Here is a 72,089-nt window from a genome sequence, read left to right on the forward strand (position 1 = left end):
ACACTAGCTATTGACTTTTAGCAAAGTCATTTATATTCTTAGCTTCAGGTTTTTTGTTTTGTTTTATCTGTAAAACAAAGAGTTCAGATCAGCTGATACCTAAGGTTACTTTCAATTCTAAAAATCCCAAATCCTTCCTATATTTTCCCTCACAAAGTCGACCATATTAGTTTCCATCTGGGACAGTGTTGGATTTAAGTAAGTCCCAGACAGATCTTACCTTTACTTTTGCTATAAAACCTAGATTAGAATTGATGACCTCCCAGTCTATAAATACCCAATGCATGACAAAGGCCTTAGCAAACAAGAAATTTATCAGGAAGCAAACCAATTGTCAGGGCACAAGTAAAACCCAGCGGAGAAACTTTGTCAAGCAGGCCTTTTTTGCTGAATGAAGATAAGATTGATTGGTACAGCAAATCTTTCAGTTCCCTTAGGCAAAAAACAGGGAGGGATGGTGGCCCTGGAAAGGAAGTTCTACAGGGTAATGGGAAAAGATCAGTGAGGAATCTCTGGGGAATGGCAAGTGCAGATGGCACATGCAAAGGAGGAACTCTTGTTACTTAGCATATTGCCTATGATTATGCCCTTGATTTGACTGCATCCTTTAGAAAATGAAAGTAGCTTTTCCCCTCAGGAAAGGTTTCATTTTTTTTTTTAAATCAAATAAGAAGCATAAAAAAGGGTTATGTCCTTGCTATCACCCAAAAAACAATTCTGCCTCCCATCACGTTCACACATGTTTATTTTCCTTCTATTTTCACTTCAATGTGGTGACATTTATGAACTGATTATGCATTGTAGAACAATAAAGAATTCATTTATCTTTTGGGAAGAAAAATAATGCATTTGTATTTTCTGATGGAACAATGATAAGAAAGTTTCTAGAAACTGAGGAGACAAACCAGTAAATAGAAAATATACACTCTTACTATTTTCTTAGAATTTCAAATGTATCAGAAATAGAAGTTTTGCTTTTTATATTACTGAAATTTTAAGTAATAAACCAATCAAGTTTACTTTAGTATCTATGGAGAATAAGTATTTTCTGATGTGCCTTTTTTCCTACCAGTGGGAAAGAAAAATTAGTATACCTAAGATTAAAATTCTGTCATAGAAATAGAAAATAGAAGTTTAGTGAAGGTTACATTATTACTGGGATGTAACAGGTATATATGTAGGCAAAATATGATAGTAAAAAAGCTGTTCCAGAAATTGATTCATGGAAAAAATGATCCCAGAAACTGGGAAACTTAATGGCTAATTTCACATTTTTAGGTCAGAAATTTTTTTTTGCTCACCTTGCTTGTTAAAAACACATTTTTATTTATTTATTTTTTTTTAGCATTTAACTTGAAGGAGAAAAATGGCATGCTGGATTGGATAGAATGCTACATTTTGAATTTTGAATCTGTCATTAGTCAATCAACAAATATTCAGTAAGTAGGTGCCAGGACCTGTGCTAGGGGATGGAGAGTAAATATAAAATGTGAAAAATTCATCATTCACAAGGAGACATCAAATATACATATATATATATGTACATATATATATATGCAGTATAAATGTAGAGTTAATAAACACAAGTGTATACAATATGAACATGCACACATGAAGCATATGTATGGTTAAATGTGTAATGCACATGCTTTCTTATGTAATATATATGTATACACCCACAAGATAATTCAGGAGAGAGGGCACTAGAATTCAATAACTTATTATAAAAAATGTTGCCTAAACTACATCTTAAAGACAGGGACTCCTTGAGACAAAGATAAAGGGGTGGGAGAGGTTATGTTTCAGGCTTAGCAGAACATTTAATTCCTGCCTCTGATACTTGATAGTTCAGTGACCCTGCATAAGACAAATCCATTAGGATTTATTTACACAGTTATAGGGCTACCACACCATAGTTCCTTAGCAATTTTTTATTTAGAGAGAAATCTTGGGATGGCTTGGGATCAAACATTCTTAACATATGAAGATTACTTCATAATTCAAAAGGGTCAATCTGTGATTTTATCGAGATAGCTAACCCTTTGAAAAAGACAAATTTTAACCCTTCAACCCTTTAGATGAATGATTTCTTGAACTGCTGTGACCACAAAAATCGATTACATGGAAGCCAACCTTTTTGTGATGAATCTCTGGAAAGTTAGTAATATGGTAGAAAAAGCACTCATCCTCCTCATGTTAGAAGAGCAGACTACAAATCTCATATCTGTCACTTGCTAACTATATGAACTTGAGCAAGTCAAACAACCTCTCTGAGATTTTATTTTCATCTGGACTAGCTGGCTTTTAAAGTTTTTTCCAGGTCTTAAAATTTAACCTGGTCATGCTTGGGCAACCATAAGTTTCCATGTTCATATTTAAAACACCCCCAACTTGCTAGGATATTCCAGAGCTCATATATTGATGCAACTTTCTAAAATTCAGGGCTACCTTTACTTCAGTAGGAATAGGACTTTATTAATTTCCTAGGAATAGATTAAGTCTATAAACTAGTCTCATTCTTCTTATGGTAACTCTTTATGATAGGCTAAAAAAATACTGAAGCAACAGTATAAAGTTTACTTTGTTAGGTGTGCAAAAATGTTTTACAAAAAAGGGGGTAAATTTCATTGGGATAATTTAACTTGTTTGAAAAAGGCAGCTAGGAACTATATCTTCACAATGGTCCTATGATCTTCACCACTGAAGAATCAAAAGTCTTTTGCTTAAAAAGGGAAGACAGGACAGGGAACTGGTTTGGGTGGGAGGTGACAGGAAAACTTTCACATGGAAATTTCCACCAGCCTTTGGGAAAATTTGAATTGGAGTTCTACATAAGAAATATAGATTTGTCAGTTATCCTCATTGAACTTTTAATTGGAATTATGTTAGTGGACTCTTCCATCTTTTTTCATCTTTTCTTTTACCAAGGGAAAAAAGTATGTAAAGAAAAGAGCTAATGGTGACCTATTTCTTGAGGAGAAAGTTGAATATTAGGGAATGTCCATTGAAGAAAGGCTAGTTAGAGACAGTGAGGGCAGCAGGATGGTAAGAAGACAATTGTAGAGGTAAGGATTGCCAATGGTGCTGCAAAGTTGTGGGAAAGTTAATGAGCACTATAGGCCCGGTGAAAGTATTACATGGGTTTTGATTATTGACACCTTTCAGGAGCAAAGTTTCAATGTGATTGTGATTGTAGAAGTCATATTCAAGGGTTTAGAGATAAGAATGAATAATGAAGATTTTAGTTAAGGCATCAAATATAGAATATTCACTTGACAAACTAAATAGTGAAAGGGAGGAGAAAATTATGGTGAAAAATAGTGAAAGGGAGGAGAAAATTAGAGAGGACAGAAGGGGTTGATGAAAATGTTTTGAAGGTAAAGGAAATCTGTCCTCTCTCTTATATCTAGGTTTAAACACAAATTAATTTGTCATTAAATAAATTCATAATCTGACTCTAATTTACTTTTGAATATTATATATTACATTTGTATTTATTTAATATTATATATTACATTTCTTATGTATTTGGCTTTATTATACATTGTCTCTTCATTCATTCCATGTTGCAAATAAAATGGTGATCTTCATGTTCTTTATGCAGAATATTTTATCTCTAATATCTCCACTTATAATTATTATCACTTTTGAGATAGGTACTATTGTCATCTCTATTTTACAGACAAGAAAACTGAGGCAATCAGGCTAAATGACTTGTCTGGACTTGCTGGCAAGTAAGTATCTGAAAGAAGATTTTAAATTTCTCTAAAGCCAGGCTTATTGTACCACTTAGATGCCTTAATACCTCATGCTTTCTTCGTGACACCTTTCTAGCCTCTCATTTGTTAATCCACTCTTCCAATTATTTTATATGTTTTTTGTATGTCAAAATACTTTTATTTTGTATTATATATAATATGCATATAATGTATAATATATAAATATTATGTATTATATATAACATATATATATATATATTATAAAATATATTTATTAAAAAAATTATCCCAATAGAAAGTAAGCTTCTTTGAGAAAAAAGGCTGTTGGTTCTGGGTTTTGATCACTAGCACTTAGCGCAGTGCTCAGTGCTGAGTATTTTTCCAGTCATTTCAGTTGGCCTCCATTCTTCATGACCCCACTTGGAGTTTTCTTGGCAAAAATATTGGAGTGGCTTGCTCTTTCTCTTTTCCACTCTTTATACAGATTAGGAAACTGAGGCAGACAAAATTAAGTGACTTGCTCAAGTCACATAGCTAGTAAATGTACGAGGCCAGGTTTGGCCTATAGGGGATGAATCATCCTGACTTGTGGTCCAACATCCTATCCACCAAACCACTTATTTGCCCCAGCATAGATAGAGCAATCAACTAATAAATTCTTGGCTATTGATTGATACTTTACTTGAAGACAGAGTTGAACTAAGGAAAAGTGGGGGGGGAGGGAAATGAAGACTCTGGAGAGAGACCATTATTGAGTGAGTTACATATTGCAAAGAGGTGAGGAAAAGGGCTTTTGTTTTTCTTAAAATAATGAGCTCATATTTCCCAGGTAGAATTAAGAAGTCAACTTGATTTTTGAGAAATATTAAAACTTCCAGGTCAGTTTTTGGAATTACGTTCTAAGAGGAGGCTTCAGGCCACAAAACACTGTCCTTTAATGAACTCTCAGGTCCCTAGTGGCTTTCTAGAATACCTGATGACTGAGAGATAAAATCTTTAGATGCCTTCACACCAGATAGGGGCTTGTTGCAGACCTGCCTGGAATTCTAATATAGGAAGCTTTCAAGGTGTAAGAGTGGATGGAGGGCAAAATCACCAAGAAGACAGTTCCTTTTAGGAAGTTCTGAGAAGAATTGAGAAGTGGACTTTCCTCAGCTTCTGTCCATCCCAAAATGCTTAACTGATCCTTATCCTGAAGAGTCATTTCGTGGGATGGTTTCCTCAGGCATTATATTCTAAAAGTGAACACAAAGCTATTTACAGTAAATTTACTGCATGATGTGTGCAAACACAGCTTCTGCCAAAGATTTTGTGCTGTTGCCATATGTGTACCTGATAATTAACTCCTTGTAAATGTTTGATGTAGTTCCCTTGGGTTGGTGGAAATTTGTTGTTAAAACATCTCATCTCCACACCTTCCTCTCTGATTTCTTCCTTTGTTCAGGACTTTCTCATTTAACTCCTACTGAAATTTTCCACAAGTAAGCTTTGTAGCCAGAAGGCAGCACTCATAGAATTACCGTGCCCCCTCACCCCCCTCCAGTGTCTTACCGTGCCCCCTCACCCCCATCCAGTGTCTTTACTTGGATTCAAGATGAAGAAAAGCTCACTCTGAGGGAAACCTTTACAGCTGATCATTTTTAGCATTCTTTCCCCTCCCCCATCCTTTTTTCCCCCTGCCTTCTGTAAGGCCATGAGAATCACCACGGAACATTATGGGGAAGAACTTGTCAAATTCAGCATATTAATCTATTGTAACTAGACATTGTGCTCATAATTCTCTTTTCAATTTACTAGTTGTCTGGCTTTACCCACCCAAAGTACATTTGTCATAATCTCAGAGATAGTGTCCTTTTTTAGATCTTGTCATTAAGTGTTGTTGAAATAAACTTTCCACCGAGGGATCTTTTGTCCCCAAAAAGCCTTTCTACACCTGGGAGTGGTAGTCAGTCAAGAACAGTGACCAAGAATTTATTAAATACTTGCAATGTGCCAACCACTGTACTAAGTGTTGGAAATACAAAGAAAGGTTAAAATATAGTCCTTGACTTCAAAGGGCTGACAGTGAATGGAGGAGGCAACATATAAATTGTATACATAGAAGACAGTGAATTGGGGAAAGGGGATCATTAGAAAAGGACCTGAAGAAAATAGGATTTAAACTGAGTGTTGAAGAAAGAACAAGTAGTGAGGGGAAGAGTATTACAGAAATTGAGGGAAATAAATCACTGCAAAGGCACAAAGAATGGTATAATAAAAGGAGCAACAAGAACAGGGTAGCCGGATTGTACAATTCATGGAGAGGAGTGATGTAAGAAGACCAGAAATACATAAATGCATACATATTTATATATGTACATATGCATATGGAGTTAAGTAGTAGTTTAAATTCCTAAAGTTATTTGCTATTATTTCCTATTTATCATAATCTGTGGGGCAGGTTTATGAAATTATAAATTATACAAATTCACTTTAGGAAATTCCCAGAAAAACCTCATTGGCAAATCAATTATCTATCTTTACGTGCAATAACTCTATCTCTTTCAATATATGTATGCATCAATAAATAGATCTATATATTTCTATCTATCCATCCATCCATCATTGCTCATCTATTATTTTGTAATCATCCATCATCTGTCTTTTACAAGATTTCTTAATTAAAAAAAAAAGTGCCATGAGATAATGATCCTTAAAAATCACTATTGTTTTGTATGAAGCATTAATAGTGCATATACAGACCATTCAATCTTATGCAATAACGAGGCACATTGCACAGGGGTAGGATGACAGCAATTGTGTCCAAGTAAGGAAACACTATTGTGTGGAGGTGTGAGTTTGATTGTCCACACCATTTTTTAGGAAGGACATTGGTAAGGTGAAAAAGCTTCTGCTAAACAGACTAGTTGAAGGCAATCTGAGTGACCAGGAAAGCAAGGGCACCCAACAATATAATTGTTATTTAGGTGTATTTCTGATTTTATTCCCTTTTGTCAATTCTATGCCTGACTAAAATTATAGACATAAACGTTCCTGTCTGATTACTTGCCTCAACAACTCCATTCTGCTATAATTACATTTATTAGGATTAGGTGAAATACAGTCAGCTGAGGAAGGAGATCAGATTTCCAGTGAGCAGGAGGGACTGAGACCTATCCAGATCAGATAAATCTGCACTAACTTATCCCTTTATGCTAAAAAGTGAGTAGTGTCATTCAGTGAGGGGTAGGAGGAGGAATTCACCCACCTCCTATTTAAAAATCAATGAGAGTTTGGTAGTCCCCTGATCTTAAGTGGAGTGTGTACCTCCCCTAGGATAAACAGAGATTTCTAGGAATTGTCACTCATTTTACAAATCAGGAAACTGAGACCCAATTAGGTTAAGTAATATGCCTAAGATCACTTTGGAAATAAGGACAGTGTCTAAATAAAAAGGGCTTTCCAGAGAGGTATGGAGTAGATTTATTCTATTTAACCCCAAGAACATAGAATTAGAAACTTTGGGTTGAAGTTACCAGAGAGAAACTGCTGCTTTATGGAAGAGGGGAAGTTTTTAAATTTTTTTTTTTTTTTTTACAATTATTTGCCTTCTGGGCTGTAAGGTTTGCTCTTACTGGAGGTCTTCAAGCAAAGGCTGCATATGATTACTTGGGGGGATATGCTGCAGAGACTTCCTCTTGAGATAAGCACATGTTGGCCCAGATGGCTTCTTCAGGCCATGTCTGAGACTCTGTGATTCTTGAAGTTACAGAACTTTCTCTCTTTCCATATGAGGTATAATTATTGTTAAAGATCAAAGTAAGATTTGGCAGACAATTCTTTGATGATTGCCAAAAACTCTACATATATAATCTTGTTGATTTTTCACAATAATTCTATGACATGTTCCATAAGCATTGTTATCCCCTTTTTACAGATGAGAAAATTGAGAATCTCAGTAGGATTAAGTCGATTGCCTATCATTCTAGTTTCACAGAGAAGTATTAGAATTCAGGTCTTTCTTACTATAGCACTCTTTCTGCCACACCATACCTTCTCTAAATATGAATAAAATATCTTTGGTCACCTGATAATTTTATTCTAATCTGAGTAGTTCATTTTTTTTTTTGATTTGAGAACTAAAACATGACTTTCCTCAGATCACAAATAGCAGCTTAGTATGTGAAGCATAATGAATTGAACTGTATATAACTAATTTGGAATTTTCATCATTAATGGTTTTTTGTTGAGTTTTTTTTCAAGCATTTCCAACTCTTTCTGACCCCATTTGGGACTTTCTTGCTAAAGATACCCAGGTCCTTCTGACTACTGTGCCACATATCTGCCCTAATATGTGGTGCAGCTGGGTAGCATAGTGGATATAGCAGGGGCTTGGAATCAGCAAGATTCATCTTCCTGAGTTCAGATCTGATCTCAGACTCTTAATACTTCCTAGCTGTGGGATCCTGGGCAAGTCATTTAATCCCAATTGCCTCAGAAAAAAAAAAAAGAAAAAAAAAGAAAAAAAAGAAAATAATTGAATAAATAACTGTATATAGATTTATAAGTTTCAATTGTAAAAAAAGGAGGATTAGAAATAAAAAGGGGAGGAGCAGGGGGAGTATTCAGTGATTTGTATATCATTTTATTTTTTCTAAGAATTTTTTTAGATTATCAATGTATAAAAATGTGGCTTGGAGATAGAGGGCTCAAGTTAAAATTCTGTTTCTGTTACCTATTACCTAAGTGACCTTGAACAAGCCAACTAAGCTCTCTAGACTTAAGTTCCTCATATCGCATGTGAGGTGACTCCTGAGGTTCTTTCCAAATATAAACCCCTGATTCAATGCTTTTCTGAATAAATCCCTCCGGTTGATTCCTTCTGTAACAACAAAATTTTTTATAAGTCTAAGAGTATAGCAATGACTCGTATAGAATTTATCTCGGAAGCAGTTGGGAAATTTCTTCTTGGTAAAGAGTAGTATGAAACTAGTTTGTCCATAGAAAAGGAGGTCCAACAACAAAAATAAGGAAATAAAGAGATTAAAATAGCATTTTCAAAGGCAGCAATGATGTCAAAAATAAGATTCCAGTGAAGATATAATGATTATGTCCATTATATGTCCATTATATGGACATAAAGAGAACTGTCTTGGATTACTGCAAGAAGGGCAATTTCAGATATAGACTTGATTTAATAACATAGTCCAGTTTGCTAGCTGTAACATAATTTTTCATTTATTGTTTATATTACAATGGACTAAAACTTACTGAAAGCCTAGTTAATAAGCTCAAAATAAAGTTTTTGTATTTTTGATTCTGTATTCATATATATTTATAATACTTTGAAATGTGATACTGTTGGGTGACATTGTTGAATTTCAAAAGGGGAAGTAGGTAAAGCTCAAATAAAAGTAATGAAAAACAAGTATTTTTCAAACCTTGAAGTGGTATATAAATGTCACTGTTGGTATTATTATACAGTCAACACTTTCTTAAGTCTAGGCAATTACCAAAACAGTAAATCAAGTCCTTATTTGTACCAATTGCTAATTTTTGAGTTATCATTGTTCACAATGAAAATTCTGGTTTCTAGCCACGAGCTTCAGAACATCCCCTGGATGGAAACAATTTGAGAAGTCATTTACTAATAGAATAATTGTTGCCAAATCAGCCTCATTCTCCTTGACCTTATTAAGCCCTATTTATCCCTCTCTTTTCCTTGGTTCCTTCCATGATCATTTTTTATGTAGGTGATATGTACTGCTGAGAAAAAAGTATATTCCTTTCTGTCTCTATTCAATTTTCTTTAGACATCTATCATATCTAATTTTTCTAAGATTCCATTAACCTCCCTAATTTCTTTCTTGTTTATTTTTGTGGTTAGATTTAACTAATTCTGAGAAGCAGAGATTGAGGTCCTCCACTAGTATAATTTTGCTATTTCTTCCTGTAACTGGTTTAACTTCTATGGATGATGTACTACTTGATGTACGTACATTTAGTGTCAATACCACTTCATTGTCTATGGTACCCTTTAAAAAGATGTAGTTTCTTATATCTTTTAATTAGATCATTTTTATTTTTGCTTCATTTGAGATCAGAATTGCTACTCCTGTTTTTTGTTTTTTGTTTTTTGTTTTTTTTTGTTTTTGCTTTTGGCTGAAGCATAATAAATTTTGCTCCAGTTTTTTATCCTTATTTTTCAGAGGTGATTGATGGATTCTTTCAATGACTATTTTCCCCTCTGTTATTAGAATACTGAGACAGTTTTCTTTGATCATCTCCTAAAGATATTTTTAAATTGTCTCTTCTGTATCTACATTGGCTGTTTTTTCAATGAGGTATTTTATATTTTCTTCCATTTTTTTCATTCTTTTTATTTTATTGCTTCTTGATGTTTCGTAATCATTAGCTTCCATTTGCCCCATTTTAGTTTTTAATGTTTGATTTTCTTCAGTTAGCTTTTGTATTTCTTTTTTCATTTGGTTAATTCTACTTTTGAAGGTATTGTTTTCTTCAGTGGATTTTTTTTTTTTTGCATTTGGAGAATTGTATTATTTAAGGAATTGCCTTTTTCCCCTCAAGATGTTGACTCTCTCTTTCATACCTTCATTTCTTTTCTCATTTTTTCTTCTACCTCTTATATTTGTCTTTTAAAGTCTTTTATGAGCACTTCTAAGAAGCCTCTTTGGACTTGAGACCAATTCTCAGTTTGCTTTGGTCTATTTTCTATGTCAAGGTTCTATTCTGTTTCTTGCTCATTTTCTTTTCTTTTCTTTTGGTATTTCCTTTCTTTTTTAACTTTTAGGGCTCTGCTTCCTGGGGCACAGGGGGTGCTGTCCCAAGCTTCCTGTGCAGCTCTGAGCCTTGCCTTTGAACACAGAGGACCCTTGTGTTTTTAAGGAAGTTGCTTTCCTGCTCTTTTCAGGAAACAGCCTGGTGGTTTTCCTGGGCTGACAATTTGCCTTAGGAGCTTGTAATGGAAGTTGTCCCACTGATTTGCTCCTTTACTGGGCCAGGGCAGAGGCTCTTAGTTAATGATCTGTTATGTTTATGACCCTCTCACCAGCTTTTCAAGACTTTGTCTGAGGTGGGCTGAATACCCTTTGCACTCCAGTGAGACTGATCTTTCTTGAAGTCCTTCCAATATATCTTGAGTTGGAGAATGGTCTCATTCCCTCAGACTGTTCAGAGGCTTGGTTTCTTGTGGTTTTTGAGGGAAACTGGGAGAGCTCAAGCAGCTTCCTGGCTTTATTCTGCCTTTTCTCTTCCTTGGTACACTTTTCTCTAGGCATTTGGTTCATTACTGTCTCCTGTCTCCCTGACGGCTCCTTCTTAGTCTCCTTTATTGGATATCCATCCATATTCTGCCCTCTCATCTGTCCCTCAGCATCTCCCTCTTCATTACTTTACTTGGTGAAGTAAAGTGGCCTAGCAGTATCAGATTTCAAACTATGCTAGAAATGGCAATCATCAAAACAAGTTGGTATTGGCTAAAAAAAAATCGAATGGTTCATCAGTGGAATAATAGAGAAGCAAATGAACACAGCAACAGTGATCCCAGATTAAGGCAAGAACTCACTATTTGACAAAAATTTGTAGGAAAACTTGAAAGTAATTCAGCAGAATTAGGTGGAGACTAAGATATTGTGTCATATAGCAAGATAAGTTGAAAATGGGCACATAATTTAGACATAAAAGATGATATAAGCAAATAGAGGAACATGGAAGAAATCTCTTATCAAATCTATGCATGGGGAAGAGCTCATGACCAGACAAGACAAAGAGAGGTTTACAGGAGGAAAAATTGATAATTTTGATTACCTAAAATCAATATTTTTTTTCACAGAAATATCAATGCACCTAAAATTAGAAGAAAAACAGAAAACTGGGGGAAAATCATTGCAACAAACTTCTCTGATAAAGATCTCAACTCTCAAATATATATATATATATATATATATATATATATATATCAATTGAAGCCAAATTTATAAGATAGCCATTTTCCAACTGATAAATTAATAAATTAAGGAGGGATATAAATGGGCAATTTTCAGGAGGAAAAAATAAATGTTCTCAGTAGTCTTATGAAAAAATGCCTTAGTCACTAATAATCAGAAAATGCAAATTAAAGCAACTTTGATGGTGTCATACTTATCAGATTGGCTCAGATGATAAAAAAAAAGGAAAAGGATATATGTTGGAGGAGATGTGGGAAATTATGTACACATTATGTATGTAATGTGTGAATAAGTCCTCCAACTATTCTGGAAAAATTTTGGAACTCTGCCCAGACAGCTATTAAACTGTTTTATAAATTAGTTAAACTCTCTGAACCAGAAATATTCCTATCTGGTCTATTCTCTAAGATCAAAGGAAAAATAAAAGGTTCTATATGCACAAAATATTTATAGTAGCTCTTTTTGTGGTGGAAAGAATCGGAAACAGAGAAAAACCTTGGAAGGCTTACATGAACTGATGCAAAGTGAAATGAGCAGAACCAGAGAAAAATTTACACAGTAACAGTAACAGTAACATGATAAAGGTAATCACTTATCTATGAAAGATTTACCAATACCAATCAATACAATGATCCACCATAATTACAAAAGACTTAAGATGAAAATTGCTTTCTATTCTCCAGACTGAAAACTGATCATCTCAGAATGTAGAATGAAGCATTTTTTTCTCTTTTCCTTTTTTTTTTTCTCCTCAGGAGAGAGGGATTGGGAGGCATAGCAAGTGCAGAAATTTGTTCTTCATGACTTCATATTTACATTGATTTTTTTTTTATTTTTTTTGCCTTCTCAATGATTGGAGAGAGAGTAGAAAGAATGTGAAACTGAAAATAAAACAAAATTGAACACAATTGAAAATAAAAATCAAACAAAAAACAAGAATTTAATTGGTCTTATTTTCATTTATGGAAAGTTTTGATACTAATCAACATAGTTTTGAAGGACTAAAGAAAAATAGGAATAAATGCCTGCCATCTCAGACTTGTGGTAATAATAATGAACATCTATTTCTTTTTTTGGGAACTATTCTCCTGAATAGAAAGCAAGCAACCACTGGCAGTTTTGTCAGCCATTCTGGCTGTTAAAAGCAGGTACAACTTCATTGTTCCCCACAGATACAAAAATAGCTGCAGTACCTTAGTGATCGGCTTTCCCAGTCTCTAGGTCTTAAGCGGCCACAGTTCCTGCTTTGCTTTCTCTTTTAGTTTTCTTGTAGGTAATTCAGAGGCTTTTTTAGTCTCTTCTTGGGTAGGGAGAAGGGGAATGCTACCTTCTTGAAAAATGTATCTCCTAATGGCAGGATGAGAGCACTTCCTGCCTGCAGCAAAGTTGTGTTGGAGCCAGCTTAAACTGTCTTGAGAGCCAAATGTTAAATTTTCAGTTTGAGTATTTATACCTCACAAATCAGCAAATACTACAAATTAGGATTTGATTTATTTTGTTGTTGATTGTCTAGACTTAAAAAGGTGATGGGAAAATGTAAATAATACAGCTTAAAGTTAAATATGTGTGATGAATGCTTTTTACATTTATTTTTTTTTTTTTTAAAGATCTGCTTGTTAAACGTTTGTCAGCAAATCCCTGTTGTAGGAGTTCTCCTAAAATGGTTATATCTGGGGTTTGTATTAGAATTCTTTGACTGCAGATCATGTTCTGTGGATTTCACATCCACAATATCTCCTTTCTTATTTTATAGACCAAGAAGCTGAGGTTGCAGAGAGATTAAATGATTTGTCACATAGATTTTCAGTGATAGAACCAATATTCAAATACACATTTCCTGATCTCCAGCTCCTTGCTTTTTCATTCCCATTTTTATTCATTTTTTTATATACTGAAATATCCTACAATGTATCAATTTTTTGATATATCTACCATATACATTTTCAAAACGTAACTTCTGTGTATATCTATATAAGCTAGGGTAGAAGCAAGGAAAATAGAGCAAAGGAAAATGGTATGAGAGATGCTGCTGATATAATATTGTTTATGGTAGATAAGTAAAAAAATCTTAATGTTTCAAACTGAAGGGACTGGGAAGATGGTAGATGTATGTATATGTACAAATACACATATTTATATGTAAACTTGGATATCTATACTCACAAACATGAATATAAATATGATGAGATGTATGTATATAAACACAGTATATGTAGATATGTGGCGAGATGAGATGTCTGAGTCTTATATATATATATATATATATACCTTATATGTATATACATATTTATACATATATGATATATATTCATATATGAATGAGCTAGACAATGAAATTACATATTTAATATAGAAATAAAATATGTAATATATAAAATATGTCATAGAAATTTTTTTAGGCAGCATTATATGGTGGAGAGATCTTAAACTTATCTCTTAGAAAGGCCTTCAAATCTCCAGAGTGCCAGAAATGTAATTTGGACATATTTAGCAAAATAACAGCACACACAATATATGCATGTGTTTATATATGTACATGTATATACAAAAAGAATACACAATATACATATACACATATTTGTATATGTTGTTGTTCAGTTATTTTCAATCACATCCAATTCTTTGTGACTCCATTTGGGGTTTTCTTGGCAAAGGTAATGGATTTGTTTGTCATTTCCTTCTCTAGTTCATTTAACAGATGAGGAAACTGAGGCAAACAGGGTTAAGTGACTTACCCAGGGTCACACAGCTAATAAATGTCTGAGGCCAGATCAAAAAGATTGGTCTTCATGGCTCTTGGCTGGGCACTCTATCCACAAGGCCACAAGGTTGCCTTATACACATATATGTACCTCTATGCATATACACATAGACATATGTGTGAAATTAATGCTAATTTTAGTTCCTCACCTACCATAGACAATCAGTTGTCAAATACTATTGCTCCTATTCATCCCCTTCTCTCCACTCCCCCACACCACCACTCAAGCATCATTACCCTTTCCTATATTTCTATAATAGGTAACAGGTGGAGCAAACTCCCCTTACTGAAACTCAATTTTCATGATGTTAGACTTCCCTAATACTCCGCCTGCCTCTCTGATTTCTTACTATATACAGAATAAAAGCCAGATTCCTTACTCTAATTTTAAAGATCCATCAGTCTAAACCTAATCTAGCCTTAATCTAACTTTGCCAGTTTTATTTCTCAATACTACCCTAACTGAAAGCCCCAATGCCAAACTATTTTCCCCTTAAATAAATTAAATATTACCTTTTTCTGGTCCTCCTACTGGTTTTCATTTGCCTATATCTTATCTAAATTTTAAGGTTCTTGAAGTCCTTGAAGAGATGATGTAGGATTCTTATTTGGCATCAGAGTTATAATACAATACAGTATTATGTTATACTCGTAGTATGTATTCTGACCAATAAATTCAGATTTTAAATTATTTCAGTGCAAAATGTTTGCAATGGGAATATAAAAATAATAGAAATATGTTGGGAATAGAAATAGAATTATATAATAGAATTGAGTCACAGAAATATTTTTTTTTTGAGGCAGCATGTGCAATGGAAAGGTATAAAACTTACTTCCCAGAGAGACTTTTAAAACAAAAATATAATTTGGATATGTTTTTAAAAAAATACTGCTGGGAGTAACTAGGTGGAGCAATGGATATAGTGCTGGGCCCTATATCAGGAAGCTTTCTGAATTCAAATCTGGGTTCAGATATTACTAGCTACGTAAGCCTGGGCAAGTCACTTAACTCTGCCTCAGTTTGCTCATCTGTAAAATGAGCTGGAGAAAGAAATGGTAAATCAATTTAGTATTTTTGCCAAGAAAGCCCCAAATAGAGTCATGAAGAATCAGACATGACAAATGATTAAACAACAAAAAACAAAATAAAAATACAATACAAAATGTTAGTGTTAATGTTAAATTGGGGTTTTTCAAGGCAATATGTAGCTTGCAGGAATCCCTTTCTACTGGAGTTTGATAAGGGTCAGGAATCCTGACCTAGTTTCTAGTCCTAGCTCAGACATTTATACAGTTGTTCTTATACTTTTCCTGTATGATATCTTAGATCAGGGCTTCTTAAACTTTTTCCACTTTTTGCCAGAGAAATTTATATGCAACTTTCGGTATCTATCTACCTATGTATATATGTATGTATGTATGTGTGTATCTATATATCTATTTATCTTTCTTTCCATCATTCTATCATCAATGTCAGTAGTTTTCTATTATATGTATTTTATATAAATAGAAATTTACTAATAATATAAAAGAAAATTGCTGATAATAAATTACAATTTTGCAACCCCACATTCAGTTATGATATTCCATATGGGGTCATGATCCATAGTTTAAGAAATTTTGTCTTGAAAGATGACATAAAGATGAATTTCTTTTGTATTGGTAGGGGGAGTTTCCATACTACAACTTTATACTGATTAAATCATAAAGTTATCTTTCCTCATCTTCCTCTTTCTTTCCCACCACAACTAGTTAGCTAAACAAACTCTTAGCATTCTTTAAATCTGTCTTCTGAAATCTTTTCCTGCTGCTTCTTGAGATCCCTTGGTGAAAACTCTTATCTGAATTCCAGCCAAAAGTCCCTTTGAACATTCATTATGTCCTTGGGTCACTAGCTCTGGTCCCCTTCAACTTATCCCTGCAATTCTGCTTAACAAAACTGTAAAAGAGCTATGTGAAGACAGAAGATTCTTTGTACATGACTCCCCTATTCCCACTCACAAAACCTGGTAGAGCTGCTGAACCTGGCAACCTTTATTTTTTTATTATTGTTTTTAGAGTATAATTTTTTCACTGTTTGCTTTTTTTCCTTTTTTTCTTTTTCTTTTTTAAATTTTAATAGCTTTTTATTTACAAGTTATATGCATGGGTAATTTTACAGCGTTGACAATTGCTGAACCTTTTGTTCCAATTTTTCCCCTCCTTCCCTCCACTCCCTCTCCTAGATGGCAGAATGACCAATACATGTTAAATATATTAGAGTATAAATTAAATACAAAATAAGTATACATGTCCAAACCATTATTTTGCTGAACAAAAAGAATCGGACTCCGTAATATTGTACAATTAGCCTGTGAAACCATTCTCTATTTAACCAAGATCATTGTAGTAATATAAGGACTCAGCTTTTCTCCCATTTTTGAAAATTTCCTGAGTTTGCCACTTGATTAACAAATTCGATAGAATCCTAATGCTTGGTTGATTGCACAACAGTAGAATGGCCCATTGCCAACGCTGAGCTGTGTTTATCCATTCTAAAGTTCTGTGAAACTGTCAATCCATAATCCCAGTGCAACGTTCACTTCAAAAAAGGGAGCTAAGCTTTATTTTTGTTTAATGTCCTTTGTGGTAGATTCTTGTCACACAGTCATCTGGGGGATTATCCTTTTGTATATGTACATGGATTCCATGTTATAAGTAGAAGTGAAATGGACATTTTTGGCTTAAAATGTTTGCTATTCTGTATTCTAAACCTTAAAAATTTGCACTTGAAAAAGAATTAAATATTGGAATTTAACACATCCAGTTGCAAAATCATAGAATGAAAAAGTACATTGGGACCCTAGAGATCACCTCATTCATCACTATCAATATATAGAAGAGGAAACAATCCCAAAAAAAGGACTGAGCTTGTAAATTACAGCTATTGATTTTAAGCTATTATGAACTTACTTTAGGCAGCTAGTTTAGTATTGAATTTGAAATCAAGAAGACCTGATTTCAGAGTATTTCTTAACTGTATGATCCTGGGGAAGTCACTTTAAACCATTACCAGCTTCAGTTTCCTCATCTACAAAATAGGGATAATAGCAGCACACTTGTTTCCTCCCTGGGTTCTAAGACTCAAAGGAGTGTCTGCAAAGAAACTAGTTTATTAAGTAAATACTATGAGCTTCAGGTTTTTTTATTGTAAGAGATTATTGTTATTTTTGTTATTATAAGACCCAGATCAATATCAAATAAAGGAACCTTATTTTAAATAATCTTTCAAATAAATAACCCTATTCTTTTCAAAAGTTGTATTATAATTTGCTAATGAGGTTATTGGATATTCATTTTACATTTGGGGGGATTTGGAGATGGCTGTGAAAGACAGAAACTGAATTAAGCATGCCTGAGGCAAAAACTACTTGTTTTATATTCATTTTTTTTCTTATTTACAAAGAATTCAATAGAAGAAAATGAGAAAGCTTTTCCTATTTAATTGTCAATTTGAGTAAAGAAGTGTTTTTAGAACTCTGAATCTCCTAATGTTAATGTTGCCCATAGAGGTCCTGGGATGCATTACCAATGATCTAGAACAACTGCCATTGCATTTGGAATAAACAACTAAATTGACCCCCACTGAACTGAGAAAAATTTCAGTATCATGGGCATGCCAATTTTTTTTTTGATTATTATTGATGTGAGCATAGATTAGTTAAGAGCTAGGGAAATGAAATTCGAAAGAATTAAATATTAAAATGATTCTTTATGCCTTACATTTCAATTTTCTCCTTTGTTTTATCCTATCAACACTAGTTTTATATCTACTTTCCATAGCAGTAACTGTTTCAGATTAATGACTGGCAGAGGATGCTCTAGCAAGTGAACTGGTTTCATTGCTTCTGTAGCAAATGAAAAGATTTTTAAAAAATTTCCATTTTTTTCTAAGTTTCAGTTTTCAAATTGTTGATTTTTAAATCAAGAAGTAACTATTCATCTGGTCTTCCTTGGTTTGTTTTGAATGGGAAGTTATGGAAAAATTAGGTAAAATTAGTATCTTTCAAAGTAGCTATATATATAGTCAATTTGAAAATTAATTTTTTGACAGATTCTTACACTTCACTATCTGATTTGCTAAATAAGAATCTGGTAATTATATTGACAAAAAGCTTAAGATCATAGGATGATAGATTTAGAGGTGAAAAGGACTTCTCAAGTAATTGAGTCCAACCTTCTTTTATAGATAACGAAATTTAATTTCAGAATATTTGACTTGCACAAAATCGCATATAAGGTGTCTCTAATTCTAACTCTGTCATACTGTTAATGTGGTTATTTATCCATCCATATGTGTGTGTGTGTATGTTTGTAATATCTGTGTTGGAAGGATAATTTTGGTTACACAGGTATAGTATACCTGTAATAAGAAACCAATGCTTCTACATAAGGAGTCTACATAAGGAGTGTCAAATACTCTCGAGTGGTCCAATCAGATTAAAATATAACTGGAAAATATTTAACAAGATTCATATATGATAAAACACACATAATACGTTAGAAAGTATGGTTTTCTAAGTCAATATGTAGTTAACAGGAATTTTTATATGCCATTTAGTGGTACTATTTTTTTTTTATTTGAGTTTGATACCATTGCTCTAGGTAAACCATAGTTCTTTAAGAAGCTTTCTGATGCCTATTCTATCTGATTAAGAATTCTTTTGACTTGCAGAGAGGAGTAAGGAGAAAAACAGTGATGGGCTGGGCAAGCAAAATTTCTGCTCCAAACTGAAAGGCATTTACTAGCATTTACCCCATCTGAAACCCTTAAAAAAGAGAATTCTGAAAGCCTATCAGAATGGAGAGAACAGTGAGTAAATGTCTTCCTGTACATTATGCCTTTTATAGTTGGCTCCACTGTCCTATGATCTTGGGCTGGTCATTTTAGTTCTTTTTTGTTTCCTTGTCTGTAAATGGAAAATTGTGGTCCAGAATCAGACATTTTTAACTTGGGCTCTGTGAATTTATCTTTTAAAATATTTTGATGACTTTTTTAATGTTACTAGTTTCCTTTGTAACCCTGTGTTTTACTTTATACGTTCTAAAAACATTATTCTGAGCAGGGGTTCAGAGGCTTTCCCATATTGTCAAAGGGGTCCATGACACACCAGAGGACTTCTAAGATAATTTTTATTTCTAAAAAAACTCAGGTTTTGTTTGCTGTATTAACTTTTGGAGACGATGACAATGGCTAGGCAGCAAGTGAAGGGAAAGCTGTCACTGCCTTATGAAACACCCAAGGGAAAGCAAAACAAGGGAGGATTTGTGCTTATGGAAAGAAAGCCCTCCCACCTGTGTGTTTTCCTATTTTATTCACAATATGCTTTCAGTAATGCTACTTAAGATGAGACTTCAAATTCTCAAAGATTTATCTTGCTCAGAGATAAAAAACTTCAGGATTTTTCTTATCCGTGTTCTTCCCTAATCTTTCCCCCTTTCCTCAGAGCCAGTTATATCAGGAACAGATCTATATAGCATAGTGATCAAGCTCCAGGGGTCAGTATGATCAATTCTTTAACTGGACGGCCTTGCCTTTTATTCTTTAAGACTGCCAATTTCTAGATTATTTTTAAAAACTTTCAATAAAAAAACATAACAATACAAAAAACCCAACTTGGACGTGATTTTTATAGAGTACTATTTATAATCTGGCCTCAGTCCCCTTCTCCTTCCCATTTCACTGAAAATGCCCTCTCTAAGGACACCAATAGTCATTTTTATTGCTAACTCCCGTTGGCTTTTCCCCTCCCCCCAGTTCTTATTCTTTTTTGACATTTGCAGCATTTGACATTGTTGATCACTCATTTAAGGAAGCAGTCACCCTTCCAGTCACAGAGGTGTGTAATTGTAAAAGTCCTCCTCAGTTCCCTCATTCCCATCTCCCATCACTTGCTAAGGTTTGTTGATTTTTCTCCTAATCATATTTCATATCTGTTTTCTCTACTCACATCACAACCACTCTAAACTAGGTCTTGCCTATACTATTTTGTTAATAGCTTTTCCTTTTTGCTATCTTTTATACAGCTGCCAAATTCATTGTCTTTAGCAGTTTTTCACTTAACATACCGTATCTAACCACCCTGGTCTGCTTGCTACTTCTCATGAACAACATTCCATCTTCCCCATCTCTGCCTTTGCTAACTAAGACTGTGCTGCATACCTGAAGAGCTCTCTGCTTCCCTCTGCTTTTCTACTTGTCCCTTCTCCACCCCTTTCTCCAGTGTCCTTCCTCTCCTCAGGGACTGAGGGGTTTCTTCTGGTTTTGTACCAGATCTATACAATGATCAGTATGTATGTGAAAGTCGGGGATTTGGCAGCATTGAGGATTGGGACTGGATCACTCCTGCTCATGTAATGAAAAAACTCTGCTTCTGACCTTATCATTTTAGTTCCTCATACTTCAAAAGTGTTCTTGGCCAGGTGGATTGTGTCTGAGCTCACAGACAGTCTTCACCAAATACTTATTAGCTAGGTCCTGGTTCATGAACATCCTTTTTCACAATTTGACTGTCAGAAGCAGCTGCATATTATTTTAGGACAGAATTATGATGGACTGGTACTTGTAAATAACTCAAAGGATAATGAAGAGTAAATGACATTGGGAGGTTGTGTCATATGAATTTAAGATAGCTGGTCAGCCTAAGTATTAATAACCATCCAAACAATGACTTTGGTGTAGATACCTGGACAGCTTATATATTAATAATTATCCTAACATTGACTTTAGGAAAAGTTGTCATGAGAACTTTTTTCAAAGCTTTAAGAAAGAAAAAAAGAAACTGTCAAAACTTAAAACAAAATAGTAAAGCTATAACTGGCTAATATTTAAAGAAAACTATTTGGGCTTAACATGTAAGCATAAAGGATTACAATAAACTACACAATATGATTTAATAAAGAGGTTTACAAAAATGGGCATTCAACTTAAGTTTCAATAATATACAAATATTGCTGTCTTCTATAGTGGAAATACTATATCAATAGCTCCTTTTATTATAAGGTAGATCTGATTGCATGGCTATCAGAAGATAAGTCACAGAGAAAGCTCAATAGCTCTATTCTATTCTGTCTTGCAGATGACTCTTTAGCATACTTCACATAACTCCAGTAATAGCTTCCAGGGGCATGATGGGAATTGAAATACATTTATTTATTTCTATCCAAAGAGCAAGTAGACCTAAGAAAATTGATGATTTGGAAGCATAATATTCACAGGCCAGATTTTTACCTAAGGAAATTTCTCTATACTGACTAGATGAAGCTATGGGTATGACTCACAAAAACATTGAAATAGTATGAACTATCTCACAAAAAACTATGACCATTCTTCTATAGAGAAAAGACTGCTTAGTAGTTACAGTTCAAAAGAGGATTGGCAGATGGATTTAGCAGATTCTCAACAGAGAAAAACACAAAAGTGAACTAGCAGATTAGCTGGTGGCATTAGTAATCTGGGGAGAAGCAGAAAGTGGCAATATTCTAATAGGGAATTCTATTCTCTTAAGAGCATGAGTTATTTAGAATATATGTGTTTCCTATGCTACACATTTCCTTTCCCACTATTTATGTGGGAATCCGTGAGAGAGTTTGTCATATGGGTATTGAGGGGAATTTTCTCTTTATCTCTGTCTCTGTTTCACCGATATGTTTAATTTTCATATGTATCTTTTAAGTTAATGTATCTTCTTCTAGTTTTGTCTGGTAAAATATGTATTGAATGAAAAGTTAACAAACTCTTATTTTGAAGTGTTGCTGACCTAGATCAGGGCTTCTTAAAATTTTTCCACTAATAATTTTTCACACTAGTAATTTTTATGTGACTCTGGGTATATAGGTATTTAAAATAAGTATCTGAATTTAGGGTGATATAAATGACTTTTAGATAAGATAATTTATAGTCAAGCCTCTATTTTCTCAGTGCATTAGAAGAGGGAGCCCCCAGAGAGAGTTATATGGGGTGCACGAAGAGGGAAGGGAAGACTTCCCCAATTAATAACAGATTCTTCCCTACAAGTGAGAATCTGCTATAGAAGCACATCTATAAGTGTTCTCTTAAGCTCATATGTTCACAGGGGAAACAGGAGCCAAAGCTTCCTGACAGAATTAAATCTTTTCACGTAAAAACCTCTAAGAACAGAGGCACATGAAAAAAATAAACAAAAAAGTTTTCCCCCCAAAACCCCAGGATCACTTGTTTCTTCTAAGTGTAGTTCACTTTTACACATACCCTTATTATCCTGCAGGGATGATATAGGAGATTATATTTAACACTCCACCATTAGAGTCTGAAAATTCACCTCAGTAGGTTATAATACCCTGGGTAACCTTGGAAAGCTGAGTTCTGAAAGCCTGCCAAGCCCCTGGTTTTCTCTTTTGCATGTCAATTCTTTTGCTCAGAGAAGGTCTTTACTTAAGACAGTCTGGGAACAAGTCCCATGTAAGACATGGCCTTTGAAGAAAAAAGTACCCATTTCTCTTCTCTCTGAGGTCTTTGTCTTTGTAGGACAGGGAAATGTGGGGTACAGAAAAGGAAGGCTTTATTTCTAAAATGCGAACCAAAAGGGATGAATAAAAAGGAGACTGGCAGGAGTCTGAGGCTCAATGATAGAGTTTGGTGATTAGCAAAGTGCCAAATGGTTTAGTGAGCTTGGACATCAGTCTACATGGTTATTCAGTTTGTGTCAATTCTAAATGCCCTGGAGATTATGCATGAAAGTACTCACTGGACCTTTGGAAAATACTTTCATAGAAAGTGGTTACTTGAGATTAATTACAGGACTGATGGGACATGAAAAGGCTTTTCTTTGTAAGAACTGATGAGGGCATGCGATTACAAAGATATCATCCTTAATATTCCCAAGGTACTTGTATGGTGCATATGTCACTGTCTGATCCTTTTTGCTATGGTGCTTTTGCCTCCTTCTCATTAGCTTTCCAAGCTTTTAATTTAGGTTTGAAAATATATGGTACATAAAGGTTTTTGTTGTTTTTTTAGGATTAGGAAGGATTCCAGGGAAGCCCATTGACATTCAAATTGGAAACTTACATTTCCTAGTGTCTTACCTCTCTAACTAACACACATCTACACAAATGCTTGCATATACAGAAAATCTTGTAGGTGATATTCTAAGTAAAGAAAGCATTTTCTCCAAATTAGCTCTGACTTCTAAGCCATGACAAAGCAAGGTAGCAGTAGGATATTGTAGAAAAAAATGCTGGATTTCTAGTCTCATAAATAATGTTCAAATTTAAACTGTATACTTACTACCTATGAGACCTTATAATTCAATTAACCATTTATCCACCATCTCCTTACCTATGAGGATACAAGGGGATTGAATTAGATGACTTCTGAAATCTTTCTATTTCTATGACCCACTGACTTCTTTCTGCCTCAAGTTTCCTGACATGGAGAGGATTAAACCAAGTGACTAAATAGCCTTTCCAACTCTCAGTCTATAGTTCTATTATCCTAACTGCATTAACTTAGGGATCAAATTAAATAACTTTTTTTGCAAAGTGGAAACAAGGAATTTGCCTTTTGTGTTGGATGACCTTTAAAGGATATTATAACAATAAGTAAAGAACTGGTATTTTTTGTGGGGTCTGGCAATAGCAGAAGAGGCAGAAACTCCTAAGATTCTTCTCAAATCAGTCACAGGACTTGAATCCAATGAGATGACAACTTTGAAAAACATATTTTGATGTCTAACATGAGAATGTTCTATTTTACAGGACTGCATTTATTATCTTACTTGTCACTATGTAAAAATTACCATGGGCACTAGGATGACTGAAGTTGTCAGCTGAGAAGTACTTCATTCCTTCTATAAATCACCATGAAGTTTTAAGTTAAAAGTCACAAAGCAATCATGGAAATGAATTTTACTTGAAACAAAATCAGGTTGAGAAGATACAGCCTGGAATTGGGAATGATTAAGTGTAAGATTCACTTAAAAGATTTTACCTCTTCAGAAAATATATGGTAAACAGTCCCATTACCTGTCCTATATATCTTTGCTATGTTTGCCACAATAAGATGGAAACCTAATACAACTTCACTGAAATCTTTACTTCAGAATAGGGGAGAGTGGATATTAGATACAGAGTCTTGGGAAATAATATTTTAGCATAAACTTGTCTGTAGCTCTGATAAATAATTGTCACACATTATTGATCTTCAAGGATTAAAAAGGATCAAGGGACTTCAGTTTCCTATCAACATACTTCCATACTTTCTTCCTATGGAATTAATACTAGTTCATCAAGTGAGACTACCCCCAAAAGATCAAGGTGGAATTCTGATATTTATTTGACAATACATGTAATCATTTTGATAGCAGAAATTGACAGCTCCAAGAAAATTTGTTTTGGGTAATCCATTAAAAGGATACTGAAGGGTAAAATTAGAAAACTAAGTTGATGGGGAATCTGATCTATGCCTGTATGTAAGAAGAGTTCTTTGGTACCTGAAAGACATGGTTAATGTCCACCTTCTATTCCTTTGTCATCTGTCATTACTTCTGTGTATTTCTTCCTACAGGACTCTCTAAAAAGTTCATTACAATAAGTGCTAATCAGCAGTTGATTAAATCTTTCCAGCCCCCTGTCCATTTTTATGGTTAGGAATCTACATAAATTTCTGCTCCCAATGAGAAAGAGGGTGAACTGCAGCATTATAACTCAATATATCTTGTTCAAATAACCTTCTTAGAAAATTGAAAGGGAGTGTTAAATGTGAATTTTAAAAGTTTGCATATTTTTCTGTTTTGGCAAAAGGTTTTACTAAGAAAATAAGAAGAACAGATCTTTAAAAAGAGAAGACTGAACAGATATCTGGAGTCTTTTTTTGGGCTATATAAATGACATATTTGAAAAGGACATGAATAGGACAGTAGGAAAAAAAGGATTTTGTTAAGCAACATCTGTTTTCTTTCTTGTTATAAATTATTCTTAGCTTTTGATTTCTCCACCTGTTACCCCAGCTAATATTGCTTATACAAAACTGGATTTTGAAATCAAAAGACATATATGGTTTATGCGTCTTTTTTCATAAAAATAATGGCCTATGTTTGTCAGTCTCTTTCAAACATATATATACATATGTATGCATGTATGTAAACACATATATATCCTTGATAATTATTGTGAACTGTTCCTAATCTGCTTGATAACTGATGAAATGGTTTGAGTGTTTAATTTTGTTCCAATATTAAACACAAACCACTAGGCAAGTGAGAACTAGCCCAGAACACCTTCATGTATAATATACACATGTATTTGTATTTGTATATGAAGAAATTCTGCATATACACATATGGACACATATACATATACATATATGCATATTTAGTTGGTCAGGGAAGTAGTTGGAATGTATATATATATATATATATATATACACATATATGCATGTACACATAACACAATTTATATTTCAAAAATCTACTTATTTCACATATATTAATTCACATATATACATATATAAATATAAATACACATATATGTATATAGAGACAGAGATCTAGATGTCTTGTTCCTAAATCATGACCTAAAGAGAATTAATAAAAAGTAGGTATATTGAATGATACTTATATGAATAATCAAAAATCTCTATATGAAAATCTCTATCTACATTTAAATCTATATATCTTTATCCATTGATAGTGATCTCTATTTCTATATTTTTCTTTCTAGATTTCCAGATATATACACACATAGATACATACATATTATATGCATGTATCTATATGTGAAATGAAAGTGTTCTCTATTGGGCCTGCCTCAGTAGAGTCCCTCCTCCAGTAGTTTGGGTTAAATATCGGGGAAAAATATTTACAATAATAAGATTTACATAGAAGCAGTCAACTATTAGTTAACTCATTAAAGGAGATTTATATTTCTATATTTATAAATCAATAGACATACATACACACATATATATTATTGTTTGTCCTTTGTTCTCAAAGTGTATATATGAATGTGTGTGTGCGTGTGTGTGTGTGTGTGTGTGTGTGTGTGTGTGTAGAGACAGACAGACATAAGAGATATAGAGAATGCAAATATAGCCATCTATTTTTCTTTCTGAAAAAAAAAATTTCTTCAAAGCCACAAGCCCCTCAATTTCAAACTCTATCTTTATGTAAGCAATATTGGACTGGTAGGCAGAGTAGTATTTCTTTATATTTCTATGTATCATATATTCACTTATACATAAGAGGAGAATATTCAGCAAGGATAGGCATTGAAGACACTGTTGATTAATTTTAGCCAACTTTCCTTTCTTGAATTTCCTGTCATGGTCTATTAGTCAAGTATCAGTGTACCCTGGAGATACTTAGTGGCTATTTTATACTGAGGGAACCTAGATGTATTGTCAAGAGCCTTTTGTTCCATAATAAGACAAAGTTTTGAGGATGGGTTTAGTACTTTTTAAAGAAAAACTATTCTAAAATATACGAGGAAAAAGGGTTAGGGTATTGCTGCCAACACTGAAAGATTAGAGTGATAAAAAGGATTTAGTGAGTGGAATAGTTTAGTCTTATAAGGGTTTCCCTGCTCCCTTATATATGTCTATAAAATTATGCATACAGAAATCTGTGAAGCATTCCCAGAAGAGAATGACATTAATTTTGATGTGTGACTTATGGATTTAGTCTCATTATTTCACAGTCAAATCATCTTTTGTATATATGATTCTTCTAGACTCCTAAGTTAGACGAAGTATGTTAGCTGTTATAATTATAATTACATTTATATACAACTTTGAAATATTTAAAGGCTTACAAACATGATTTTATTTGACCCAAACTATATATTCTAGTAATATTCTTTATGGAAAACGTCTAATGTCATGTTCTGTTAGCTCAGAATAAAAGAATAATGTCATGCAGATAAACTGTAGGGACTGGAAAGGATCAGTGATATATATTAATCTTGTACTAACTTTGGTTTCTGGACTAAAACTTTTAGTAATTACAATGGTACCTTAGCATTCAGCTGCTTCAAAAGTTGTCTAATTCAGGATTTGACATATTTTGAGAAGAGAAAAATGCTTCAGCACTTGATGCTAGCTCTTCACTCCTTGATTTGGTTGTTTTGGTTGAATTAGAAGGGATGTCCGGTTGGCCAGAGTCTTGCTCAGCCCCAGCAGTGGCTGCTCTTGACCCTCAGCCATGGGCAACTCCCCTGGTTCCCCTCTCTTTTCCTCCCTCACCAGTAAAATTGGCTGTGTAACTCTGGGTAAGTCACTTAACCTCAATTTCCTCAGTGGGGAAAAAACAGATGCAGGTTGACAATGAGGAATTTCTAGATGTTAATTAAGTCAGTAGGGAAGGTTTTGGAAAGTAAGAAAAAGTATATAATTACCAGGGAAACTGAGGCAAGTAAGGACTGATTTAATTTCTTAGAGAAGATTTATTAATAAGCTAACTGACCGATGGGACTACTCTCCAAAGCATTCAGTCTAGAGTAACTGAGGCACAAGACTTTATATAGGATTGTAACTAGCAAAGCTAACAGGTGATAATATAAGCAAAAAGAATGCAGTTAGGTAACTTATCATCAGGCAGCTATTATACAAGAAAATATGATTTTCATAGCCTAAAGCAATAACAATTATGGGAATGGGCTTGCAAAGTATGGTGGGGGAATGAAATCAATAACAGGATGCATACAATGATGGGAATGGGTTTAGGATATATACAATGATGCGAATGGACTTAAGGGGATCTTCCAGGGTCAGTATTTTCACAGAACAGTAGCTAATCTTATCTGTAGAAGCACCTTACAGATGTGATGTCCAAGTAAGCAGAACAGAAATAGGCAAAGTCACTCCATGGTCATGCTTGTCACCTTGATCTAGTATGTGGAACTAAGTTTAGATTCTCATGAGAAACTTAGAAAGTCCTTTTTGGTTCAGCAGGTAAAATCAAAAACGTCAATGATCACAGTCTGTTCTGTGTGTTGGTGCCTGGAGATGAGATTCTTCACTAATTAGAGAAAAAAAACTTAAATAGCCAAGACTCTGTGAATAGGGCAGTTTTTTTCACCTGATTAAGAAAAAGCATCTAAGGGTTTTCTCCTTAGTCTGATAAGTGACATCATTAAAGAGATAAAGTTAAAAGCTCTGGGCTCTAAGCTAAGTGAGAGATGTTAAGAGTCTTTTCTATCTCTTAGTGAGAAAAATTAGACCCTCTACTGAAGATAGAACTCAAATTGAAATCATCAAAGTATGATTCAGCAAAAGCTGTGCAGTCATTCAAGACAAGCAGGAGCCAGACCCAGTGGGAAAAAAAGTAATAGCAGAACCAGAAGACATTCATATCTGTACAGGGTCAGATGCCAACCCCCCCATATATTAACCCTTGCCATATGTGTCTTCATCCACAATGTGTCCTAATCGCTTGTTCCCCACAGATGCATTTGTTTACATATCTTAGGATGTCCAGTCTTCCTACTGCTGGGCATGTAAATTTGTAGTAGAGTAGGTCCAGCTTTAGGGAGGGAAATGTTCTAGTATTACTTTTCTTATTATGCTATATTAAATTTCTACTGGATAGTAAAGCAAACATATTGTTGAGTTTTTCTGAAAACTCTCTAAACCTGGGATATTTTTTTCTAGGGACTCCATATGATGTGGCTGTAGAAAGAATTGATTTTTGTCCCAAAACAGTAGTACAAGCATGCCAGTAGAACTACGCAATTGTATTTAATGAGAAAGAACCAAAAAAGATAGCATTTGCAACACCACAGTGAGCAAAGCAAAAGAGTTTATTAGGTATTAAGAAGGCATTAGAATATGCATTTAAACCAGGCAATCTTTAGTGATTTCTCTTCTGTTAGGATCCTGCTGGTGAAACTTCCCTTTCTAAGATACGGGAAAGTATGTCCTATTTGCTCTTTTTTTTTTTTTTTACCCTGAGAGCATCTTATTTCTCTACACCTGAATTGATAATCTGCTCCAAGGTCAGAGCATCTCTAATTCCATTCACAGAGTTGATGTGTCAATTTTGTGCCTTTGACTCAGAATATTAAAACTTGATTCTCTTGAGACTTTTCCTGGAAGGCATATTCATGACAGTTGTTAAATACTCTATTCTTTCTTTTCTCCTCTTTGGATTTTAAAGTATTGACTTCCCATCCCTTCAGTAAGACTTCCTGCCATCATTCTACCCTCTGGAAAAGATAGTAGCCAGGGCTGATTTCTCCTTTTTTGTCAGTGCCAAGTGAGCTGATGATACCAGCTGTCTCTACATTTGAGAGAAATTGGCTGTTTGATGAAATCTAGTTGGCTAGCCTCATTCTAGGTAAGAAACAGATTTTAATAGGATTTCTGGCAGTGATCAGAAATAAGTCTTTTACGCAGAAAGACATGACTGATATTTTAAGGTGATAAGAATTTAATGTTCTTAACCTACAATTCATTAGAAATGCACTGTGCTTATAGTTTACAAACCCGTTACAGCTTTTTGCCTTTGAAAAAATAACGTCACATGTATCTAATGCTTTGTCTAAATTGTTTTGAGTGTGATAATTACTATGACTTCATAGGTAGTTAATACTACCAATATTATTCCTCTTTAATAGATGAGGAAAACTGTAGAATTTTTAGGCTTGCCCGTGGTCACACAAGTAATAATCAGTGGCTGGATTTTTAGCTCACATTGTATCTCTAAAAGATGAAGATTTTTGACATTGTGATTCATAATTAATGTGGTAGGGATTATTAATTTCTTATTCTCTTCTATTCACTTTCTAAGGGCAATAAAGCTGATGGAATGTACATAATATACATGGCAGAAAAAGTCCAAGTCTTTTGGAAAATGCCATCCAGTTCCCAGAAGACTTGTGAATGCTTGAGAGACAGTGAGTTATTAATTGGGATGTTTTTGTCTTTTTATACCTATAGAAATGTAGTGCTCATTCATGTTGTATTTTACCTATCCCAGCATCTGGGGAAAATAGGATGACATGTTTTTTGTTGATTATAGACACCCAGTAGAAGACCAGAGGGTTAGGGTGCATTTCTGACTCCATGTTGATTTCCTATAGTCTAAAAGTCATTGGGGACCACTAGAGAAGAGAGGAACTTCGAGAGAACATTTTTTGTTTTTTGTTTTTTTTTTTTTTTCCCTGCCAACCTAGGTAGTATGCTCTGGAGCAGTGGTCCTCAAAGTGTAGTCCAAAGAATTGTTGGGGTCTCTGAAACCCTTTTAGAGGGTCTACAAATTCAAAATTATTTTTTATTTCTAATATAGTAAATAGCTATAATATAACCCATGTGAACAAAAACTCTTTGAACAGATCCTCAATAGTTTTTTAACATGAAGATACTGAGAACAAAGGTTTGAGAACCACTGCTCTGGAATATTCTTATACCATACTGTTAAGGAAGTCCATAGCAAAGAAAATTTTCCTCTTGCAAATAGCTAGGAATGCTAGGGAAAGATATTGACCAAATGGTCTTAAGATTCAGAAAATATTAATGCTGAAGGGAACATTAGTTATTAGCTACTTCAACTTCTACAATTAATCAGAACCTGGGGTCCAAGAAAATGGAAGACTTACCAGAATTTATATAGCTAAGAGGTGACAGAGGCAGAATTTGAACTTAGCCTAACTTTGAATCTACTGAAAGTTATAGAAAGGGTGAATTCAGTCTTGGCATCCAGGATTTAGGACTTGATTGCTCCTTATATTCATCATCAGATTACAAAACAGGCAACATTAGAAAAAAAATGGGCAGCTAAGTGGTGCAGTGGATAGAGCACCAGCCCTGAAATCAGGAGGATCTGAGTTCAAATCTGGACTCAGACACTTATCACTTCCTAGCTGTATGACCCTGGGCAAGTCACTTAATCCCAACTGCCTCAGCAGAAAAAAAAATAGAAAAAAGTGGAAAGATTTTACTTTTGTACTTAATGTAGATATTTTGATAACAGGCAAAATTACTTACTAAGCAGGTTAATATCACTAAGTGTAGACTTGCAAGTCCAATATTTATTTCATCTTCCAAAACTGATTTTCTTCCCCTCTCCTTCTCCTGGTCCCTGAGGCAATCTGCCATTAAGTTATAGTAGCAGCTCCATCTTGGCTTTGTTGCTTGGCTTGCTCAGCTGCTGTTCTGAACGGTAGATATTTAATATGTGAGGCTTCCCTGCTGACTCCTCCCTATTTCCAGGGAGATAAAATGATTTTCTTTTTAGGAAAAATGATAAGTCTTTCATAAATATAATGGCTAAACTAAATGTAAGTATTACTCTACATTATATTTAAAATATGATACATAAACAAGATATAAACTGCAGCATTCAAGTGAAACAAGTAAGCACAATTAGGTAAATTCTTACTAAATTTAAATTGTATTGTTTGATCCAAGACAATCCCAAAGAACTCATGATGAAAAATGCTGTCTGCCTCCAGAGAAAGAAACAACGTTTTCTGAATACAGATTGAAGCATATTTTTTCACTTTTTCTTTGTTCCAGTCTTACATAAAATAACTACTATGGAAATGTTTTACATGATTACACATGTATAAATTATATCAGATTATTGTCTCAGGAAGTGGGAAGGGGAGAAAGGGAGATAGAATTTGAAACTCAAAACTTAAAAATAAGAACAAATGTTAAAAAATTTTATATGTAATCAGGGAAAATAAACTATTATTGAAAATAAGTTGCTTTATTAGTTAGCTTTTTTTTTTCTCTTTGCTTTCATTTTGCCTTCATTTTTAGCTCGTTCACTTTTTTGTTGTCAAATCTCTCTCCCCTGTATACCATCTCTATTCTTCACATATAACAGTTTTTAGACAATTAAGCACTTCAGTTTTACTTGGGAGTTAAAATGTTTATTCCCTATCTTCCTTTAACAAGCTTTTTTTTAAACTCTCCCTTACTCAGCTGCTAGATAAGGCAAAGAATCAGCTATTGTTCAAAGTGAACTGGCAATGTTTCCAAGAGAACTTACTCTTCTCTATGCAGTAGATTCTGGAAAACAGAAATTAAAGTTATGGTTGACTGTATACTCCATTATGAAACCTTATCATTGCTGTCCAATCAGATTCTTGGGGAAAATAACATTCTACTCTTGTCTTTGAAAAGTCTTTGTTTTGGTCTTCCCTTCTCTTTCAAAGGTTTTTTTTTTAAGTTTGATTTTTTATTTCTCTAGCTGGTTGTGGTAAAAATGTATTACCTTGCCAGGGTCACAATTCCCTTGCCCTACCCCAAAACTTTTATAAGCTATTTTAAGATAGAAACTATTTTATCAAGAGATTTGAAATAACAAACCTTAGAGCTTTTATGAAAACTTATATAACTAAAAGAAAGTTGTAAATCGCTATGAGGTTATTGATATAAAAAAGCCCCATGTATGACAAAATATTTATATATCATTTGTTATGGTAGCAAGGAACTTCAGTTAAATTTGATGTCCATAATTAGAGAATGGTTAAACAGCTTGTGGTTTATGAACATGATAAAATTAAAGTTGTTTTTTTTCTGCTTTCTAGAGTTCCCCAAGTTGGGGTGACAAAATGTACCATGGCTTCTAGAGCCCCCATGCCACCATCTTAATAGAGGAGAAATGAAGCGAGACTCCTGAGGATGGTGGAAATATGGAGTCTATTAAAAGTTTTTCCCCCTTTATATACTCTAATACCCTTATGTAACTAAAGCAACACTGCCCACGTGGACCACATAAACAACTTGCTATTATTGTATGTAGATTGCCACCTGGTATCACTCTGCTTCAATCACAACACAGGTATGTCACCGCCCCCTGATTTCTCTGAAAGGTCGAGATGCTTTAGGGGAGATGGGGACCCCAACCAGACATTGTTAGCTGATTTCCTCTGGGCTGAAGGGCCTTATACCTCATCCAGAGTTTCCCCAATTGACTGACCCTCTACATTTCTCTCTTTCTTTTGTTTTAATTGAAGCAGGTATATACCAGTGGTTAAATCCATCAACATGGGAGGAATCACCTAGGCAAGTGTAATATCATATAAGTAAGTAGTGACATAACAAACAATATGAATAAACAAAATACTATAAAAGATTTCCATGAGTCCCAGAAGGAAGGTATAGAAAATAACTATCAATTCTCAACCACATACATCTTCTTGAGCAGCCAAGGGATAGTCCAAAAGCAATCTATTGTCCATCACTTCATGTCTCAAGGAATCCAATGATTTCTGCAGATTTTGAAGTCCTGCATCAGTCTCATTGACTATTTTTGATGTCCATGAGTTAATTGTCATACACAGAGTTAAATGCCATGCTCTTTCAGTGGTGGGCACAGTCAGCGATGGAACATACTGATGTTTCTTGGGTCTTCTCCTTCGTTTCAAGAGTCTGCTCTATCTCTCTCCCGTGGACAAGGTGAATGTGGCTCGTTGGCCCTCTTCCGATTCTTTCTCCATCTGTAGAGATACAAGCAAACCCTCTCCCCCAAGCAGTTAGCCTATCTGGTCCTTTCCATTCACCACTTTCTGGGTCTCTCCACATCACCTGGCTATTATCTAAAAGATAGTGGAGCTGCTTGCACTGGACACTGTCCTTCTGGTGGGTTATAAAACCCATCTGTTGGACCCATTGTATCTCCATCAGAAATCAAAAAATAATATATAGAGTTAAGTTTAGAAATTCTCTAGGGTTACTTGTGGTTCCCCCTCTCTTTTGTTTTTGGAGGATCATCTTGATGTCTACTATTGCCTGTCCTTGAGATTAAAAGGTATGCCAGTAGTGTGTAAAATCTGATACTGTGCACAAAAGTGTACAAAAAGTGTGCAGGCCCATTGTTTTATTGCTTATGGCATGCCCGTAACTGCAAATGCTTGTATAAGGAATTCAGTGACCACTCAAGTAGTTTTCTTTTGCTGCTGGTATTGCAAAAAAATGAATCCTGAAAATGTGTCCACTGTGATATGGATTTTCCAGATTTCTTTTTTTTACAGCAAATCCAGAGGAATTCCAAGGACTTAAGAGAAAGTTGTAGAGATGTCCTTGGTCAAGTTGCTCCTGTACAATATTTAATAAGGCCTGAATTTTTTCACTGGTTAAGGGCCACTGTTCTATCCACACTGGTGTATCAGTTTTCCACTGAATGAAACAGGTAAGAGTGCAGGCAGGCCTTTGACAACAGCCCTGCCTAAAAAGCCAAAATACTTAATTGTAATCCTGTTATAAGTCTTTCCCCCTAGATTGATGGGGATTTTTTTTTTTACTATATAAAAGGTGTAAACAATTCCTATTTTATCTTCAAATTTCCATCTCAAAGGGGTAGCACTAAGTTCAGCTACTACTATTGATCCTCCTATGCCAGACATGTAGGTGTCTGCCTTAATGTTTGGCCAGTGACTGAGCCAGCTGACACCTCAAATGATTTTATGATCTGCACCTGTGTTTACTAATGCTTTCAGTGGTATGCCATAAGATAGTGAGCATAGGTTGGTCAGTTGTAACAGCTGCAGTCCAGAATATTCCTGGATTCTATTGTTTGGAGTCAGAATCTGGATAGATATCACCAAACTGCACTTCAGGAATCTGTATCAGAAGGCCTGATGCTACTACTTCTCCTGGGTGACAGATTACATATTGTCCACCCATATTAGTGACTGGGATCTAAGTACACATTCCCCAGTTTCCCAAATCAGTTATTTATATATAAACACTGTTTTGTAAGCATTCTCAGGAGTTGAAATGGTCAAGCTGACTGTGTTTGGAAGCAAGGGGTCTATAGGTCATACTGGGACAGGTTTGAGCTCTCCGGGAGATAAATCAGTAGTCCCAGCAGCATATAGCTCTATTCTCCCTAAATGCAATCCCTTTCCCCCACCAGCTTACTTAAATATTTTCTGGGTGCAATAGCAGCTGCCATCAAGCCTCAAGCTTTTTTTTTGCCTGGGGCCCTGGAGCTGAGCCCAGTCTCTTGTAATGAGGACATAGGGGGTGGACAAAACTGCTTCTTGAGCGGTGCTGATGCTATCATTGCCCCGCCCCCCCCTCCTCCCTTTCCTCCTCCTCCCAGCCCTCATGCCAGGATGATTAAAATATTGTGTCCTGCTTTCTAGAGCCTCCGAGTTAGGGTGACAAAACATATTGTGCTTTCTAGATCCCCCATGCCTGGGTAGTTAAAATAAACTGTCTTAGTGGAGTGATGAGGCGGGACTCCTGAGGGTAGTAGAAAAATGGATTCTGTTTATTCCCAGTTCTTTCCCTTTTTATACCCTAATACCCTTATGTAACCAAAACAACATTGGGCATATGCCCAGTATATACTGCGCATGTGAGACCACATAACAGCTTGCTATTATACGTAGTTTGCCACCTGACATCACTATTTTAATTACCACATGGTTGTCATGGCCCTCTGACTTCTCAGGAAGGCTGAGAGCCCTTACGGGAGATGGGGAGCCGAACCAGACGTTGTCAGCAGGTTCTCTCTGGGCTGAAGGGCCTTATACCTCACCCTGAGTTTTCCCACTGTCTGTGGCCCTCTACATAAGGTAATGTAAAAAACAAAGCTATGATACTGAGAATCACAAGGAGAATTACAATGACTGATGAAAAGTAGGCAATCAAGAAAATGTAATAATGGAAAGACTAACCATTATGAAACAATCCAAGTGAACATTATGAAATTGTAAGGAAAATCTTGGCCACAGAGAAGAGATATGTGAAGATACCTCCCCCTCATTCCTCTGCAGAGGTGATCATTGTTATTGTTTTATTATTATTTTATAGAACTGTAATCAATTATAGTGCAGTAAAAACAATATGAGGAATATTGAGAATTATGAAGAGTTTTCTGAGAAAAGAAGTAAGCAGGATTAGGAAAATATGAATAGAAAGAATAACAACCATGAAACAATTAAAATGATTATTTTTAATTCAGTAAATACTTATTAAGTACCAATTATGTGCTAAGAAGCATGCTAAGGTATTGGGGATACAAACAAGAGGCAAACGAAACTCCTGCTCTCAAGGAGCTTACAATCTAACAAGGGAGACAACATACAAATAATGTGAAATTACAAAAAAAATCCTGCCCCTATAGAAAGAATACAAGAAGAGACCTCCTTCATTCTTTTACATAAGTAGTTATTATCATTTTCACTTTATGTGTGTGGTCACATTTTGAAATCTGCAGAAGCAGTGGAGTTTTTCTTCAATTTTTGTTTAATTGAAAGAAATGCTAAATTTTATCTAGGATAGATGGATAAATATATAGAGACATATATTTTCTTCATGAATACATGAGGGAACCCTACTTAGGATAAGAACCCATACCTTAATTACTATTTGTTGAGAATTGATGGGGTTTAAACAAATGATCATCCTCAAAAATAGCTTGGTGAAAGGCTTCTATTTGCTGGGCTAGCTCTTTGATAGCAGACTTATAGCAATTACTTTGTATAGGACCTTAGGAGAGCTTGTGTTCTCTTGGCATAGTTTATAGGAAATTAGGGTCACTACCATGGCACTAAACCCAATTATAAAGCTTTTAAAAGATGATATGTAAATAATTTGATTTCCCCATTTTTTGTGCACCTCCTTTTCAATCTCCCCTCCTCTCTTAGCTTCCATTACTTTGCTCTCCACTTGTAGTTTTTCTCCTGAATTATGCATGCCAGTGGTGTAGTAGATATACTGGGGGAATTGGAGTGGGGCAGAGGAGTTCAAATTCTTTTTTATACACTTATTAGATGTGGGGACTTCTTAAAGTCACTTAACTGCTTAGTTTCTTCACCTGCAACATAAGGATAATTATAGTACTCATACCACAAGATTGTTGTGAAGATAACATGTAAATTGCTTTACAAACCTCAAAGCTCTACATAAATGTTAGCTTCTCTGTTGTTATTACTGAATATCTACCCATTCCTTCTTATTCTATTATCCTGGGTCATCCTCTATTTTCTGCCTCCTAAGCTGATTTGTTTCCCTAGTATATGCCAATATTTTGGTGATTTCAGTTGCTCTCATGGGTTCAGTAATAATCTTTATGCAGACAATGTTCAACCTCTTTGAATTGGTATATTTAGCTCTAATCTTTCTCATAAACTCCAAGCTAACATTCCTGTTTTTTCCTTGGACATTTTTAGTTCAATTATCCTTTCAATATCTCACACTAACCATGTCTCAAATGAAAGTTATCAAACTTTGTCTCTCACAAATTTTCTTATTTTTATGATAGATGATTTTCATGACTCTTCATGAATTTGTAATAAACCAAACTTTATACCTGAAATGATCTTTCTCAGTTTTGTTACTCAGAATCTTCTTTAAGGCTTGTTTAACGTGCCATTATGTTCATTGTAAAAGTATCCTTAATCCCTCCCAATTGCTGGTACCCTCTCAAATTCTCTATGATGACATCTTGTATCCACCTTGCTAGGATGTAACCCTAACATCTAAGACTCAGAGTAATACAAAGGACAAAACAATGAATCTTGAGCAGAAGTCTTGGTCTTAAATCACACTTTGTCACTTACTATTTATGTGACAATGGATAAGTCAGTTCGTCTCTCTACATTTCAGTTTCCTCCTTTAAAAAAATGAAGAGATTGGATTCAATGACTTGTAAGGTTTTTTTCCAGTTCAAAATTTATGATCTTAGAATGGAGCTTGGTATCTAGCAATCACTTAAATGCTTGTCCATTTGAACTGCTTATTTTTTCCTATGTACTGGATTGTTCCTCAGATTTCAGAGATATAGAGAATTACCAGTAAAGATATTCTTAGATAATGACCTGAGAAGATTAGTGATGTATCCAAAGCTCCATGACCAGTATGTATCAGAAATGATACTTGGACCTGGTCTTTATTTCAGTGCCAACTTTCTATCTCCTGCCCTTTGCTGTCTCTTACCTATATCTTTCCAAGTTTTTTTTTAAAATTCAAGCTCTATATCTTGTTGATATTAAACCCCTCTCTATTAAACCCCTCTCTACCAACCCCCCCCCCAACTAATGTTCATAATAATGCCAAACAAGGGAGGAGTGATATCTTAGGGAGTGTTAAAAAGATTGAGGACCTCCACAGGGCAAAGTAGATAGGTGTAGAGGGTCACAGACAGTGAGGAAACTCTGGGTGAGGTATATAAGGGTATATGGGTCTAAAAAGGGGAAAGTCCTTACAATAAATGGACTCCATTTTCCCGCCATCCTTAGGAGTCCCACCACATCACTTCTCCATTAAGACAGTATATTTTAATTACCCCAGCATAGGGGCTCTAGAAAGCACTGTACATTTCGTCACTCCAACTTGGGGGCTCTAGAAAGCAGGACTCAATATTTTAATCATCCCAGTGTGGGGGGATCTAGAAAACACTGTACATTTCATCACCCCAACTTGGGGGCTCTAGAAAGCAGGACACACAGATAGGTGTGCAGGGAAAACTCAAGAGATCATGTGGCTATCTGCAATTGTTAATTTTTTTTTTTGATTATTTAAAGAGCATCTGTAATGCCTTGGATAGTTGTCATGGAGCATAGTTTTAGCATGGTGGTGAGATCCAGCCCCTAAACATTATGGAGCATGGAACAGTTATTAGGTAAATGAAGTATAACAATAGTACTGGAGTGAAAATTGACAGGATACAGAATAGTTTTTGAATATATAGAGAGTATATATGAAATTAGTGGTGAATACAAAGAAAGGCCCTCCTTTGAATGCAGATCTTATGCATTAATTCTTTGCCTCTCCCTAAGTTAAAATATAGCCTTCATGGGAGAACTCTTCAGTTTGGGGTCTATCTCTAGTACCTAGCAGAGTGTTTTGATGAAATGAATTAAATTGTTTCATGGAAGAATGACATCCAAATGCTAAGTCTTTGGAACTGATTCCATGTTGGGTACTTTTAAGTTTTAAAATTGCTCAACAATAAAGCAATAAAGAACAATATCTGGATACCCTTATATAAAACCAAATGTATAAATAATAAATGCAGTATACACATAAACTTCTTCCACCAATGTACTATTTGTAGGGGAAAGTAGACACATACTTTAGCAATTTGCCAAGGAGATAGAAGAATGAAGAAAACGCTTGAACTAAGGAGTAACTTAATAGTGTAGAAATTGTAAATTTGTGTGTCTTCTTTCTGTTTTAGGAATTATCCATAAAAGTTCCTTAATGGATTTGGCTTCCATGTTGAAAAGATGCTTCTACTGCTAAGTGGAGTTGATAAACTAATACTGATGACGAAATCTTAGTCAAAGTAGTTAATTGGCTGATACAGATCAAAAATATCCTTTCACCTTTTTCTTCATTTCTCGTTCTGAGTTCAAAGTAGAATCAAATAGTAGCATTTGTCCTATACATTTATGGCAACTCTGATGCTCATCTCTCTCCAGCACATATAACCATTTGACACCTTTCAAATGTCAGCAACTGCTTGTCTTCAAAACTTTCAGTTAGACTAACTCCCAACTCTCCTGCTTCTCTTGGAACTTTGAGCAGAGCCTAACTCAGCAACTTTAAAGAGACAGTACATTATACATGGTTATCTCAGAGGATGTCTAGAGCACCATGTGAAGATTTATTTCCAACCTCAGAGTGACTGAGTGCGGTTCAATTAATTAAAGTGTGTATATCTGTGCTTGTCCTTCAAGAAAGTCACTGAACTAGGAAAGAAATCTTAGGAATAATGGTAGTGTGACTGTCCCTTTAATTTGGTGAGTATATCCCATAGCATTATGCCTGAATGAATTTTCAATGCCAGGTCCAGTCCTTAATCTCTGCCTTTTAGAATTTAACCTAATTCCTATCTCAGAGAAAAAATCCTAATAATAATATAAACAATATTGTATTTATAGCTTATGCACACCTGTTACATATACATGTATATATATATATATATATATATATATATATATATATATACTATGTGTGCATATATGTATAGTAAATATACTATATATTATATATAGCATATATATATATATATACTATATAATGTTTTATATATACAGTACAATATGTGTGTGTAATATATGTGTGTATGCATATATATATATATATATATATATACATGCATACATAGACATATGTATGCACAAAATAGAGTTGTTCTAAATGCTTTCATACACAACCCTATGATCTGATCAGGCCAGGTTTTATGATGACTTTTTTATATTTGAGAAAACTACTCTACTTCTGAATTCTGAATTCAAGTTGAGTTCTCATTCCACAGTAGTGTGTTGCCTAAGTTTCAGCCTTTTTGTGTTCAATAATCTCTACCTTCAAGCTACTGGGGTTTCTGAATAACCATTAATTGAAATTGTCTCCGAGATTTATTCAAACTTAGAATTGTTAATACAATTTCCTCCAAGTAATCTATAATTCTTAATTATAGGATCTTTTTAGGAGTTGTTAACATGTACCTTTCCCCTTTATCATGATAAGGCAGAATTACATGGGTGTGAATTCAGGTTCCACCACTTCCTAGCTAAATGACTAAGTGAATCATTTTACTTTAATTTTCATATCTGTTATTGAGATTAATAATATCACTCATAAATCATATCAGGGGAAATGGTAGTATTGATTTGATCACTATTCTCAGAGCAAGAGGTAGAAGAGGAAGAACAAAAGGTTGGCAGGAATGATACCAGGAAATTCAGAGCTGAGACTTGATTTCTTCTGGTCATGGTACCTGAAAGTCTAGTTTGGATCAGGCAGTCTGCATATTTTGTTGCTATCTTATAGATATTAAAAATGAATAAGATCCTAAGTGTTTTGGATGGACCCTTCTTCTTGTGGTTAATTTGTTGGAACATATGGAAAGGTATTGCTCAAGGATGAGGCAGGTTGAATAAATTATTATCTAAACCATTGGAATAAGTGACCATATAATCTATGTGAATATTTATGTGTCGGCAATATATAAGTAATTTGAATTGGTAGATTTAGGCACTGAAAATTTTGGAAAATAGAGTACTGTGGCAGGGGCTGGATAGATTTATTTTTATTTTTTTACCTGTTTTTATTTACCTGATTTATCTCCTGTTTAAACTTTGAAAATTTTATCTTTCAGCTCTTGGGAGCCTAAGATTAGGCCTAGATTCTATGGTGGTTTATACAAATTTGGAGTGATGATTCACAACTTGAAAGCTTTCTGCCACGAGTGTATGTGTATTCTTTCCCTTATACTATTTGAGGTATGGAGTGGGAAAGTAGAAGGCTATATAATGTTAACCCAAATTTAATGGCTTGAGACTGGAAATAAATATGAGAATATCCTATCATCACAAATTTTCTTGCTTTGGTAGCATAAGCCCAATGAAGATTGAGGAATTTAGTCAACAATGTTCAAGTACCAAGAAATTAAAGTCTTAACCTAAGTGTGGGAGATTTTGTTTTTTGAAGCATCATAAAGTTTACAAGGACACCTAACTCTTCCAAGAGACTCTTCAAGTTTGAATTAATGTTATGTCTGTTATTTATATCTAGGAAGATGAAGAGAGAAAGAGCAAGACTTTTGGTGAGGTTTTAATCTCATGTCATTATGATTGATATAAATTGTCATTGCATTAGGGGAAAGTGCGACATAGTTGGATTAGAAAATATGAATCACAAACTACTGAGAAGAGGGTGTGAGGAAAGGGAATGGGAAAGGTGAGAAAGGAAATTAAAGAGATTGAGACTAATGATATGAAACAGTGGGAGAGAATCACTTTTTCAATGGACTGTGTGTAGGGCTACATAATGCAGTCTAATAATAATCAACCAAAACTCTTAAAATTAACCATTACTTTAATCTGTGGCATGTAACGGGCAGTTAGCCTTTCCTAAGCCTCTCAGCTGTACTCTTCTTCCTTCACGACATTATGAAAAGGTTTATTAGGGATGAGCCTGATCGCTGTGTTCTCTTTCCTCCCCAATCATAATGACCCTCACTCACTTACTGGTCTGGAGTAGACTCATGTAAATATGTTCACCTGGCTCCAAAGGTGCTGATCATAGTTGTAGACTATGACCTTGGTTGCAAGCACTTCCTAAACCCCAATTGGGTAACTAGAGATTGTCAATGGACGCACATAACTTGGGAACTCTTTGAGAAGTGATTCTCTATTATAAAACTGAGTTTGAAAACCTTCTTTTGATTGGTGGTTGCCTTTATTTACTAGTACATCTATATACTCTCTCACCTGTTAGAGAATCTGGCTCTCACCTTGTGTTACTTCACTTCTATACTTCTCACTATGCCAAAGCTACTTGCCCCATATTCACAAAATTGCTTCTCCCTTCCTTTCTCTTAAAGTAAAAAAGAGATGAAAAAGCAAAATTAGAAAAATGGATTGTCTGTTATTTACCTTAATAAATAAAATGGAGAAAAATTATGGAGGGAAGAAGAAAGAAAAATGGAGGGAGCTTTTCTCTGATCTGATTTTTTTTCTTCCATTGAATTAGGTTTTATTAACTATTAATTGACTCTTTCTATCAAGTTAAGTCATGGCTGTATTCTTGTGTTCCTGATGGAATTATTGTCAATGAAATCAGTCCCTCTTTGAAACAAACAATTATAAAACAGATTATGTGATTATGGATTTCAGGGGAAAAAAATACAATCAATAACATAGCCAAGGGGGGAAGGAAGCAAAAATCCAACTAAATGCACTGCAAAAAAAAAAAAAAGTGCTAGTTTATAAAGAGCAAAATGTTAATTAGAGGCTGTTGACACATTTTCATTTGGAATCACAGAAGACAAATTCTATTAGTGAGCAGATATATTGCACACTCAGAAGAGCATTGACATTAAACTTTCATAACACTTGGAAAGGATATAAACAGTCAGCTTATGGTACTCAAAAAAACTAAAATTAAATTCAAAGCATATGCTAAATGATGAAATTTAATTTAAACTCAGAGCAAAATAGTTTGCCATAAATCTCATAGATATTACTGTATTTACTGGTAATCTTGAAAAAAATTAGGAACACAGCCTTCCACTCAAGCGGCAAAATCATTTTCCTTATGCTAAAGTATCTGTCCTCTCACCCTGTCTCTTCCTTTTCAAGGAAGAAAGAGATTATCTGCCCTCTTCTTTGATACTTTCTTTTAGATAAATCATAAAGAGGATAATTCAATTCAACATACACTTATAAAGGCCATTTTTGCTGCAAGGATCTGTGACAGGAGCTCAGTATGTAAAGATAAAAATGGAAAGCAGTTAGTATGTTTAAGGGGTTCAGAGAGGATGTAACATGGACCATCTCTTCCCTTAAGTGTTGGTCCAATAATTACTTAAAACTACAATGGTTCCCAATCACAGCCAGGATTAAATACAGAATGCTTGATATTCAAATCCCTTTATGACTTAGCCATCTACATCCTTTTGAGTCTTCTTATACTTTACTCCTTTCCATGTACTTTTAGATCCAATAACAGTGGCCTCCTTGCAGCTTTATAAACAAAACATTGTTTTGTTCAGAGTGGGGGGGAGGAAGGAGAGGAGGGGAGAAAAAGGAGGGAGAGGGAGGGAGGGAGGGAGAGAGAGAGAGAGAGAGAGAGAGAGAGAGAGAGAGAGAGAGAGAATGAATTATTAAATAGGGGAATCAGTAAAGGTTTCTCTTAAGAGATGACACTTAACCTAAGCCAGGGATTCTAAGAGCTTGAGGTGAAGAGGAATTCTGATATTAAAGATTTGAAGTTGGAAGGAGACTTTGGGGGTATCCTGATTTTTAAATATGAGCAAGCAGGTTTAAAGAAGTTTAGAGACGAGTGCATCACAGGTATGGGGGCAACCTGTGAAAACAGGTTGAGGATGGGTGAGATGTTAATTTCAGGCAACAGCAAGTAAGCTGATTTGGTTAGAATGCTGAGTATATGAAGGGAAGGAATATTAAATAAGAATGAAAAGGTTAGTTGGTGTCATATTATGCATATTATGCAGAGCAGTCAATGTGAAACTATGAATTTTGTATTTTATTCTAGAAATAGTTGGGACCTTTTTTTCCTTTTAAAGTAGTGACTTTAAGTAAAAGAGTGACATGGTCAGACCTATGATTTTGGAATATTAACTTGAAAGTGATGTGGAATACATATCAAAAAAATTAGATTGTTATAAAAGTCTAAGTGAGAAGTTAGAAGGATCTGAGCTGTGGCAGAGGCTGTATGTGTGGAGAACAAATGGATGGATGAAGCAGATGCAGAGATAAAATAGGTGAATGTGTGTGTGTGTGTGTATATGTGTGTGTGTGCACATGCAGGTTAAATTTATATAGATACACACTTTCTTTCTCCCTCCTTCGTTCCCTCTTTTCCTTCTTTCTTCCCTCCCCTTTTCCCTCCCTTCCTCTTTCCTTCCCTCTTTTTCTTCTTCTCTCCTTCCCTCCTTCTTTCCCTCCCTTCCTCCCTTCCTCTCTCCCTTTCTCCCTCTGTCCCTCTATAAGTCTAAGTGAGAAGTTAAGGAGTCCTGAGCTACAGTAGAGGCTGTATGGGTGGAGAACAAATGAATGGATGAAGCAGATGCAGAGATAAAATAGATGTGTGTGTATGTGTGTGTGTGTGTGTGTGTGTGTGTGCATGTAGGTATTAATATACACACATACTCTCCCTCTCCCCATCCCTCTCCTCCTCCCTCTCTCTTTCCCATACACACACCCACACCCACACATACACACATACACACACACACACACACACACACACACACACAAGTATATTTTTCTCTATTCTAATCTTCTTGGAGAAAGTGAGACAAATGCCAATCCAGCAAAGATAGCTCCAAATTAGTTAGCCAGTCAATAAGAAAACAGTCATGTCAGGGAAGCTAGGGCATAAGAGAGTATTCAAGAGGAAGTTATGTCAAAAGCTATAGAGAGCATTGAGGATGAGGGTTGGGAAAAGACCATGAGATTTAGAGATCAAGAGATCATTCCTTATCTTGGAATGAGTAGTTTCAATGATCAGGCACTAAGTCATTACTATTGAGTAGAGGGTTAGGGTATTTGCCTGCTTTTTATTTCTCTTTCTCTGTCTCTGTCTCTGTCTCTGTCTCTGTCTCTATCTCTGTCTCTGTTTCTCTCTCTCTCTGTTTCTCTCTCTCTCTCTCTCTCTCTCTCTCTCTCTCTCTGTCTCTCTCTCTCTGTCTCTTTCTGTCTCTCTGTCTGTCTTACTGTCTCATAAGAGATAGAGAATGAATATATAAAAGACAAAAAAAGAGAAAAATGTATATGCCAATCTAATAAGCACATATTGAATGTCTTATCTAACCTATTTTGTAAACCACTAATAGGATAATTCATAACATTTTTACTATGATGATCTCACTTTCTTGGTTCAAGAATCTTCAATTAATTCCATTTGTTAAAAATGTAGTCTAAACTGAAGGCTTTTCACAACTGGCTTCCAATATACCTGTGCCCTCTTATAGCCTTGTTTGCCTATTAAACCAGTTTTATTATTTTTCAATATTTTTTTTTCACATACATATAAAGATAGTTTTCAACATTCAATTTTGTAAAACTTTGTATTCTAAGTTTTTCTCCCTTTAATTCCTCCTTCCCAAAACTGCAAGCAATATGATTTAGATTAAATATGTTCAATTCTTTTAAACATATTTCCATATTTCTCATGTTGTGTAAGAAAAATGAGACCAAAAGGGGGAAAAAACATGAGAAAAAAATAAAATGAGCAAAAACAGTATAAATACTATGCTTCAATCAACATCTTGTCTCCATAGTTCTGGATGTGATTGGCATTTTCTGTTCCAATTCTGTTGGAATTGTCTTGAATTATCACAGTTGATCATCATATATTCTTATTATTATATATAATTTTCTCTTTGTTATGCTTACTTCACCATCAGTTCATATAAGTCTTTCCAGGTTTTCTGAAATTAGCCTTATCTTCATTTCTTATAGAATAAAAATATCCTATTACCTTCATATATCATAACTTATTCAACCATTTCTGAGCTAATGGGCATCCACCCAATTTCCAGTTCATTACAAAATTTCTACCACATAAACTACAAAAAGAATGGTTACAAACATTACATCAGTTTTATAAAGGCCAATTCAAAATGCTACCTACCCACTCCTAGAAGTCTGCCTGTTTATAACAACCCACCTTTCAAATACAACATAGTGCTTCTGTAAAGTTGTACTTTGCAATTGATTTTGTTGGTTTCCTATCTGCCAATTAAACTATTTAGCCCTTCATAGAAGGGACTATATCTTCTTTAAATTTATCTGAATTTCTTGATTTAAACACATTTTATTAGGGCAAATAGAACAATGTCTTCATGTAAAATATAGGTATTCAATAAATGCTGATTACATTATATTGTATTTTAACTTTGTATTCCACTAATATATGTAAAACATTCAGCAAATATTAAATCACTATATAAAGGTTAGTTGTTATTGTTATTATTATCTTCTGCATGGTTCAGGAAAACTGGGCTTCTTATCATCCATAGAAAATTCATTACCTTCCACCTTGTGGCATTTTTATCTACTACTGCCATAAAAAAGACATACAATATTTTTTATTGTTTAATTACTATTATTAGAAAATTTCTATATTTGATACTGCAGTCATTAAAATAAATAGAAAAAAATAATGTAAGAGAGTTCTTGCCCTCAAGGAACATATAATCTAGTCTGAGATGAGTTCTAAAAAAGTAAACAACCCCCCCCCCCCAAAAAAAAAATAACAAAATGAGAATGTAAAGTAATTTATGGCAACTGGAAATGAATTGAACATGTCTCTCACTTTAATTCATACCCAGAGAAAAGAGAAATCATTGCTTTTGAGAAGGTATAGAATGGCTTTGCATGGGAGATAAAGCTTGAGCTGAGTCTGAAAAACTAATAAAATTCAGAATAGGAAGCAACTGGGAGGGCAAAGAGCAGAGAATGATGACATGAGCAGAAGATGGTAGAATACAGAATATTAATAAAAGATAAGTGATTGATTGATTGAATCAAATTAAAAACATTTGAAAATTCTCAGTATGTTGTAAGTGCAGGGACAACAAATAAAAAAATGAAGCCAATCCGCACTTTCAAGAAACTTCAGTCTTCTTTTAAATATTCTTTTTTTTAAATTTGAATTGCATATTGTTATTCTATAAGAAATGATCATCAGGCTGATTTCAGTGAGGCCTGGAAAAACTCACATGAACTGATGCTAAGTGAAGTGAATAGAACCAAGAGAATATTACACACATCAACAAGATTATGTGATAATCAGTTGTGATGGACTTGGCTCTTTTCAACAATGAGAGGATTTAGGGCAATTCCAGTGGATTTGTGATGGAGAGAGCCTTCTACATCCAGAGAGAGTACTACAGGGACTTAATATGGATCTCAACTAGTATTTTCCTCTTTTTGTTGGTGGTTGTGAGGTTGTTAATGTTCTTATAAATGGTTATTTTTTTGTGAAGATACCATATACAGTTGAGAAATAGGTATTCCTTTCTATTCACCTTTAATTTTTTCTACAGAGGTTTATCATATCTAACTTTTCTAAAACTTTTCATTTTTTTAACTTCTTTCATGCTTATTTTATATTTAGATTTATCTAGTTATGATAAGGGAATATTGAAATTCCCCACTAATATAGATTTACTCTCTATTTCCCTCCTATAACTCATCTAACTTTTCCTTTAAGAATTTGGATGCTATACAATTTGGCACATATATGTTAAGAACTGATATTACTTCATTGTCTTTGGTACATTTTATAGGGGAATGTACCTTCTCTTTTTGTCTCCTTTAATTAGATGTATTTTTACATTTGTTTTTCTGAAATCATGTTTGTCACATTTTTTTTTTCTTAAGCTGAAGCATAATAAATTTTGTTCTAGCTCCTTGTTTTTGTTTTTCTTTCTCAAGTATGTTTCTTGTAAACCATATATGATTGCATTCTGGTTTCTAATCTATCATGTTATCTGCTTCCATTTTACGGGTGAGTTCATCCCATTCACTTTCATTGTTATGATTGTTAACTGTTCATTTCCCTTCATTCTGTTTTCTTCTTTGTTAATCCTTCTCTCTCTTTCCCCCATTTTTATGCACAGAAATTTGCCTCCCTCAATTCACTCTTTCTTTTATCCCTTTCCTCTTATAGTATAGGATATATTTCTATACCCATTTGTGGATATATCTTCTTTCCTCTTTGAAACAATTCTTATGAGAGTAAGCAGGCAATGTCAGATCTCCTCAACATTTTTTAACTTAAAAAAAATTCCTTGCATCCCTCTTTAACTTGAATTAACTTTTCTTATTCCTTTCCCACTCTCTCAGTAAATCTCTTTTTCATCCACCCACTTTTTTTGAAATTATCCTAACATAACCAATTCAGTTCTATGCCTTCTGTCTATTTAGAGTTCTTTTAACTGTACTAATAAAATTCTTAAGAGTACCATGTTTTGTATAGTAATATAAACAATTTAACCTTATTGAGTCCCTTTAGATTTATTTTTCTTTCATATTTACCTTTTTATACTTTGCTTTAATTTTGGGTTTGGATGTCATATTTCTTATTCAGTTCTGTATTTTCATCAGGGACTCTTGAAAATCTATTTCATTAAATATTCACTTTTTTTCTCCTGTATGATTATACTCAGTTTTGCTGGCTAGTTTATTCTTGGTTGTAATACTAGCTCTTTTGAATTTTGAAATATCATATTCCAACTCCTATACTCCTTTAACATGGTAGCTGCTAAATCTTGTGTAATCCTCACTATGGTTCAACAATAATTGAATGCTTTCTTATTGGCTGCTTGAAGTGACCAAGGGAAAACCAAACTTTCTGAACCTCAGTTTTTTCATCTCTAAAATAAGTATAATAGATTATTTGCAAAAATCTAATGAGATAATGTTTGTAAAGTGCTTTGAATACCTTAAGATACTATAAACATTCCAGCTAGGTTTGTTACAGGTAATCAAAGCAGCACATGAGCTGATTATTCAGCTTTCAGTGCTGAATTAACACCTCAGAAATCCATAAATGCTACCTGGTCACATAGCTAGGAATAGGTAAGATATAATCACTATCTCTCCTGATTCCAGAGCCAGTACTCTTTCCTCTATATTATTCTGTCAACTGATCATGTGGTTATTTGTATTGGGTTTATGTTTAATGATTAGTAAAAGGCTACTAAAGATTTTGGGATGGCTCTCAACTTCAGATGGTTCCTAGGCAAAACAGAAACTCTAGCGCATAGGTACTTATCCATTATTTTTCTTTTTTACCCCCTTAGTCTTCTAAGGAAACATTGATTTTACTTCTTATTAAATTCTCCCCTTTTCCCCTTCCATGGCAAGTTCTAATGAAGACTTTTTCTCCAAGTTAAGTGACTTTCTTAATACCCTTTGAATGAATTAGAGTTATTTCAAAAGCAGAAAAAAAAGCAAACTACCAGTCAATGTTATAAAATCATAGAAAGAGTAATGGAAAGAATCCCAGAAAAGATCTTTAGCATTTTACCTCCTTATGAATTTTTTTTCCCTGATTGGATTATTGCCTTAAATATGTGTCTACACTTGAACATTAATGGTACCCCTTAGGATATACTTTTCTAGGAGAAAACTCTATAGAAAAAAAATTAATGGGAATGCCATCAATTCTTTATGAATTATTGAACAACACAAGCCTAATTTTAAGATCTGCAGGAACAAAATGCAGCCAAATAAAAGCATACTCATTCAAAAATATGTATGAGATAAATGTACCCTTCATACAATACCTCCACCTCCTAGTACATACAATCTAGGGCATGACTTGTTTAGTAATTACTATGATATTTTTATTATAAGATACCCATTAATCTTTAAAAATATATATATTTTAAAAGCACTGAAATAGCAGCAATTAAATATCATTTGTTCACTGGATCAGAGACTTAGAACTAGAAAAGAACTTAGAATCCATGTAATTCACTCTATAAATGAAGAACTGAAGTGTTATGCCCCTATGGAGTACTCTAACCTGGTAGCTTCCCTTAGAGTTACTCTTAATGATTGTCACTCTTAATGTACGGCTAGGCCATACTTACCTGTCTTCCGGCATCAACCCGGATTCCATAGAGACAGACCACCAGGAAGTAGGGGTGAAGCGAAAGAGAACTTTATTCTTAGATAGCATATATTTATACCCCCTTGAGGAGCTGGGGGAAGGGGAGGTCCGCTAGGAACAGGATCCGGCAGGTCATAATGGGATTGGCCCAAGAAGAAGGAGGGAGGTGTGCTAGGCTTTGAGACCTGGGGTCAGACATTGCCTCCTGGGGCTATGTCCCACTTCCACGTAGGACTCACTTGTGCCTGTACCTCTCATCCCTCAGGTCCTCCCACATGCCTTGAATTGCATTCCTTGCTCCCTGAGGCTTTTTAACCCTTACACTGAGGCACACAGAAATTAAAATATTTATTTAATATAAGGTTCCAAAGGTAGTAACAACTGAGATTTGAACCTAAATTCTCTAAGCATACATTCATGAGCTGATGGTTCAGAGGACAGAGCTCTGGACTGGGAATCAGGAAGCATTGAGTTCAAATTCAACCCCCACGTACTTCTTAGTTGTATCACCTTAAGCAAGTCATTTAATTTGTTTGCCTCTGTTATAAAATGGAAAGAGCAATATTAACTACCTTGCAGGGCTATGATGAGGATTAAAATGAATTAAAATAATTAAATTATTCTTTTTATTAAAAGGGGGTTCAGAATTGTAATTTTATCTGTGTAAGAGCTACCATTGAGGAATTTTCTCTACCAGTGCTTATGAACACCTGTTCTTCATCTTATTATAGCCATTAAAGAATTCCCTGGGGTTCTAAGAAGTCACATGATAGTGACAATAAATTAAGCTTAGAACTTCTTGACTCCAGAGTCACATCTCTACTCATTATGCAATACTCCAAAGAAAGTATTTCTCATTTCATAATCAGGTGAAAGGAACTTTTTGCATATTCAAGTTATGGTCAAAGTTCTGGAAATCAAGAGGTGGTATGATACAGGGGAATGAACAGAGTCCTCAAAAATCTAAAACCCTGAGTGTATCCTAATTATTTTGCTTAGTAGTCATGTGACAACTAAAAAATCCCTTAACCCAGAACCACATGTGCAAAAATGTTTGTGGCAACCTTTTTGTAGTGGTTAGAAAATGGAAACTGAATGAATGCCCATGGCTAAATGAATCATGGTATATGTATGTTATAGGATATTATTGTTCTGTGAGAAATGACCAACAGGATGATTTCAGAGAGGCCTTGAGAGACTTACATGAACTGATGCTAAGTGAAATGAGCAGAACCAGCAGATCATTGTACATGGAAACAAGAAGACTATATGAAGATCAATTCTGATGGATGTGGCTCTCTTCAACAATGAATTGATTCAGACTGTTTCCAATTGTTTAGCAAAGAAGAGAGCCATCTATACCCAGAGAGAGGACTGTGGGAACTGAGTGTGAACCACAACAAAACATTTTCACTCTTTCTGTTGTTTGCTTGCATTTTTGTTTTCCTTCTCAGCTTTCCCCCCTAGATCCAATTTTTCTTGTGCAGAAAGATGCATGGATATGTATACATATATTGGATTTAACATACATATTAACATGTATTAGGATACCTGCCATCTAGGGGAAGGGGTAGAGGGAAGGAGGGGAAAATTTGGAGCAGAAGATTTTGCAAGAGTTAATGCTGAAAAACTACCCATGCATATGTTTTGTAAATAAAAAGTTATAATAAAAAATAAAAAAAAGAAAATCCCTTAACCCCTCTGTACTTCACTTGTCCCATCAGTAAAGTGGAAAAAATAATATTTACTACCTCTTTCTGGAATTTGATGTGAGAAAAATACTTTTAAAACCATAAAGTTCTCCATGAATTTGAATCATTCTTTGGCAACCACATCAATCTGTCAAACTATGCGGCACCATTATTGGTAAACAGTGTTTACTTGGGCATTTGAAATCAGCCAATAACATCTTACAATATCTAAAATTGTATAAACATCTAAGAGGTCCATGAAAACTTTTCCTCTGAGGAAAGAATATAAATAATTGAATGGAAAGTAATTTTATATTTTTCAGATAAGATTCCAAATGCTGAAAGCCCAGTTGTCCCATGTAATATTAAGCAACTATTGATGTATGATGAAGTGAACTTGGAGAAGTCAATATTTTCCTTGAGATGAGATGTATTTGGGAATGAGAATTGAGTTATTATTTGAGAGTAATGAGAAGGAACTATGTGGGAGGGTCAAGAGCATTAAACTAAAGACCTAAGTTCAAAGTCCACCTCTTCCATTAATTTGCTGTGTCACCTGAGGATTATGGTTTCAGTTCTCTGAGACTAACTTTTCACTTTGGAAAAATGATTAGGTAACCTTTAATGTTTTCCAAAGATAACATTCTACTTAACCTCTGCATGACTCAGTGTCCTCAACTATAAAATGGGTTTAATAATGGCACCTAGCTCCCAGGGTTATTATGACTATAGAAAGGGATAATATTTGTGAAGTATTTTGCAAACTTTAAAGTTGTTTCAATATTATACAAATTCTAGCTATTAAAAGCAAATACATTTCTCTCTTCCACATCATGACTTTCTTTATCATGGTTTTCCTATATCATGGGCAGGCATAAGAAATTATATGGGAATTTTTGGGGAATTTAAGGAAGATGCAGATACACAGAAAATATTTAGAAACTCAGAAATGCATAAAATAAATGTGTGATATTGTATAGTATCAACTCAAACTTTTCTGGTACACAAGAAGGGACAAAAAGGGTGGGGTGCTATCCCTTAAACCCCATAATGTGTAAGGTTTATTTGTAGCTGGGTTAATGTAAGTAATGCAGTGGAGATTTGACTACTATTTAACTTGTTCAGATGTGAGCAAAGGTTGTCAGGGGATAAAGATGGAGCTGGACAGAATGTATCTCTAGTATTATGCACAGTAATAAAAAATGAGGGGAAATGCAAGCACATCTGAATGCAAAAAAAGGGTTGGTTATTTGCTGTCTGAACTCAGAATTAGTATGCATTTAACTTGACCTTTGGATTGTTTTTCCTTTCCATATGGATTAATGTGTATCTTAATTATTGTTCTGAGGAAATGTTGCTTTCCTCTGTGGTGCAGTTATTATTTCTTCTGAATGGTAACATTATTGTTGGATTTAATCTCTTGGATGAATTCCTTTAGATATACAGTCTTCCTAAGTTTGAAAGTCATTAAAATAGTGTATGGAAAGAAATGGCTCAGTTTTATTCACCACCTAGAGAGAAAAAGAATGGAAATCGACTGACTGCATATTAATAACTCTAGCCAATCAAGAGTCAGTATTTTTCCCACCCTTTGGATAGTTTAACCTCAAGGGAATGTTTAACATTGACTTATGACTTTGGGAAATCTATTCAGATCTTCATATACTTTACTCTAGGCATCATTTCAGTCAATTGAGGGGAAATTATGTCTTAATTTAAAAACAAAAATTCCTTTTTATTTTGGTTAATCACAGAATATTGTTTTCATGAGTTTTATTTGTCTCTCCAATCAATTCAATTCAGTTTGATGAACATTCATTAAGTACCTATTATATATTATGACTTCACAAATATAATCATTGTCATATTGCTTGCTTTCTTAGAGGCTGGAGGAGGGACAGAGAGAGAGAGAATTTGGAACTCAAAATTAAAAAAATGTTTAAAATTATAATTGGGAAATATTTAGCAAAATAAAAAATATATTTTCACATATATATATATATATATATATATAATATTACTATATATATATATATATATATATATATATATATATATGTATTATATACTCTTTGGACCTTATTCTATGCGTTAGTAATACAAAGACAAGATCCATCAGTCCCTGGTCCCATGCTGTGGAATCATAATCAGGAATCATAGTTAAATCTATGTTGCCATTGCCAATGGAAAGTATGTATTCATTCTTATTCACTTATGGTTTTACTCAAGATGGCCATAACTTTCCAATGCAAAATATCCTTCCCTGGCTAACACTCCCCAATATGGTTTGTCTCTTCCAATTAGTATGTGAGTTCCTTGAGGGGAGGGTTTTACTTACATACATGGATCTCCAGCAATAAGGCCAGTGTTCAGCAAACTGTAAGTACTTATTTAATACTTTTTTCATCATTCATTCATGCATTTATTATATTGGTTGGTCTATCTTCCTCCAGGTGAGGAAAAATAAATGAGTACATCCTTTGTGCAAAGCATTTCACTTGGTGTTGGGGATACAAAGAAATATGGCTCAATCCCTATATCTGTCTATGTGGTAGAGTGGTAGATTAAACACACACACACATGCACACACACACACAACCCTATAATATGACATAATATAGCACATTAAAATTTGCAAATCATTTTACATATTAGTCTTATTTGGTCTTCACTGTAACACTGAAAAGTAAGTCCATTTTTTAAAAAAAATCATCATCTCCATTTTGCAAATGAGAAAACTGAGGAGCAAAGCTCTTTAATAGCTTTCCCAGGATCATATGGTTGGTGAATTTGAACTCAAATCTTTCTAATTTCAAGTCTGGTGCTTGTCTTGCCATCCGACTGCCTTTTGGGAAGGGAGTGAGGGGAGCAATGAAAGAGAGATTAAGGTTTTGGGGTATGGAGGGAGAAAATGAAGAGAAAAAGGTCTTAGTAACTGAAGGGATCAGAAAAAGCTTCCCAGAGGAGGAAACTGAGTGGAAGAACCCCAATAACTTCTCCATGTAAAACATTTTAGGGAAATGTACTAATCTGCAGGTTAAATGGGGACTTTTGGTTTGGGCCACATTCTTAATTCTTCAGAGAAAGTCAGGCTCATTAACTCACAGATTCTGTGAGTAAATTCTAGAATGGATCTCAGAGGTCTCCTAGTCCATTCTAATTTTTAGGATGAGAAAATTGTCTGAATTTATTTTAACACATAGGCACACCTCGGGCTTCTGAATGTAAATCCAGCTCACTTTCTACTGTACTATCTGGTGTCTCAGAATAAAGTTCCTTTTTCCCTTTTCTTTTCAAAAAATAAGAGGCTTTGTATGACGTCCAAACAGTCATCCAAAGATGATTTGTGTGTCAAAAACCTAGGGTTATTTTGCTGTTAGTGGTAAGACAGACACCTGCATATTTCATTGACTTCTGAATTGTTTCTGGCATGAGGTGTCTGGCACTACCAAGTTGGTTGGATCTCCTTCCTTTGTGTCAAAGCCTTTCATATGCAATTTTATCTTTTATGAAGTAGATTCAAAGAGACTAACATACTATCCAGAACTTGTATAATATATTATAGTAGAGCAAGATGAAACACTCCTTTAAACTAGATTCTGTCTCTTTTTCTTTCTCCTTCCTCCCCTCTCCCCTGAGTCATTCACAATGATAATGTTCTATCAGGCTCCAGCATGTGTCCTGAGCCTTTGGCTAGTATTTAACTGACTGATGCTTTATTCATTCACATCAAAAACACCATCAAATAAGAAAAACCTAATTCTTATTCCAGTCATTTTCCAAACTGTTAGAACAAATACACAGACACAGCAGTAGCATTATTATGAATGTATACCGTATTTATTTTTGAATGTTTTATTAAATTTCTTTTTGTAGTGGCAATGAAGGGAATCACTTTCATAGGAAGTAAGTGGAGAAGCAAGTCCCATCAAACAAAGGTGAAATAAAATTCAACAGAGAGATTCATGGTTGTTACTCACATTGATATGCTACTTAGCAGCTTATCCAGTGGGTTTCATAGAATAGCTTGGTGAGGCAGACGGTACATGTATTATGTTATGGGTCTCATAGATGAGGATAGGGAGGCTCCAAGCTATGTGACTTGCCCAAAGTGGAAAGTCAGAATTCAAATTGAAGTGTTTTGGTTGCAAGTCTCATACTCTTTTTACTACATCAATTCATCTTTGGTTTGAGGGATGGAGGGGAAATAATTCTTAGACCACTTTCTTGAGTAGGGGCTCATGAAGTAGCCGAGGTTTAAGACACTCTGAGGATCAGCAATCACTGCAACCCATAATTCTCTGATATATTTACTTTTACTAAGCCAAACTGACAACAAATTAGTTCAAACACAATGTTACATTTAATGAAACAGAGTAACAAATTAAGTGACAAGGTAAGTTCTCCACTATCCCATTATGTTGCTGGAAATGACAGGAGAGTGCTGGAAATTATATTTTTCCCTGGAAGATGATTTGGATCCCAGTTTAGATATGTATAATACCCAACCATATATATATTTAGATAACTAATAGTGTTTTTATTAAGGAGACTACTGGTAAAAGACTTAATTCAACTTGACAAACATCTAGTAAGTATTCACTAGGCTCAATAACTCACCTTGTGGGAGGTAAATGAGCCTTGCTAAGGCAGTCGGCCATGCAGAGGGAGCAAGAGAAAGGGGTATGTGACAGCAGAGTCAGAACACCCCTATTACCTCTCCTGAGATCTCCACAGGGAAAACCTAGCATCAAGAACCTAAGAGGCTTGGGAACAGAAGTGACTTCCAGACCACTGACTATGCTTCCAGCCCAGATCCAACAGTCCAGGATTCGACCTGTATCAAATTGTAGCCTAGAAACTACTTCTGTAGGTACTGGAGTCCCAGTTATGGAAGACTTGAAAAGAAAATTCTCTCCGCAAAAGACAGTGGCACTTTAAATTGGTTTAACATCTGAAAATATGATTTCACAAGAAGAAACGACAGTAATGAAGACATGTCACCATCTGCTTTGCCACTATACCCTAAGGATTCTGAGATCTTTCTGACTTCTATATGGATTATTTCTTCCAGGAAAATGATAGTTCTTCAAGAACAAGGATTTTGTTGCCTTTCTCTTTGTCTTTTAGTATTTAGCAAAGTGCCTTACACATAGTAAAGACTTAAATAATTATTCATTCATTCAATTATTCAGGAGAAACTAGTATTTGGAAAGAAATATTCCTTGCTCTTATGATATATTTATTAGAGGACATCTACAATATTTTCCTATCCTCTGTTTTAAGATAGGATTATGTAGCTTATAAGGGGCTTATGGACATCATCTAATACAAATTGTAAATATCAAGTAATGATGAAATTTTACTTTCTCCTTTCACCCACTTTAGACCTCAAACAAAGTCTGTACTTGGACTGTCTCTTTACCTTTCCACCTTTTATCTGAAATACTTCCTTCTTCTTCATGTATTGATTTCCCACAAAGCTTAACTAAAATTTGACTTCCTTCATGAAACTTCCTTTCATTTCTATGGTGAGTTTTATCCTGGTCCTTATCGAATAGTGTCCTTTTACCTCTCTAATACACTGATCACATATCACTGAGTATTATACTAGCCTATATTCATGTATCATGCTTTGAGTGAATTGAAATGTATGTTTTATGTCTTCTCAAGGTCAGTACTTTGTATATAGTAGGAATTTCATAAATGCAAATTGAATTGAATTTTCTATAACTTGTCTCATGATTTTATAAATAAACTACCTCCATTTTTTCAGCCCAATGAGAAGACAAAACTTAAACAATTGCCAAGTGATTTAGGATCAATTTTAAAGGACTTCATCTCAGGATATTCTAACATCTCACTTTAAAAAAACAATAACAAAAAGAAATCCTTAAGTTTCCTAATTAAAACCCTTCATATTTAGGAAATTCTAATGTCTAATCTATGTTCTTCTTAATATATCTTAAGTTGGTACATTTCCTAATACCTCCTGTCATTGCTAATCAACCTTTCTTTGAAATTGGGGAGAATGAAGGAGAGGATATAAGATGGTTGTTGTTGTTGTTGTTCAGGCTTTTTTTTATGACTTCATGATCCCTTTTGGGGTTTTCTTGGCAAAGATATTAGAGTGGTTTGCCTTTTCCTTTTTCCAGCTTATTTTACAGATGAGTAAACTGAGGCAAATAGGGTTAAGGGACTTGCCTAGGACCACACACCTAATGAGTGTCCAAACCAAGACTGAACACAGGAAGATTCAGATAAGTATTCCTGATTTCAAGCCCTATATTCTATCCACTATGTAACCTATCCAGAGGGATTTAGAAGGTGTTGCTTTCACTCTTTGGTCTACTTCTTTTACAGTAAAAACTATGGTAATTAAGAGAGGAAACAGTCCTAGTTTTATTACCCACCTACATAATGTGAAGTACTACTTTGATGTTACATTTAGCTATACTTGGAAAAGATTGGGATGCCCCCAAAAGTCGTTCCTTCTGTAAAAAAAAAAAATCTAGCTATCCCCTCCAACCACAAATTCATTTCACTGTCCATTAAAACAAGTCATTATATCCTGAGCCAGTTAAGTCTTTATATCCTGTGCCAGTGAAACTTAATCCTCTCTCCTTTCTCCCTTAAAACATTTGTGTTAACACCAATATTTCTGCTCTGGAAAATGATTTTTTTTTCTTCTAGGAAGTGATAGCAATTCAAAATATTCAGTTGTCCAGTATATGAAAATACTTGTTTATTGAATTAGGATAAAACAAGGTGATCCTGGTCATTATACCATTTTTGGAAGTTTTGTGTATGGAAGGAAAGATTTTAGCTCATATCTGGCTAATGCTCTGATATTCGTAAATCACTTTATATATGTCATCTCATTCTTACAGCCCTGTAGAGTAACAGCTATTATAATATCCACATTTTTACAAACAAATGTTTTAGGATGCAAATCCAGGTCTTCTCAACTTTAATATAGTGCTTTATCCAGTTTGGCACACTGCCTGTCTAAGGCAAACAAAAAGAAAAACATCATGAATTCAATAAGAACTATGAATAAATATCTCTTGAGGGCTTACTATATTCAAAATACTATGTTTGTCCTTAATGTTTCCAAAGATAAATCATTTGACAATGTCATTGACTTTAAAAATTCTCTTTCCTATGTATTCAGTAGCTATGGCTATTGAAGAAATCAAAGACTGGGGCACCTGCAATAGCAGTGGCCAGGTCAAATCTCCACAAAGGTTAGTTCCCTCAACACTATACATAAGCTAGTTTGGGAAACCCTGCTATGCTCAGGGCTCTTGGTCTTGACCTATTTTACCTGGTTATCTGAGGGAAGGTGGAGTTGAAAGTGGCCACAGAAATTTGATTTTCTAGGTACATGCCATCTTTTCTTTCTTCCTTAGAGTGCTTAGCTATTACATATACATTGGAAAGTCCCTCTTTGTCTGTTTCCTCATCTATAAAATAAAGACTATAATAATAGCATTTTCCTTCCAAGATTTTTGTGAGGATAAAATTATATAATATTTGTAAAGTGCTTTAAAAGTCTTAAATATAATTACTGTAATTACTTTTATCTATCTTTAATTTTGGGAGAGGGGTGTTATTAGTATAATATATTGGTTAGAGTGCCAGAGTTGGACTAAGAAAGATTGATTTTCTCTTCTACTTTTCATCATTCACTAGATGTGAGACTAGGGATAAATCATTAAATCTCTTTGAGCTCAGATTTCTCTAAAATGGGCATGATAATAATACCTATAGTTGTTACTTCTCAGAATTGTTGTGATAATAATTTGAACTAATATATGTTTGAAATTTTGAAGTTCCATGTATATGTTATCTAATATGACACATTTGGTTAATGTATAGTTTGTAGGAAATGTTGAGATAATGCATTTCCCTCCAATATAAGTACAGTAAGGAATATTTAGATCAAGGTTTGTTAATCATTTTTGCTTATGACATTGAATCCTTAGGACTTCAGTGATGTTTCTTGGCTCCTCAGAATAATATTTTGTGTCTTACATTCATAATTGAAGGAAACAAGTTTCAGTTAGAAATCAATGAAAATAAAAATGTTATTTTTTTGTCCAAGTTCATGCATGCTCTGATATTTCTCCCTGTATCTCTTATGCATCCATGTTCCTCTGGGAGATTCATGGCCCCAGGGGAAAGTAGATGGTGCATTGGATAGAGTGCCAGCCTTGAAGTCAAGGGGGCTTGAGTTCACAGTAGACCTCAAACACTTAATACTTCCTAGCTGTGTGACCCTGGACAAATCACTTGACTCCTATTGCCTCAGGGGGAAAAACAAAGAAGATCCAGGGTCCCCAGGTTGAAAGCTTTCATTTTAGAGGATCCATGTTTTCTGGTGTCTCTCTCTGAATGTATAACTTTCTTTTCATTCCAGCTTCTTAGTTATTTCTTAATGTCTTTCACAGTTCATATCACTCTTTATTTCTTACCTACGCCTTTTATTGATCTCTACCTTCCAGTTCCCTCATTCCTTTCTCTTTCCCTCTCTCCTTTCCTGCCTTCTTTCTTTGTGTCATGTTGTCCATCTGATAGAACTGAACTTCGAGGGAAGAAATTTTAATTTTTCTTTATATCCTCAGAGCCCAGCATAGTGCCTGGCACATAGTGATATTGATGCTTTTGTTTGCATGTATATGTTATTAAAAGACAGCATGCTGTGGTAAATCTCCACACTTGGAGACAGGAAGACATGAGAGGAAACTTTATCTTCTTGGCACATAGTAGGTGCTCAGTAAAACCTTGTCTGACTTTCCTGATAATGGATATGTTGATTAATTTCTCTAAATATTATCTGACTCTGATGACCAGATATTTTAGGTGAGAGCCCTAAGTAGTTCTCCTAACACAATAAATCATAGATAGGTTATGATCTGTTTTGGTGGAAGGATTTACTACACCAGCACTTCCCAAATGGGTGAAATCACAATCTTGTGCTGACTTCATAAGTAAGCTACAGAGTAAACCTATATAATCTCTTGAAATTTGACTAATAATTTAATCCAATTTTACTAAGGGTTAAAGTGTGTGTTAGTGTGTGTATTTTGGCTTGGTATGAGACAGAAGTGGGAGTAGGATAGATAGAAGTGAGAAGTAGGCGGAGGATAGGGGAAGAAGAACTATTCAAAAGTGGTCTCTGTTTTACACAAATGCTGCCATAGACTTAATCATATAAAATTTATTGCATCAGTAACCAGATTTTTTTGTGTCTGGAACTTTTATGTTAGATATAGCACTTTGAATAAGAATATTTAAAACTTATCATAAAGTTTTGATTAAAAGGGAAATGGATTTTTATAAGCTATCTGAGGTGTGATTGTATTTTCTAGGAGTCTTAAAAATGTGATTCTATATAATCTGAACAATCTCAACAAAATAGTATGTTTTTATCTCTTATCCCTGAGATGGGCAGTTATTTTTTTAAACATAGCTTGCTAGTATTTGGGAGTATTATTGTGGCATGTTTTTTCAGAAAAGGGAATAATATTTGCATGAAACTTTTTCATAATCTTTATTCAAAGGAGTATGTTTTCAAAACTACATTTCTACTAAATCAAGAAGAAATTTGATGAGAAAACACTTTAAATTAAAATTATGATGATTAATTGGACATCTCTTTGAACCACATTAACTTTCCTGAAAAAAAATCCATGTGGAGTTTTATGGAAAATATTTGGGAAAAATTATGAACATGTATTATCTCACAGTGTGCATCACATATAAATTAGATTGATTGGGATAATTTCAAGATGGATGGTGCCACTTCCACAACACACAAACCAATAATAAATCTGCATTTCCGGAATGCAAAGGGATCTATTGTATTTGGAGTTTTGTTATTTCATAGTTACTACAATGGCATCTGGAAAGAGCAGTGCCTGGAAGGTCACATATGCTGTCTCTGTGGGAAGTGCACATATCTTTAGTTTGTAAGAATTAATAAACAAACTTCCTTCCTAGATATAAGTTCTGGAAGCCAACTGTTTCATCTGCTTCTTAGGTTTCCAGCTCATATTTCTTTTAACTTAGGAATCACATTTTAGTCACATATCAATAGGCTAAAAGTTCAGTTGTTAGCTCAAAAACTGAAATGGCATTCAAGAGAACATCTATTCAAACACACTCTTTTTTACATTTGGGCAAATTGAAGCTTATGGAAAAAATGTTTTACCCACGTGTAATATTCTGGTTAGCTTTTTGGACGTCCTTTAGATGGGAGTTGGTTTCAGTGGAGAAATGAAGGAGGACAGGCCAGCCACAACGATGTTGGGAGATGATGGAGTGTATATCTCTCCTTGGTTCTGAGACTTTGAGCTACAACCTTGTCGTCTGTCTTCTCCAAGTCTGTCTCTGAGTCTTCTCTAGGTCTGACTCTTTTATACTTTATTACAATTAAATCCATTCATCATACTGAGTATAAGCCAATCATTATATCACTAGAGAACCATTATTTGTTGTAAGATTAATTCAATCATACTGAACTAGAGAACTATTAATCACCATGCTAAACTAGATAACCATTGTCTCATCAATTCCACTGAGTTAATACCTTGTAAGAATTCTGTTTCAAATACAGCGTGCTGGCCCATTACAACCATGTTCTTACAGATAAATAATAGAGCTGTAATTTGAACTTATGCCTTGATGATTCTGAACTTGAAATCCAATTCTCTTTTCACCACACTATGCTGTCCTTGGAACTACTCATAAGACCCATCTTAATATTGAAGATCCTACTATTTTACTCTTTATTGTAGAAGACAAGTTACTTTTATTTCCCCATTTAATTTCCTCTAATTTTGCAAGGTTCTCTGCCAGAAAGGTGACATGATAGCGTAAAAGATGTTGTCAATGACCTAAAGACATAAATAGAAGTGAATTCTGAGTAGCAGCATTGGGTAGAGAGTCAAACAGCTTGAAAGATATATGGTGAAAACTGTCCAAAATATTTTGTAGTCTCAAGGGGGCAAGATTGACATGCAATCTAATAAAAAAGCAAATGGAAATTGAGAATGTTAGACCTAAATGGTTGTTAGTGGTATCTCAGATATATGAAGATGAAATTGCTACTAGAACATTGCAAAATATCTTGACAGTGGAGAAAGAGAAAATTATGGATGAAGTATAAAAAAGTGAATCAAATCTAGCAGATAGAACAAGACTAGAAAAGACTGTAAGAAAATGAGAGAATATGCTTAAAAGCTCTGAGTTGTCATTTTGGAATCATAAAGAAATAGCCTCACTAACAGAAAGCAAATAAGTTTACCCCCTGAATTCTTTTTGAAAGAGGATAATTCAGTAGATTTTATGAAGAAGACATAGAAATTTGGAAGTGTGTGTGTGTGTGTGTGTGTGTGTATGTATATCTTTGCTTTTTATACCACATTTGCTGAAATCAAAAGAACTAGCTCATGGGAAATGTTGACACACACTTTTTCCTTGTAAATTTCTGATATATCCAAGATTTCAATGCATATTAAGTGCTTCTTTCTCTTAAAGTATCGAAGATTCAAATGCAAAAATACAAATTGCATTTGTACTCAAAAGAACTTTTATTTTGCAAAAAAAATCTTTATGTTGTTCTAATTTACATTTCTCTAATCAATAGTGATTTAGAGCATTTTTCCATATAACTGTAGATGACTTTAATTTCATCATCTGAAAATAATTTGTTCATATCCTTTGACCACTGACTTGCATTCTTATAAATTTGACATAGTTCTTTTTATATTTTAGAAATGAGATCTTTATCAGAAATACTGACTGTAAAGATTTTTGCTCAGCTTTGTACATCTCTTTTAATCTTGTTTCTGTTGGTTTTGTTTGTGTAAATCCTGTTTAATTTAATGTAATCATAATTGTTCATTTTACTTTTCATAATGTTTTCTAATTCTTCTTTGATTATAAACATGTCCTTCTCCAAAGATCTGATAGGTAAATTATCCCTTATTTTCCTAATTTATGGTATTATCATGTATCCATTTTGACCTTCTTTTGGTATGGGGTTTGAGGTATAGGTCTATGCCAATTTTCTGACTTATTATTTTCTAGTTTTCTCAGCAATGTTTGTCAAATAGTGAGTTCTTATTCCAGAAGCTGGTTTTTGGGAGTTTATCAAATACTAGATTGCTATAGGCCTTGATTATTATGTCATGTGTATCTAATCTATTCCACTGATCCATCATTCTTTTCTAAGCCAGCAACAAATAGTTTTGATGATTGCTGGTCTATAATAAAGTTTTAAGTTTTGTGCTGCCAAAATTGTTTATTCATATCCTTTGACCATTTACCAATTGGGGAATGACTTGAATTCTTATTAATTTGACACAGTTCTGTATATATTTTTAGAAATGAGATCTTTATCAGAAACACTGGCTGTAAAGATTTTTTCTCTCTAGCTTTGTACTTCCTTTTAAATCTTGTTTCTGTTGGTTTCATTTGTGTAACCCTTTTTAATTTAATGTACTCAAAGTTGTCCATTTTGCCTTTCATAATGTCCTCTAGGTCTTCTTTGGTCATAAATTCCTTCTCCAAAGAGTTGATAGGAAAGTTACCCCTTGCTTTCCTAATTTGTTAATGTTATCATCCTGTATGACCAAATCATGAACATAATTTCCCCTTATTTTGGTATGGGGTGTAAGATGTATGTCTATGATGAGTTTCTGACATATTATTTCCCAGTTTTCCCAGCAATTTTTGCCAAAGAGTGAGTTCTTATTCCAGAAGCTGGAATTTGGGTTTATCAAATCTAGATTGCTGTAAGTCTTGATTGTTGTTCTCTGTGTGTCTAATCTATTCTAGTGATCCACCAATTCGGCAATACCAAATGGTTTTGATTACTATTGTTTTATAATATAGTTTTAGGTTTGATACTGCTAAGCCACCACCTTTTGTATTTTTTTCATTAATTCCCTTGCTATTCTTGACCTTTGTTCTTCTAGATTAATTTTGTTATTTTTTCTAGCTCTATAAAATAATATTTTGGCACTTTGATTGGTATGGCACTGAACAAGTAGACTAATTTAGGCAGAATTGTCATTTTCATTATATTAGCTCAGATTAGCCATGGCCACTTAATATTTTTCCAGTTGTTTAGATCTGACTTTATTTATGTGAGAAATCTTTTGTAATTTTGTTAATATAGTTCTTAAGTTTGACTCAGCAGGTAGACACCCAAGTATTTCATTTTATTTATGGTAATTTTAAATGGAATTTCTCTATCTTTTGCTGATGGGCTTTGTCAGTAATATGTAGAAATATTGATAATTTATGTGGGCTTATTTCATATCCTGCAACTTTGCTAAAGCTGTGAATTGTTTCCAGTGGGTTTTTGATTTTCTAGGATTCTCTAAATGTATCATCATATCATTTGCAAAGAGTGATCATTTTATTTCCTCATGGCTTATTATAATTCCGTTAATTTCTTTTTCTTTTTTATTGCTAAAGCCAACATTTCTATCACAATGTTGAATAATGGGCATCTTTGTTTCATGCCTGATCTTATTTGGAATGTGTCCAGCTTGTCCCTATAATAAACAATGCTTGTAGTTGATTTTAGCTAGATACTGCTTATTATTTTAAGGAAAGCTCCCTTTATTGATATGCTTTCTAGTATTTTTAATAGGATGGGTGATGTATTTTGTCAAAAGCTTTTTCTGCATCTATTGAGATTATCATATAATTTCTGTTTATTTTGTTATTGATATGGTCAATTATGATAATAGTTTTCCTGATACTGCATCAGTCCTGCATTCCTGCTATAAATCCCACTTGCTCTTAGTGTATTTTCCTGCTAAGTTGCTGTAATATCTTTGATAATATTTTGTTAAAAATGTTTGCATCAATATTCAAAAGGGAGATTGGTCTGCAGTGTTCTTTCTCTGTTTTGGTTCTTCCAGGTTTAGGTATCAGTGTCATATTTGTGTCATAGAAATAATTTGCCAATACTCCTTTACCTATTTTTCCAAATTGTTTACATAGTATTGGAAATAATGGTTCTTTAAATGTTTGGTAGAATCCATTTGTGAATCCATGTGGCTCTGGAGAGTTTTTCTTAGTTCACTAATGACTTGTCAAATTCTTTTTCTAAAATGGAATTATTTAAGCAATTTATTTCCTCTTCTGTTAACTTGGCAATTTATATTTTTTGTAAATATTCATCTGTTTCAATTACATTGTCAGATTTGCAGCCACACAGTTGGGCAAAATAATTCCTAATTATTGCTTCAATTTCTTTTTCTTTTTTTTTTTTTCTTTTCAATTTCTTTTTCTTTGGTGGTAAGTTCACCCTTTTCATTTTTGATGCTGGTGATTTTTTTTCTTTCCTTTTCCTAATCAAATTAACCAAAGTTTTATCTATTTTATTAGTTTTTTTCCATAAATTATTTTTATTTATTCGTTCCATAGTTTTCTTAGTTTCTATTTTATTAATCTCTTCTTTGAGTTTCAGAATTTCTAATTTAGTAGTTAATTGGAGATTTTAAATTTGCTCCTTTTATAGCTTTTTTTTGGTTTCATGTCCAATTCATTGATCTCTTCCTTCTCTATTTTATTCATGTAGCTGTTTAGAGATATAAAAATTCCTCTAAGAACTGCTTTATCTGCATCCCATAGATTTTGGTGTATGTTGTCTCATTATTGTCATTCTCTTGAATGGAATTATGGATTGCTTCTGTGATTTGTTATTTAATCCACTCATTATTTAGAATTAGATTATTTAATTTCCAATTGATTTTTAGTCTATCTTTCCCTGACCCTTTATTGCAAATAATTTTTATTGAGACATGGTTCAAAAAGGAAGCATTTATCATTTATGCCTTTCTGCATTTGATTGTGAGGTTTTAATGCCCCAATGCATGGTCAGTTTTTGTGTAAGTATCATGTACTGTAGAGCAAAAGTGTATTCCTTTCTGCCCCTTTTAAATTTTCTCCAGAGGTCTATCATATCTAGGTTTTCTAGGATTCCATTTACCTCTTTAGTTTCTTTCTTACTTATTTTGTGGATAGCTTAGTCTGATTCTGAGAGAGGAAGGTTGAAGTCCCCACTAGAACTATTTTATATCTATCCCTACTTCTGGAACTGGCTTAAACTCTTCTCTAGTAATTTGGCTGCTATACTACTTGGTACATATATATTTAGTATTATTACTATTTCATTGTTTATAGTACCCTTTATCAAGATATACTTTCCTTCCTTATATCTTTTTAATAAGATATATTTTTATTTTTGTTTTATCTGAGATCAGAATTGCTACCCCTGCTTTTTTATTTCAGTTGAAGCATAATAAATTCTGAACTCTGCATGTGTCTCTGTGTCAAATGTTTTTCATTTTCTAAATTTTTATTATTATTATAGCTTTTTATTTACAAAACATGCATGGGTAATTTTTAAACATTGACCCTTGCAAAATCTTCTGTTCCAACTTTTCCCCTTTTTCCTCTCACCCCCTTCCCTAGATGGCAGGTAATCCAATACATGTTAAATATGTTAAAGTATATGTTAAATCCAATATATGTATACATAGTTATACATTTATCTTGCTGCACAAGAAAAATAAGATTAAGAAGGAAAACAAAAATGCAAGCAAACAATAACAGAAAGATTGAAAATACTATGTATGTGGCTCCCATGGTCCTCTCTTTGGGTGTAGATGGCTCTCTTCATCACTGAACAAGTGGAACTGGTTGGAATCTTCTCATTATTGAAGAGAGGCACCTACATCAGAGTTGATCATTGTATAACTTCTTATTGCCATGTATAATGATCTCCTAGTTCTTCTTATTTTACTTAGCATCAATTCATATAAGTCTCTCCAGGCCTCTCTGAAATCATCCTGTTGGTCATTTCTTATAGAACAATAATATTCCATAACATTCATATACCACAATTTATTCAGCCATTCTCCAATTGATAGTTATCCATTTAGTTTCCAATTTTTTGGCACTACAAAGAGGGCTGCCACAAACATTTTTGCACATGTGGGTCCTTTTACCTCCTTTAAGATCTTTTTGGGATATAAACCAGTAGTAACACTGATGGGTAAAAGGGTATGCACAGTTTGATGATTTTTTGAGCATAGTTCCAAATTGCTCTCTGGTTGGATTCCTTCACAACTCCACCAATAATGAATCAGTGTTCCAGTTTTCCCACATACCTTCCAACATTTATTATTATCTTTTCCTGTCATCTTACACATCTGAGAGGTGTGTAGTGATATATCAGAGTAGTCTTAATTTGAATTTCTCTGATCACTAGTGATTTGAAGCACCTTTTCATATGACTAGAAATAATTTCAATTTCTTCATCTGAAAATTGTTCATATCCTTTGATCATTTATCACTTGGAAAATGGCTTAATTTCTTATAAATTTGAGTCAATTCTCCATATATTTTGGAAATGAGACCTTTATCAGAATCTTTGAATGTAAAACTGTTTTCCCAATTTATTGCTTCCCTTCTAGACTTGGCTGCATTAATTTTGTTTGTACAAAAACTTTTAAACTAAATATAATCAAAATTATCTATTTTGTGATCCATAATGATCTGGTCTTCTTTGGTCTCAAATTCCTTCCTCCTCCACAGGTCTGAGAGTTAAACTATCCTATGTTCTTCTAATTTATTTATAATTTCATTCTTTATGCCTAGATCATGAACCCATTTTGACTTTATCTTGGTATACGGTATTAAATGTGAGTCAATGCCTAGTTTCTGCCATATTAGTTTCCAATTTTCCCAGCAGTTTTTTGTCAAATAGTGAATTCTTATCCCAAAAGCTGGAGTCTTTGGGTTTGTCAAAAACTAGATTGCTATAGTTATTAACTATTTTGTCCTGTGAACCTAATCTATTCCACTGATCAACTAGTCTATTTCTTAGACAATATCAAATTTTTTTGATGACTGCTGATTTATAATATAGTTTTAGATCTGGTACAGCTAGGCCACCTTCATTAGATTTTTTTTTTCATTAGTTTCCTTGAAATTCTTGACATTTTGTTCTTCTAGATGAATTTTGTTTAAATTTTTTCTATGTCAGTAAGATAGTTTCTTGGGAGTTTGATTGGTATAGCACTAAAAAATACATTAGTTTAGTTAGTATTGTCATCTTTATTATATTCGCTAGACCTATCCAAGAGCACTTGATATTTTTTTCCAATTGTTTAGATCTGACTTTATTTGTGTGGAAAGTGTTTTGTCATTTTGCTCCTATAGTTCCTGATTTTCCCTTTGCTGATAGATTCCCAAATATTTTATACTATTAACAGTTATTTTAAATGGAATTTCTCTTTGTATCTCTTGCTGTTGGAAACTGGGAGAGCTCAAGCAATTTTCTGACTTTACTCAACCATCTTGGCTCAGCCCCTTGAATGACCACTTTTGAAAAACAATTATTTAGTAGATTTTCCTTATATGAAGGATAGATTTGATTTTTTTGAAAAATTTTCATTAACTGTTCCTTGTTCTATTTTTGGGGAAAAAACAGGGAAAATTGCAATACCTGTTTGAAATGACGGCCCTTCAAACAGTAGAAAACAGCTCTCTCCCCCTTTTTTCTCTCCAGCTTTCTTTTCAGGCTAATCATGCTGAGTTCCTTCAACTGATCCTGAAATAACAAGAACTCAAGTCCTTTTCTCATTTCAGTTGTCTTCCTCTGGATACTCATCATCTAATCAATATACTTTCTAAAATGTAATTCCCAGATCTTTTTTTTCAATGTGTACGTATATAATTTATTCTAATTCCCAGATCTTAACCAACATACTCCAGATGTTGTCTGACTAGCACTGCGTCCTGTGGACATAGGACGAAACCAGCTCTATCAGACTCTTTGTCTCTTCCTGTGAACTATTCCTTCATTTAGGTACAATTTTCTTCTTTCTTTTGGTTTCTTTTAGTAAAAATGTCAAGATCCATATTGATATCTGCAAATAATACGTAATTTATATATATAGAGATGTATAGATATAGATATAGATATACACACAAAGACAATAGGTTAGGAATTTTTTTTAGATGACAATAGACAGGGGAATAAAAGGTCACAAAATAACCTCGTATAAAATGTAGTTGTTACCCACCAATGTCAAAGCCAATTTTTCCCTTTTTTTCCAGAGCTCTAATTTTATCTATGGGAAGGGGCTTCCATTCTGAAAACTTATACTGGTGCGGATGAGCAATATATTTTTAACATATACTCACAGAGATCTGTTCGTGATTACACAGCTAAGATTAGAAAGAAGATTTGGATCTAAAGTGAATTCTTTTATACATGAGCTAATTTTAGAAAGTCTTTACATTTTCCTTCATGCCAAACTTTTACTTACAAAGGGAGTCAGTTTAGGCAATTCCATATAAATCCAGTCAGAATGGATGAGTATAGGAGTGATTATATAGAGCAATAGTTTCCAGTGGTGGTATATCTTATATATGCACATACAGACAAACATACACTCACATTTACTTACACACAAACACACAGTTCATCTTACCTTGAACTAAAGTTATTACTGGATATTGACTTTATTTTGCAAAAGTATTTGGGAACAGATATGTAAATTCCTATTATTTCAATGAAAGTAGTTGCTTCTATTCAGTGCTCTAAGCAAGGTCTCCCAAATTGGTCTTGATGAACAAGTTATAATTATTATGAGACATATTGCAGAGAAAGTACTCCATGCAGAGCCATAAGACATGAAAAGGTATAAAATATATGAATATTGGCATAAGAGTAGATATTGCCTTTGGTACCATTGAATTGTAAGCTAATTCTGTAGGTAAGAAAAAAGAGGAAATAGACTCTTTCTGGAATTTTGTGTGTGTGTGTGTGTGTGTGTGTGTGTGTGTGTGTGTTTGTGTGTGTTTGTAGAAGGAGTGGAATTTAAACTAATATCACTGAATTATTAGAGGAAATCTTGACTGGATCATTTATGCTTCACCAATTATATCTTAAAGAATTTTTATAGCAGGGCTAGTCCTAGGTCTATTTTTGTAAAGGACACTGGAATGTCTCCTACCCCATCTCTATATTGGTTATTTAAATCCATTATTAAAATGTAGATGCTTTACCTGAAAAACATGATATACCAGAGCCATACACTGTCCATAATTGTGTTGGTAATATATTTAATAGAGGTGGGAGTGGTAACAGCATAGAGAATACCCCTCATGGGAGAAGATAGATAAGATAATTATCCCATGGGTTCAGCTATTTTCCAGCAAACTCCCAAGAAAACGTAAATACAAACAACAAAGAGGCCTTGGAGAGACTAATAATGGATACAATTCACTGGGCCAAAGCTCTTTTTGCCTAATTATGGCTCTGTAGCATATCAAAATACATTAGTCTCTATAAACACATTAATATGTACTAATTGATCAAATACTTCTTGTCATCTTAAAGGGAATAGAGCCTTGAAGAAATAAAACACAGCAAAGGTTAGTTTTGTTTTAAAAAGATGGGCTGAGAAAAGTCCAGGACTTGGGCACTGCCTAGAGAAGGCGATCCAGGTTGGGACATGCCATCTAGGGAACCTATATATTCGAGGGACTGCATAAGAACACCAAAAATCAGGATACATCAGTGAGCTTGAAGGAAAGAAAAATTCCTTCTGCATTACAATTTTGTTGGAGATTGGTCCTGATTAATAGAATAGAATCTCTGGCCTAAAGTAATTTCTCTGGGCTTATTTCATTCAGAGGGACATGGACTGCGAGCTGCAGTGGATTTTAGAGATTATTTAGTGAATCACTTCACTTTTAGATGAGAAAAGTGACTTTCAGCGAATGAGGAAGTAAAGTCAATTGTCCAAGTTTATATAGAGAGTGACAGACAAATCCCAACTTCAGATCTGG

General features: G+C 34.2%; 1 long non-coding RNA gene across 2 annotated transcripts; it reads right to left on the reverse strand.

Annotated features, from left to right (window-relative positions):
- Positions 1-31,421: 31,421 nt before the first annotated feature.
- Positions 31,422-39,903, reverse strand: LOC116419805. Of its 2 annotated transcripts, none has more exons than XR_004230109.1 (2): positions 39,479-39,903; positions 31,422-31,640 (listed from the first exon to the last, which is right to left on the reverse strand). It is a non-coding gene; the product is annotated as an uncharacterized LOC116419805 (long non-coding RNA). The 2 variants fall into 2 exon arrangements; XR_004230108.1 differs by having other exon boundaries at positions 37,965-39,903.
- Between the last annotated feature and the right edge of the window lie 32,186 nt (positions 39,904-72,089).

Source organism: Sarcophilus harrisii, chromosome 6 (assembly GCF_902635505.1).
Source record: "Sarcophilus harrisii chromosome 6, mSarHar1.11, whole genome shotgun sequence".
In the NCBI taxonomy this organism is placed as follows: Eukaryota; Metazoa; Chordata; class Mammalia; order Dasyuromorphia; family Dasyuridae; genus Sarcophilus; species Sarcophilus harrisii.